The sequence below is a fragment of the Xyrauchen texanus genome, chromosome 6 (genome assembly GCF_025860055.1).
Source record: "Xyrauchen texanus isolate HMW12.3.18 chromosome 6, RBS_HiC_50CHRs, whole genome shotgun sequence".
NCBI lineage: Eukaryota > Metazoa > Chordata > Actinopteri > Cypriniformes > Catostomidae > Xyrauchen > Xyrauchen texanus.
This window is the reverse complement of record NC_068281.1, coordinates 38,221,460-38,293,548: the sequence shown is the minus strand read 5'-3', so window position 1 is coordinate 38,293,548 and position 72,089 is coordinate 38,221,460. Positions and strand designations below refer to the sequence as shown.

General features: G+C 38.3%; 5 protein-coding genes across 5 annotated transcripts in view; 2 read left to right on the top strand and 3 right to left on the bottom strand.

The window, feature by feature from the left end:
• Positions 1–2,484, top strand: part of LOC127645615 (adhesive plaque matrix protein-like) — a 2,633-nt gene extending 149 nt beyond the window's left edge. Inside the window, exons 2-3 of the mRNA XM_052129283.1 lie at positions 52–167; positions 248–2,484. Of these exons, the coding sequence (XP_051985243.1) occupies positions 52–167; positions 248–2,218 (2,087 nt within the window). The 3' untranslated portion in view covers positions 2,219–2,484. The remainder of the gene's footprint in view (positions 1–51; positions 168–247) is intronic.
• A 1,639-nt stretch (positions 2,485–4,123) lies between these two features.
• Positions 4,124–9,098, bottom strand: LOC127645387 (alpha-2-HS-glycoprotein-like). Its single transcript, XM_052128983.1, has 7 exons — positions 8,829–9,098; positions 5,905–6,015; positions 5,708–5,792; positions 5,459–5,616; positions 5,270–5,374; positions 4,972–5,037; positions 4,124–4,739 (listed from the first exon to the last, which is right to left on the bottom strand). Exons 1-7 carry the CDS (start codon positions 9,039–9,041, stop codon positions 4,401–4,403), a joined length of 1,077 nt encoding a protein of 358 aa, XP_051984943.1. The 5' UTR covers positions 9,042–9,098; the 3' UTR covers positions 4,124–4,400.
• A 12,969-nt stretch (positions 9,099–22,067) lies between these two features.
• On the bottom strand, positions 22,068–32,434 carry LOC127645467 (protein crumbs homolog 1-like). The gene is made up of 8 exons (XM_052129093.1): positions 32,296–32,434; positions 30,335–31,282; positions 27,381–27,931; positions 26,721–26,886; positions 24,922–25,828; positions 24,733–24,774; positions 24,109–24,231; positions 22,068–23,322 (listed from the first exon to the last, which is right to left on the bottom strand). Exons 1-8 carry the CDS (start codon positions 32,354–32,356, stop codon positions 23,070–23,072), a joined length of 3,051 nt encoding a protein of 1,016 aa, XP_051985053.1. The 5' UTR covers positions 32,357–32,434; the 3' UTR covers positions 22,068–23,069.
• Positions 32,435–33,470: 1,036 nt separating this feature from the next.
• On the top strand, positions 33,471–49,698 carry zbtb41 (zinc finger and BTB domain containing 41). Its single transcript, XM_052129241.1, has 11 exons — positions 33,471–33,605; positions 36,670–37,898; positions 41,302–41,509; positions 44,132–44,198; positions 45,039–45,186; positions 45,420–45,549; positions 46,690–46,785; positions 47,113–47,219; positions 47,333–47,438; positions 47,599–47,687; positions 48,795–49,698. The coding sequence occupies exons 2-11, from the start codon at positions 36,707–36,709 to the stop codon at positions 49,406–49,408; spliced, it is 2,757 nt and encodes a 918-aa protein (XP_051985201.1). The 5' UTR covers positions 33,471–33,605; positions 36,670–36,706; the 3' UTR covers positions 49,409–49,698.
• A 5,302-nt stretch (positions 49,699–55,000) lies between these two features.
• Positions 55,001–72,089, bottom strand: part of LOC127645331 (segment polarity protein dishevelled homolog DVL-3-like) — a 26,875-nt gene continuing 9,786 nt past the window's right edge. The window contains exons 6-15 of the mRNA XM_052128913.1: positions 70,852–70,945; positions 70,694–70,763; positions 69,288–69,427; positions 69,116–69,192; positions 68,912–68,979; positions 64,822–64,971; positions 64,555–64,686; positions 64,175–64,342; positions 60,117–60,320; positions 55,001–58,235 (exon numbers count right to left, since the gene is read on the bottom strand). Coding sequence (XP_051984873.1) covers positions 57,907–58,235; positions 60,117–60,320; positions 64,175–64,342; positions 64,555–64,686; positions 64,822–64,971; positions 68,912–68,979; positions 69,116–69,192; positions 69,288–69,427; positions 70,694–70,763; positions 70,852–70,945 — 1,432 coding nt within the window. The 3' untranslated portion in view covers positions 55,001–57,906. The remainder of the gene's footprint in view (positions 58,236–60,116; positions 60,321–64,174; positions 64,343–64,554; positions 64,687–64,821; positions 64,972–68,911; positions 68,980–69,115; positions 69,193–69,287; positions 69,428–70,693; positions 70,764–70,851; positions 70,946–72,089) is intronic.

Below are 72,089 nucleotides of genomic sequence, written 5' to 3'. Positions count from 1 at the left end.
CTAACGTCACAGGCCAGAATTTAATGTAGAAATTTTGCACATTCATTTCAGTTATGAATGAATGGCAACCTTTACTTAAAGCATCAGCTAAATGTGGATACAGTCTGGTGTCACATCCAGAAGGTATGGTCATCCATGCCCCATTTATGCCATGCACCGAGGCAAAGGTAAGCTAAATGTTCCACTGGGGGGAAAAAAAAGCCAAATATTCTTTTTGTGTGAACTAATCTTTTGACTTTTGTCATAGGATGGGATGTTCACCCTCATTTTGGCAACCGAGAACAAGTTTAATCTGTCCTGCCCAGCGTTGTCGTTTAGTCTTCCTATTAATTTGTTTGATCTTGCATCTAAAAATGATCCATCTAGTTCTCCTGTAGCTGTTCCAGTCTCATCGAGACTCTCTCCCACCACCAGTAATACTGTTGCAACCACACAGCCAATACAGACTCCTACTACTACACAAACAACTCCGAGAACCTCCATGAGTTCAACCATGCAGAAATTGCCTACTCCCTACCCTTATCGCACTCCTGGCCAGTCATATTTTGGTCCTGTTCCTCCTAATTTCCCTTTTGTACTTTTTCATCCAAATGTGTCTCCAACCATTGTTCCTCATGATCCCCCATCTGCCATTACCCAGAGACCACATTCACCCGTTTACCCCAAACCTCCTAAAACTTGGTACCCTAAGCCCAACTTGGTTCTCAACCCTGACCCCACTCAGAATTCAGCTGTACAGCAATATCCAAGATATCCTTTGCTGCCCATTACCACTGCTCCTAAAAGTATTCCTCCTAAAGATAAGGTGATTTCTACTACACCCATGACCCATCCTGTGCAATGGGCACCTATGTTCCCTCCCAGCAATTTGGTGTATCCTTTATATCCAGGAAAACCTGGATCTTTTGCTCCCTCCTCAGAAGTCTTTGCTCATGTCCCTCACTGGCCACATCCCTCCCAAACCAAACCAAGGCCTGATTTTCCCCCAAGATTGAAACCCACTGAACCACAGGACATGCCTAAACTGGACTATGCACCACCTATACCTGCCACTACAAACATGGTAGAACCACCTCAGCTCTTCAACTGTCCGTGGTACAAACCCATCCCACGAAATCGTTCAGAAATGCCATCTGTTCATACAAAATCACCAGCAGTTACAGCAGTCTCCACTCCTGAAGCTACTCTTTCCAGTCCAACAACGTATTCAGAAATGTCTGAAAAAGCTGCAAAGCCACACCCTTCAAAACGCCCCTATCATTCCATTATTACGGGTCCTCCTATGAAGATACACTTTACCCCATGCACTTATTCTGCCCCAAAGAACTATCCCCACACTGCAGTTAATTTCCCTCATGCACATTCTTTTCACTGTCCAACTTGCTGTCCTTCAATATCCTACCACAACCATCACCATTTTGGTCATCCTTTTCCTGCGTCTTTTCTTGGCACCTCAAGTCTGACCAAAATTACAGCCCAAATGGCATATGTAAAAGGAGATGACAGTTCATCCTATGCCCCATTTCCCCTTATTCAGGGCATGAGTTATAATTATGGCCCTTATTCACCCTCCCGTTCTTCAAATGGTGCTGCTCCACCACCTAATCATGCAGCAATGCAATATTTAGAACTCGCTGAAGGTCCTCTCAAGCCTGCTCATGCCTCTGATACTTCAAAAGTTTTGACAAGACCTACAATGTGTCCTCACATTTTTAGGACATTGGCATCAACTACTGTCTCTCCACGGTCTGCAATGAAATCTGCAAATATAGCTCCTGTTATACGCTCTTTGGAGCCATCCAAGCTGCATTCTACATCCTCCCAAAATGCACCAATTGCTGAACCTGCAGTTTACCAGCCTGAGTTGCAACCGTATGTTCCCCAGTGGGATGCTCCAAATAATGTTGGACCACTTTCTCAACAGATAGAACATCTAGATTCCTCAAAACTCCCAGCTCATGCCAAACATTTGTCAAATTACTGGTATCAAGCTGCTCATTCAAATGCAAGGCCCACCATGTCTGATGATCCTGAAAAAATCTCTCACAAAGGATCAATGCATCGTGTTACCACTCCTCAGCCTTCAGATTGGTTGTCTTCTCAACCAAACCAAACTCATGACATGAACCCTTCAGTGAAGCTGAATGTTCATTCCCCAATGCCCAGAGGCCCAGAATCATTTGATACATACTGGGTCCATGCTGTTCAGTCAAAATAGAAAGCAACATTGTTTTCCGACTATTACCCTGCTGGCAAGTGGACAGTTTCCCTTTGTGAAACACAAAATAATTAAAAATGTCACTGAATAATCACTGCTGATTGTTTTCTTGTAAGGTTATTAGAGGGGTCCACTCCAGTTTAACCCAAGACATGTGAAAAGACAGAAATAACACACCTATAATAAAAGTATATAGTTGGAGAAAGCCTTTACAGACTTTTCTTTAACAAATGCCTGTTAATTTGAGTCCTCAAGGTTTAGTCCAATTGGCCTGGCTTGCATGTTTAGTTTTTTTGGCTTCTCTTTGCGTGCATTTATGGACCAAATATTTGAATTTGTCATCCCCCACATTCTGTTTGTAATATGTTTTGTTTAATAGTGTCTCAGTCCTACCCTACAGTGCTTCTTCAGCCTGGTGGTCAGGATTGACTTTACACGTCCACTTTGTTAAAGAACATTTGTATGTGACCATTACACGCATGATATTCAGATTAATGTTTTCAAAGTTGCACCATTTGGAATTTGTCATACCACACTGTTGGAACCATCTGGAGAACATCTAATACCCCTTTTAAAGGAGTCTAAAATATCCTATTGAGTTCTCAAGGTGTGTTTTCCTTTAACCCCAAAATGGTGCTTCTGGGATATTTTCATTTTTACAATGTACAGTTAAGTGGTTAATGAGCACTTCAGTTGAGTGCTCACTTGTTACAGATTATGACCAGTTCAGAATTCTTCACCAGGTAGATTGGCACAAGAAAGAGTCATGTTGACTGTATAATGTTACATTATTAGACATAAGAACAGTAGACATGATATTTACTTTATTTCTCATGTATTTTCTCCACCCTTTTTTTGATTGGGAAAGTGATAAACATCAGGCATTGTAATTTTGCTAGCAAATCCAAATTAACCGTTAGAGGTAATTGCCAAAAGTCAATGTGATAGTGTAAATAAAGTGGGTGTTCTACTGGGATTTGGTTGGACTAGTACTTTTGAGCTTTGACTATGTGAGATTTAAAAATAGAGCTTAAACTAAATATCCAAACTTTGATTTGATTTAGGGTGTTTGCATTGATTTCATTTGTCAATAGAAATAAAACTCTTAATACTTTGCAAATGGTGTTATTGACCATGCATTGAAAACTGTCCTGCCTGTCCCAAAAAAAAAAAAAAAAAAGCATACTGCCTGATGTACATTATGTATCTTGTACAAACTGTTGAAAGCATGTAGAAGAATGTCACAATTGACCCTTTGCTATGCTTGACCACCAGTTACTTTTGTCATTTTCATCCATCTAAAAACCATCTGAAAGAGGCAATTCAAGCCTGCTTGTGGTTAATGCAATGCCACGGGTGAAGGAAGTTGTTCAAATGTGGCCAAAATATAGATGAAATCCAAATGGTTTAAACATCTTAAAATGGAAATGAACTATATGATCAGATATAAATTTAGCTTAATGGAGCGGAGGATGGATTTCGATTGAACGCACCCATCATTCATTTGTAAATTGATCATTAGATTGACAAATATTGGGTGGGGGATTGGAAAGATTAAAACGCATCGATACTTGTAAAAACTTTTCTGATGTATCAAGGAGAGATCATCTTTGCACAGGAACATAATTAGAAGCCAAAAACCTGGGTATTTTCCGTTGTGCATTGATCATGAGCTACACAGACACATTTTACGGTTGTGCACCCCCCCCCCCCCATCCCAGTTATGGCACTCCTGCATATAGATGTGGTTTTCTTGTTGGACTTTTGGATTCACTTAATTTATTTTAGTGTAAATGTTTCCAAGGAATGCATGTAGTGATTAAATGTATAGCTTGAATCACTTTGGATATTTTGGAAACTTTAACCTTATGTTTCTCTTCACCAGTGTTTCAGAACGGTATTATGTAGAGAGCACAGACAGATCAAGGTAAACATTTTATTACAGCACCATTTTATAAATCTGGCATAGCGTTGACTGCTTCTTTAACATGATGTAAGGTAATGCCAGTTTTGTAGCTACATGTACCTGTTTTGATATAAAACATTAACTCCAGATAGACTGTAGTTATGTGTTCAGTATTTAGCTTGCTGGTATTCTCAGAAATCAACAGGACAAACCCTAAAAGCTCTGAGGACCTAAACAATGTCATCTAAAAGGGTTGGTTCATGGGATGCAACCAGGTCAGAAATGTTTCTTTTTTCCTGGACAGATCGGCGCAATGAGCACTGGCCGTAAAGGAATGGGTTCTGCCGCTGTTGGATCTGGCATTGCATCTTTGGCTGGCACTTCTGATGCAGCAACCTCCCTCTTGACAACAGGAGCTTCCTTTGGCACCACTAACTCTGCTGATTCAACAGATTCTGCAGAGAGCAGACCGCTTGCAGCAGGGTCGTGGAGGGTTGTCAGCTTGTGATGTTTAAGGCCATGGATGGTTGGGTTGTGGTGCGGTCCAGAAGTGTGCGCGTGTAGAAGTTGTTGGACTCGCACTGTGGTGTTGGTTGCTGGGTCCAAAACTTGGGTCTGTTATAAATAAAAGAATACTTAGAACTTCAAACCGTTATAAGATTGAAGAGCACAATTCTTTTTTTGTCCTCCAATCTGTTTCATCTATGCCTCGGTTTAATCTGTTTCTAAGTTTTAAGATTTGTGTTTGTATTTTGAAGCTTTAATATTAAAAGACAATGTAGCCCAATGTGATTTACTAGTTTTAGATTTAAATTGTGTTAATGTATGGAGACAAGGAGTTATTTACTTTGAAGACATTGCAGTCAACTTTATTCAGTTTGGTCGAACCTTGAGCTAGACAGAAGCCATGGATCTAAAAATGGTCAAAAATATGGATTAGACACTTTTTAGACCACATGAAAAGACAAAAATCTGTAGGACGAGACTTGATTTTATCCACCAGAGTTAAATGGATCAGGAAAAGTGGACATTGCATACCAAAATTTTGCTTTGGTGATGTCAAAAAGGAACACCATTTTAGAGGCAGTGTAAGTCATTACACTACATCGTACTTTCTCTGTTAAGTTTCATTTGTGTATGCTTACAGCGAAGGTGTGATTCTGGGGAATGCATATATCATCATCAGGACTTGTGCAGTTAGTCCCAATTATGCCATATTCTGCAAAGTACTCATTTCCGCCACTGACAACCTTTTCAAAAGGCAGAAGAAGACTGGTTAGAATGACATATAGCCTTTACTTTAGGAAGATGTTTATCTTTCCATTTTACATTACCTGGGATGTCATTCGTCCAATTTCAAAGAGTGCAAATTTAGTATTTAGAGTATGGTTTCTATTGAAATCATCTAATGAGGCTTCAATGAGCTGAATGCCGTCCGTGTCATTTAAAGGAAGGAGGTGATGGCAACCTAAACAGAAATCCTCTGCTGACTCTAGACAAAAAAGGCAAAGAGCAGACTAAGTCCTCAATGTTCCTCACTGTGAACAGATTAAAATAAGTTATTTTTTATGTTTCAGACTTACCGGTCTCTGTTTTACACTTGAATGCCACAATAGACAGACCTTGAGTTGTATTTGAGATGGCAAAATCACAATCTGCCTCAACTGCCTAGCAGTAGATAAGAATGATACTTCTAGATCATCATGTGGTTATGTATTAACAACACAAACATTAGCAAAATTAAGTGTAAATAAACTGAAGCTTGTTAAACTGATTTCACCGTAAATCTTTTTTGTCGGACTGGGCATTGGCTCACTGGTGTCGGATCTAAGACATGACAAGTAGTTTCCAGAAAGTCCAACTCCAAAAGATACGTGTCTGCTTCACCTGGCTGCAGAAAGACATTCAAATCTTAGGACTCAAGAATTTACCTAAGCAATCATATGAGAGGCTGTGCTGTTTTGTGAATACAGTCACAGATCAAGGGCATTCACAAAATAGCATAGCTTTTATAAAATGTCTACTACATAATTCAAATGTTAAAGACACAAATTGTCATTGCTACATTAAGCGAAGTTTAGTAAGCAAAGTGCCATCCTTCTACTAGGCTAGAAGATGCACACCTACCGACTATGTAGGTACACCTACATAGTGAATGAAAGATTACTTTCATTCACATAGTCAAAGATTACTTACACCTACATAGTCATGTATCTAATCAGACAATCAAGTGACAGCATTGCAATGCAAAAAATAATACAGTTATTGGTCAGGTGCGTCGGTTAATGTTCATATCAATCACAAGAATGGGGAAAATGTGATCTCCGTGATTTGGACTGTGGCATGAATGTTGGTACCAGATGGACTGGTTGAGTATTTCTGTAACTGCTGATCTCCTGGGATTGTCAAGCACAACCGTCTCTAGAGCAGTGTTTCTTAACCGGTGGGTCTTTACACAAAAGTGTGTCGCAGGTCTATTCAGACTGGGTCACAGACAACAGCGAAAGAACAATGCCATGGTTCTCCCTTTGAAGATTTTTGAGTGACTGCCCAAGTGATGGCCTATTTAGTGTTAATCTTTCATTCAGCTGAAGGCTTGTCATCTGCACAGCAATATGTTTGCGTTGTGATTAACCCTTGTGTGACCTTCGGGACAATTTTGACAATTTTGTCATTTTTTTTTTTTTTTTTTGTAAGTTTGCTAAAGGTGTGTATATTTGGGTGGATTTTGATATTTCAACCTCAGTTCCAAAAATACATATATAATACACTGTGTACACAGTGAGCCTGGATCTCAGTCCCATTGAGCACGTCTGGGGCCTGTTGGATCAGAGGGTGAGGGCTAGGGACATTCCCCCTAGAAATGTCTGTGAACTTGCAAGTGCCTTGGTGGAAGACTGGTGGAACATCTCACAGCAAGAACTGGCAAATCTGGTGCAGTCCATGAGGAGGAGATGCACTGCAGTACGTAATGCAGCTGGTGGCCAAACCAGATACTGACTGTTTATTTTGTTGTAAGTTTGCTGAAAATAAAAGCAGTTGAAAGTGAACGGACGTTTATTTATTTTTTGCTGAGTTTATATTTCATTGCACATCACATTTACAAAATAGTTTTACGATTTTACAGGAGTAAAAGTAACTTTATATTTTGACAAAATGTTATAATTTCTTGTGAAATATATAAAGGTAGAATTTATTAGACCTCATCAACATTTCCAACAAAAGTATCAAAATGTATTTCAGCTAGTTTTTTTTTCACAAGTCTACTATTATTTATGACTAGCTACACTGACCTAACCATTGTATTGAGGAGCCTCTCCTCCTGTGTGAAATGTATGTTCTGTTTGAATGATGTTTGGAACTAAGAAAGAAACTGGATAATAATGGGCTCATATAAATATTTTCTTCAATTTTCAAAAGGAGGGAGAGAAAACTTCCTGTTGCTTTTATATCAACAACAAAAATGTCACTTGATGCATGCCCTTGTACTTGAAAAACATGAACAAATCTATGCAACATAAAAGGAAATGCAACCCAGGATTCATTAAATACAGGTTACGTTTTTTTCGATGGTGGGTTGCCACTTGATTTCCAGTTTAAAATCTAGGTCCGGAAGCAAACCCAGTTGAGTACCACTGCTCAAGAATTTACTCGGAATGATGCCAAAAACAAAACTTCCAGTGAACGGCAGATCTGCGGACACAAACAACTTGTTGATGAGAGAGACCAGACTGGTTTGAGCTGACAGAAAGGCTATGGTCATTCCAATAACCCCTCTGTAAAATCATGCATGGTCGAAATCACTTAGATAAAATTTTTGTCCATTCTGATGGTTGATGTGAACATTAACTGAAGCTCCTGACCTGTATCTGCATGACTTTATGCATTGCACTGCTTCCTCATGATTGGCTGATTATATCATCGCTTGAATAAGTAGGTGTACAGGTGTTCCTAATACTGTGGTTACACTAAGAACCCAACAGATGCCACACAGTTAATAGATGTACAGCTATTTTGCGGCACAACTTTAAAATTGTGTATTGAGTAGGATCTGAACCATTATTTTAATAAACCTGTGTATTAGGTTTATTTATGAGGCCATTCAAACCCAACACTTTCTTGCGCTATTTACATATATTACATATTTATGTTTCGAGGGGCACTTTTAAATGTTGACATTCTTATTAACCTGACATGGTGTCTTAAAAAACGTGCCGCTCTTGCGCCAGACACTGAAAAAACAGCTGGATGTGTGAAACGGTTAAAGATATCCGACAGGACTAGCGCATGTTTACATAGAAAAACTATGGAAAAAGAGCACAGACGGACACAAAAACGTTTGTTGTAAATGACCATATAAATGTACATATAATCTTAAATAAAAAAAATCTATTTCAAAGATAACTTTCACCTCTCAATTCTAAAATAGCATTTCAATTTTGTTATAAGCTTATAGCCTGACATGTGTGTTTGTACTATGTAAACCATTTAACCTGTAACTATTGCAGTGCAAAACATGTGCAGTGTGTAGTATGAATCTATGCAACAGATTTGATCAATAAATATAAGACTTTAGACTTTGTCACAAAAACAAATCCATATTGATTATTTTCATGAACTGAGCCTATAAATCACAATTACATCATTCTTTTCAGACAAACCTTTACAGTATATTTTAGATTTTCTGTTATTTCATAAACTTACCTTGGAGATGATCTTGATTTTATCAATCTGATTAAGGGCATATTTGTAGCCATGGGTGTGCTGAGCATTGAGAAAGTCCTGTGCCGCCAGAGCAGCTGCTTCAGCCTCTGGGGTGTCACAGGGCGGAAAGCTGAATGTGGGCATCACCCCTTGTGCCCATGCCCCTATTGCTAGGAGCCCAAGAGCAGCGATTGTAGTAGCCCAGAGCTTCATGTCTTAAAGCAATAACCTCAACTTCTAACGTGAATATGCAGACAGAAGGAGACTGAGTTTGATTGGTTGTATATATATACTGTATATACTGCACTTTAGTCTTGACCACATGGTCAGTGTACATGTAGACATTCTGTCTTCTGTTACGCAAATGACATCAATGAACCATCTTTGAATGCCAAAGTAAATGAAACTGTGCAAATCAAGTGGGTGTTCCATTGAAATTTGGTTTGGGGAAGCAAGGGTGCTTTTAGACTTTGATCATGTCCTCAGTATGGAACCTGATTGAAATTGCTCAGTTGCACTTTCAGTCATTCCATGTTTTTATTTATTTTCATGAATTCTTGCCATTTGTGCTATTTAAATAAGTACTGCATACAGGGGAGAGGTTTCGGCTTAAGTTTCAATGTCACTTGTTGGAAATGATAACGATTTCTTAAAAAGAAGTGTAAACACATTTGATGAAGTATGGATGGCGTAATTACGGTTTGTGATATTTCTTGGACATGATTTTGCCCTTATTTCCTTTTAAAAAGGATTTCATATTTTTACCTTAATCTCTTTTAGCGGTGCTATTCATCTTAAAGCTTTACACTTTAAGTTTGAAAAATTGTCTGAATCTGAGATTCATAAAAACAATTATATACACAATGGCTATATATTTGTGTAGAAATCTACCTTATTTGTTCATTCATTATTAGGGATCATTTTCAGATACAACATTCAATGTTCAACAACCACAAAAATGTAAAAAATCTTAATAAATGAGTAAAACAAGAATCATTAAAGTATTTAATCACGTTCAAATAAATTAAAACGTATGCTTCTCTTGGACCATGGCAGTAGTTTGGTATCAGTGGACTCGAGACTTGTTTTTTAGATTATGATTAACTGCAGACTTGTGGTAGTCTTGTAAACAGGATCACACGCGCACTTTGAGAAGTCAGTAAAAACATTTTGAGGACATTTTCACAGAAAGCTATTTATTTGAAAATGAAGACACACAAAAAATGTTATTTGTTGGATCAGATCTGAATAGATGTGTAGATTTCTCTCATTTATATAGCCTAAGTAAGCTATTCAGACCCTTCAATACTTTGTGTGACTGATTTGGCATTCCTACCAAATTATTTTTTATTTTATTTTTTAGCTCAAATGATTACTGCTTGGCTCTGATCATTTTCCATACTAATTTCCCAGTGAGAAATTGTGAGACTCTGAGGTTCTTTTGGGTCATTTGTGTTTCCTGTCTTTAATTTCCTGTTTCCTGATGTGAATATACCCCATGCTTTGCATTGTCTTTTGTTGATCATTGAGAGTTTATTCATGGTCTTATTTTGGTGAATTGTGGCATTGGTTAATTTCCTTGTTCATTGTCCCTTTTTTTTTTTTATCAGTTCTGTGTGTTTTACTTGTTACTTTTTCTAATAAATGATTTGCACTGGTGACTGAGGCTAACATTCTGCCTAACATCTATTTGTGTGTTCCACTGAAGTCTAACATTGACATTAACCTGACAATGACATTTAGTATAAACTAAAGAGAAGATCATTTAAATTATTTGAAAGTTACGAAGCAAGGTAGCTTGCAATTCGTCAGCGTTAGCTAAAATGACACAGATCAATCCTTGTGGCACTATATATTTCACATGCTTTGCATTTATGTAATCTTACCTGTCCAATATGAAGAATGCCAATTCAGGGTCTGTTTTGATCGCCAAAACCGAACGGAGGTTCGGGAATCAAATTCCCTGCCGATGTTCACTCTAGTTTTCGCTCGACCACGATCGCGTTCCCGCTTAGCCAGATGGAATTCAGTAGATAAATGTTTTTTTTTATTTTTTTTACTTACTCTGAGTTTGTGTAGGAGTCTGTGTTGTGCTGGGAGCCGGATGTTTGCTGGATTCCATCTCTAAGATAACATTGCCTAGTGTTGAAGTTTGTTGACACTGTTGAATAGTGGAAGCATAAACATCACATCCTTTGGATTTTCCCGGCAAAAGCGACCCGCTCCCTTCCCATGAAAATCAGTCTACAGGCTTTAATAGGCAACCTAGGAAGTCTGGGAAGGGCTCATTTTTTAAATTGTGTAACAAGCCGTTCACAAATTGGCAAATAAAAAGGCAAATATAACATGAAGAATTACATTTTTCACCTTTAAAATGAAGACTCCAGTCATATCAGTAACTTTATAAAAGCTGTTTTATTCTACATGGAGAGGGTCCCCTCATGGGGGCTTCCATGTTAGAATCACATGACCAGCCAACTTCTACTCACTTAATCTCAGTAACCATTATTTGACACTTTCACTCATTGATTAAAGTAATCATGGCTGACTGTGAATAATACATTTGTACAGTTGCATCTGAAACTGAAATCTATTGATATATTTACATTATGCTGCATCCAAGCTGCTAGGTGTCAGTATATGTCCAAGATGACTAAAAGACAAAAGCTCCTGAGTGCCCCTTTAACAAAAGTAATACAGCATTTTCATGGAGGACCTTAAAGATGCACTCAGTAATTTTCCAAACATCCACTTTTCGTGCTATTTTGTTATGGACAAAGTGAAAATGCGTAAAAAAAAAAGTTGGGAAATTTGCCGTCTTCTGCCTGTTTCCATTCAAATGGCCTTTTATCGATAAAAATGGTGTGTGTGATGACGTCATGCCAAATAACACTTTGTCGCATAATTTTGGTTTATCACAAAAGAAATCGTCCTGGTTACTTTCATAACCTCTGTTGCCTGATGGAGGGAACGAGGAGTTGTGTCGATTTAGTGACACTAGTGGTCACCCTTGGGAGCCCCAAACACCTCTGATCTTTGAGAAAAGACCAATGGGAATTGGCGAGTGGAATTTGCATGCCACTCCCCCTGATATAGGGGTATAAAAGGAGCTGGCTTGCAACCACTCATTCAGGTTTTGTGCTGAGGAGCGTGAGGTCCGAAAACCAGGTCTGGGTGGGCCAGTAAGGTGCTTCTAGGATGACCTTGTCCTCCCTGATCTTGCACAGCGTCTGTGCAAGTAGGCTCACTGGGGGGTACTACTTGCATAGCCCCCGGGGCCAGCAGTGTGCCAGTGCATCTGTGCGGAGGGGAGCCTCGGTCAGGGCATACCAGAGTGGGCAGTGAGAAAATTCCCAGGAAGCTAACAGGTCTACCTGCTATACCATGCACCATACCTGCCATAAAGGAACGGTGCCCGGCGGTCGGGATATCGATGCCCGTGGACACCGAATGTGTGACCCAGGAAGTAAGGAAACCGCTCTTTTATTGAAGATGTGGGTACCACAGCCCCTTGGCCGTGTGGCGAAATTAAAAGAAAATGGAAAACAAGGATTCTCCTCCCGGCCCTCCACCGAGGGATGGAGTGGTCTGTTCAGCAGCTCCAGATCTGCAGCGGTCTCAGGGGCGCTATGAAGCATTTCTCTGGTTCATTTCAGTGGCGGGCCGAGAGATGGGTGGCGTCTGTTTCCTGCAGGTGGCTCAATGCCAATATAATCTTTTAGTAGGAAGAATATACTCTTTTAGCTACTGAAGCACCCTGGGGAGTTCCCTGCACACCACTGGTGCAAGAGGGGGAGAAACAGCTGTAATGCGCCGTATATCCAACAGCTTCACTTTTCAGAGGTGAATGGATACGGCAGAAGAATTCAGCTCGCTGAACTCAACCGCTCGGCTCCGAAGATAAAATCTGAATGAGTGGTTGCAGGCCAGCTCTTTTATACCCATATGTCCGGGGGAGTGGCATGCAAATTGGTGTTTGGGGCTCCCAAGTGCGACCCCTAGTGTTACTACATTGACACAACATTGAGTGTGTGACAGATAGTGAACTGTGCAACCCAACTGATAAACAATGCTGCAGCGATAACATTTGTGCTACACGTGTACGATTATCAAAAGAGATTATAATGTTTTATACACTTGTTTCTGCAGGAGTTTGTTAAACAAAATTTAATATCATGTAATGTGGAAACAAACTCATTTATTGATATTACTTAATAAAGTGAATGTTTATCACTTACTATGTAAATCTTCCTGAGTGTCGACATGTTTGTGTGACATCATGCCTCTGCATCTCAGTGAAATCGGGGTTGAGAATTAAGTTGTAATTCTGACTCACTTCTCACTTTTCCTGGTAGGAAGTTATAAAATCGGACTTTCCAAGTTGAATATGAATGCATCACTACTTTTCAAACTTGATCCGACACTGAATGCTCAAGCAGCCTAACTTACACTTAGAAAATTCCTGATGTTCCTATAACAATGCAAAAAGCACTTACCAATTTACTTGAAGTGAAAATCAGTCCTTTCCTGATTAATAAATTAATCAATCACACAATCATGCAGAACATCTCATGTTTTTAAATCCATAAGGATCTCTTTCTCAACAGCAATACCAGCAGTGATGACAGCCGACTCATCAGGCAGCTTGATCTTACACTTTTCCCTCTTGAATTATTTACATCACTTAAAGCGTGATTGTGTCACTCAAGGCCAGCTAGAAAGCCTTAACAGGGACATATCCTAAAGACCACACCCACCAAGAACAAATAAATAAATCTGATTGGCTGATGAATCTGACAATCTGACTTTAGTTGCCCATTCATTTGACTGTTGAGGGATTCTGGGATTTCCGACTAGAATGTAATGCAGCATTAGTCCTTTCCTTTTCTAGATGTAAAAACCATTGCAGGGAACTAGCATCCACACGTTTTTTTCTATCACTTCTATACCAGTGACATGCAGCTCTACATCGCATACCAGCCTGATGATCCTACGGTAGCTACACTGAACTTGCTCTGCTTTAACAACTAGCAAAGACAGAGCATCGCTGCTCCATGTTTGGTTGCAATGGGCAAAATGTCGCTTCAGCAGACATATCACCCTGCAGCTATGGGCTGGTTGCTTACTGAAGCTAAGCAGGGTTGAGCCTAGTCAGCATCTGGATGGGAGACCTCTTGGGGAAACCTAAGGTTGCTGCTGGAAGAGGTGTTAGTGAGGCCAGCAGGGGGTGCTCATCCTGCTGTCTGTGTGGGTTCCTAATGCCCTATATTGTAATGGGGACACTATACTGAGAATGTGTAAAGAATGGTGGGGGGTATGGTAGGACTTACTGTTGTGTGTTGAACATGTGCTACCGAGATGCCTTTTGTGGTTGCACTCGATGGAAAGGGTATTTTTGAAAATCATGCTGGAAAAGACTGGGGGTTCTGCTGGGCCCCATGTTTGTCCTGGGACCTTCGAATCGACCATAACCAACCCCCACCCCCCATTACGGCTCCCTTGAATGTACGGCACCTTGTAGTACCAACACAAAATCACTTTCCTGAACTTTCACTGTTCCATGCTGGAAATGATCTTCCCAACCTTAACCAATTCCCATGCAACTTTAAAGACATATCTAAAGCTGCATCGCTGTAAGTGAGCACTTGACACAATCTATTATGCACTAGTTCTTTCTTAAAAATAACTTGTTCACTTTTCTCTTTCACTTTTACATCTGCTCTTGCCTGTACTTCTCTGAGCATTTTTAAAACTTCTGTATTCTATATTCTGTATATTTTGCAGCACTTCTCATGTTATTGATTCTTCAGGCACAATTACTTGTGTTGGATTCCTCATTTCTAAGTTGTTTTGGATAAAAGTGCCTGCTTAAGTTCTCCATAGATAATAAAAAGTAATGTAGTATGAACCTGATACAATGTTATGTAAATTTTTCATGCTATTTAAAGTGGCCGTGGGGTCCCCAAAGAGGACATGAGGGATAATATTATTCTAGTCTTCACCAGTGTTTCAGGACTGCAGTATGTAGTGAGCCCAGGCTGATTAAAGTAAACGTGTTATCTGTTACATCAGGCACAGGCTTTATTGCTTCTTTAAAATTATGTAAAATAATGGCATTTTTATAAATACAATTTATTTCTGGCACTACTGTTTCATCTGCTACCTCTCACATTGTTTTGGCACACTGACACTGACCAGATGCAACAAGATCATGGTGCTCTGTCAGCTTGTGATGTTTGGTATCGTGGATGGTTGGGTCGTGGTGATGGCCAAAGGTGTGCATGTGTAGAGACACTAGAGCACTATGGTGTCGAATTGGTGATACCTCAGCTTGGTTCTGTCATGAATGAAGGAATATTTCACATTTTCAAATTTGTTGTGTCCTTAAATCCCTTTAATTTCTGCTTTATAATGTATTTATAATTAATATATGTACTTATAATGTACTTCTTTCAAGGAATATTACATGGTTTAAGGAAGTGACGTCTTTGTTCCTACAACAGCGGGAGGCTTTTAATTTATAGTGATTAACACGATTAACGTTATTAACGATCGCCATAAAATGTCATTATTAAAATGTTGACCATGTTGTTTGACGGCTGGATGCTCCCTGGATGCCTGGAACTAATGGAAATTAAAGTGTTTAGATCTCCGAAAACGCAACCGCAAATGGACACATGAACCACAGCATTGAAGCAAGATGGCTGGACACATTCTGTACTAAAAACTGTTGTAGGTGAATTACATTTATGCCAAATTAATTGTAAGTTTGATAGGTAGAGCTCTAAAAGTGACTAGAGATTGCTCCCATTATAATAAAGAGTAAAGCTGCACAAGTCATTTAAAATTGCATTCAGTAATTTAGCAGAAGGTTATATAAAAGTTAGGAACACAAAAAAATACATCTTTATCTTGTCTGCAGGTCGCGCTGACAACTTCATTGAACGGCTTCGTTGATTATAATAGGACTGATCCAATATTCACAATCTCTCTGCTGAGGAAATAACTGTGAGCATCTAAACAATACAATTTCATCGCCTCTCTCGCGTAGATGCTCAGTATCAACAACACGTCTGGATAAGTCACTTCAGGTAAATGTCCTTTGAAAAAATACGTTAACTCAGAGCCTTTTTATAGGATACGGTAATGATACCGGAAGCGCTCCCAGGCGGCAGCATTCAAATTCCTATGTTGTTGTTTACATCCTAGAAATCGTCTATGTACAGTACATGGGGTCCAAAAGTTTGAGACCACTAGTGACAATGTTTGTATTTTGAATTTTTCTACTTTACCAACATTTTCGTCATTACAAATTACTGATACAAATTATACTATCTGCATAATTTGAGTACAATTTTTTACATTTCTTCATACAGTATTTGTTATGTATTTTTGGTATATTCAATAGAAGCAAGGTTATTTTTTATTGTTCAGAATGTAAAACCAAAAAAATGGTTTGCTACGCAAAAAGTCACAAGCACAAAGTCAGTGGGCATGGCCAGGGATGGATTGGTAATCTGGCATACCGGGCATTTTCCCAGTGGGACGATTAGGGGTGGACTAGCCATTGTGAGAATTGGGCCAAATGGGCCTTGATAAGCTGAAATGAGCCGCCTTATTATACAGAACGGCCCACAAAACGGGTGCCACGATATGCCGAAGGGGGCGGCGATATGCTGAAAAGGACAGCGACTTTTGGGCCAGTTTCTATGTAAAATCCTTGGCCGATTTCCCTTCTCAGTCCACCCCTGGGCATAGCTATGAAATGTTGGTATTTTTGTGCAAGTATGCCCAAGTCTAGGTGCAAGTAGGTTTGGCAAAATTGCATGAGGAATGGGCTGGATTATGTGCAATTTTATTCTGAGGTTTTCTCCAGTTATTATTCCACCACCTGCATCCAATTATATAGTTAATTCCCTCAAGCAACAGTGATATAAACCAAGACGGCACATTCATAAGAAGTTGGTAGATTAAATAGACTGTATGCTGTGAATTAGAAGAACTAAAAATTACGTTTTTCTTTTTTGTGCATTAAAATGCGACAGTTTGCAGGCATACAACCACAATAGCGCAAACACTCCCACCCACGCCCACTTGTGCTTTACACTGGCACGAACATTGCGGTTAGAATTAGCGATCTCACGAAATATTGGATAAGATGCTGCGCACAGTCGTTGCACATAGACTTTAGGACTCCTGATATAATTTAAATGCTATGATATTGAGTAAAAACAATGTTCTCCAATGTGATTTTAACAAGTTACAGTAGGTACACATTGTGTCAATGTATATGAAGACAAGGTGTTACTGTGTTCAGGATTGTGCAGTCAACTTTGTTGTATTGTGTGTTTTTAGCAGCACCATCAGCTTGGCAGAAGCTATTGGTCTAAAAAAAAGTGTCACAAATGTGGATTAGACAGTAAATAACCTAAACACATCTATACAGTCACCAGCCAAAGTACTGTGTCTTGTTTATTGTTTTGTAGTGTGCTTACTGCAACAGTGTGGCTCTGGGGGATGCATTCATCATCATCATGACTAGTGCAGTTAGTCCCAATTATGATGTATTCTGCAAAGTAATTGTACCAGACACCAAGAACCTGAAAAAATCCCCCAGAAAAGACTGGTTAGAGTGCCATATCAGAAGATACCAGAAGATCTTTATGCTACCACTTCCATTTTATTTATCTGGTCTTCAAGTCGTCCAATTTCAAGAAGTGCAAATTTTGTATTTAGATTATGTGTTTTATTAAAATCACATAATGAGGCTTCAACAAGCTTGAGACCATCTATGTCATTCAAATGAATGAGGTAAGGGCAGCCTCCGCACGTGTCCTAAGCTGAATTGAGACACAACCGGAAAACAAAGGTCAGAATAAAACTTTTTCCTACACAGTAGCTAAACAGATTAAAACACACATACCACTTTTTTGCTTTATATTGTATTTTTGTCCTCTTACCTGTTTTTGTTTTATACTTCAATGCCACAACAGACAGACCTGAACTGTTTCTTAGACGTCAAAATCACAATCTGCTTCAACTACCTAGATGTAGACTAGGACAATACTTAAAGATCAGTGGTTTTCAACCAGCGGGCCTTGGAGTCAAAAAGGGTCTACATCGTCATGTGATTTGTTTTAGATAAACAAACAATACCACTGTAAATATAAACAAACTGAAGCTAGTTAAATGGACCTCACCGCAATAGGTTTTGGCCTGTGTTGGCATTGGCTCACTGGTGTCCGAATTAAGACATGGCACTTGGTTTCCTCCCAGTCCAACTTCAAGAGATACATGTTTGTTTTACCTTTCTATAAGGGGAAGTCAAACCATTTGTTTAAAATATTAACCATATCCAATAATCCATTGTAAAATGTTAAATAGCCATGTCAAATACAACTTACTTTAGAGTTTAGATTAGAATTTTTAGATTTTAGAATTTTGTCTAGACAAAATTGCTGCAAATGTGCTGCTTATTTCCCACTCATTATTTTCACATGCAAATGAGCTTGTGATCTGCCCCAAATGATTGCTAGAAGTTTGCACCTCTTCACCAGTAGTAGTGAACCTGAAGAAACCCTTTTTGAAAAGCAAAATTTCATGTGAAAATTAGAAAAACTGATACAACCAGCATCACACAGGCCTCTTTCATGATGATATATTGGCATACACTTATCCCCCTGTGCCCATACCCCCATAATCAGGAGCCCAAGATCAGCAACAGCATCCCAGAGCTTCATGCTAGGTTTAATATCTTAAATATATACCCTGAACTGTAGTCTTGTCCTAATGGTCAATATAAATGTAGACATTGTGACTTCTGTTACGCAAGTGATGCCAAACAACTTTGAACGCAAAGTCATTATTACTGTGCAAACCGAGTGGGTTGTTCCATGTTGGAGTGGGTAGACTTTGATTTGGGAGATGCATAGGTGCTTTTAGACTACAGCCTCAAGAAGTAAACCTTTTGAACAAAGGTCTCAGTTTTGTTCCCACTAGAACTACTGATCCTTTTGTAACTAAAACTGAATTGTTAAATTTTTTCCGATCCTTACGATTGAAATGCTTCTACAAACATACCAAAATAGGATCAATCAAGGAAAATTTTTTACCTATAGTGGCTGTGAGAAATTTAAACCAAAGAGCACTTTTTGTCCTACTGTTTGTAATCCTTCAATTAATACTTTCTGTAGACTAGTGGAAAGAGATGTTGATGGGTTAATTTATGGTTCTTCCTTAAATAAAAAGTCAAATTTGAAGACATTAGAAAAAGATGCTCTTGACAAATTGTGTATAAGGATATTGTGGTGAAGGAGGTGGTCTGGTGATTTTGCATAGAGTCCTCTATAACCTAGAGTGTGACAATTACCAAATACCACTTACTATAGAGTTCTTTCATCAGACCCTACTACACAGTTTCAAAGAGAAATTGAGACTTTTCTTAAGACAGCACATTGATCTCTGACAAATAACTACAGTATCTTGTCAATCACACTCCCACTAAGCCTGCTTTTTATATCTTGCCCAAAGTCCATAAGGATTTAATTAATCCACTTGGGCGACCTATAGTGTTGGGCAATAACAGCCTCACTTTCCAATTTTGTTGATTTTGTATTGAGACCCGATATCAAATCTCTACCCAGTTACATTAGAGACACAACAGACTTTCTTCTGTGTCTGTCAGCTATAACTTAGATGAAGATGTCATACTCGCTTCTATGGATGTTACCTCTTTATATACAAATATTCCTCATACCGAGGGTCTTTTGGCACTGAAGTGTTTTCTTGATCTATGCACTGATGATGATGATGATGATGATGATGATGGTGATGATGATGATGATGGTCTGCCTACTAAGTTTATTACAGATATGGCTGAACTTGAATTGACAAAGAATTATTTTGTATTTGACAACAAGTTCTACAAATGGAGGGTACAGCTGTGGGCACCTCTATGGCCCCTGATTGAGTCCATTTATATATTGGCTACCTTGAAGATAAATATATCTGGACAAATCAATACTTTCACAGAGAATATCATTTTATTTAAAAGATATATTGATGATTGTTTTGTAAGTTACAAAGGCTCTTGTAAGACTTTATCATATTTGTTCTGATATAGATGACTTTGAAGCCAAAGCTCAGACTTTATATAGAACTTTCAGGTCATGTGGTTATCCCATCAATTGGCTGGAAACTGTCCATTCTTCACACGTTAAAAAAAACACTAATTTGATCTCTAAGAACAAAAATATTCTTTCGTGTGTTTTTAAATGAACATTTAGTCCTTTGAGTTTAGAGAAGAAAAAAAAAAAAGGTTATCTGTAACCATTGGCACATTACTCAAAGTGATAGTGAATTGATGGTTTGCTCACTGATCCCCCTCTCTGTGTCTATTCTAGGAACTCCAATTTATGGGACAAACTGGTGCATGCCGACACCTCCATCTCCTCCACTGCAATCCTCACCGATGCCATAGGGAAACTTTCCATGCATTAATTGTATTTCCTGCATTATTACATTAAATGTAAATCCTTCACTCATCTGCATACTTAAGCAATTGATTACCTGTAAATAAATGTTATATATAATAATATGTCCCTGTTCTCTGTTATATATTGGCAAAAGAAATGCATATTATATATTAGAATCTTTGAGCACATGAGTGCCATCAGGAGACAAGATCACACATCTGTATTTTATCACTTTGAATCCGCCAAACATTCACCTCCAGTTTTAAAGTTCCTGGGCATTGAGAGGGCCCTTCCTCATTGGAGAGAAGTGGGGGCGGAGGGGGGAGGGGGAGGGATCGAGAGAAGAAATTATTACAAAGAGGCTTTTTGGTATTTTGAGTTAAACTCTTTAGTTCCCAGTGGCATGAATGAGGAGATTGATCTTACCTGTTTTCTCTAATGTCTTTTCTTCCCCCTTTTTTCTGTGTTAAAGTCTCTGTAATTGAGCTCTATAACTTCAAGAGTTCCTCTGGTTCAAGCTCAGCTGGTCTCAATCTGTAATCATTTTTTTTATATAAAAGGGATAAGTTGTTGTTTGTAAGGTGAGCACTGAATACAGCTATGGGCGGAAACATCTGCTTACTGGTCTATTTTTAAACTCACTGCACATTGAACCTTTTCCACTATGCAAGTCTAAATCAAAAAAAATATTTCTGATAGACCTTGTTGGTCTGTTCTTCATTCAGTGTGTGGAGTGAACCTGTTGTGGATTTTGGATATTGCTTTAGACTTTGACCATGTCCCAAAAAAAGTCAACCGTATGTAACCTGATTGAAATCACACTGATCTGCATTCATTCATTATTCAATATATATATATATATATATATATGTATATATATATATATATATATATATATATATATATATATATATATATATATATTGAATTATGAATGAATGCATAATATATATATATATATATATATATATATATATATATATATATATATATATATATATATATATATATATATATATATATATTAAACTCATGTTTTGCAATTTGAATAAATATACTGTAAATTGCAAAGGATTCCGAAAGAGTCACATGATTTTCATACTTTTAAAAGATACTTTTATAATGTTTGTTTGCTGTTTCCTGATGCTTATCAAAAACCAAATATAGAAAAGCAAACAACTTGTTTTGCTGAAGTGCCTCTATTTGACTTAGTTTTACAGAAAAGCAAATGCTATATGTTGAGTTGTGCTAAATTATGGTCTGTATAATGTCATAAAGTCATGTAATTGTAAGACGAAATTCATAATGAGAAATTGTTTATAAAATGTAAATATAGGGAAGACGTTAAGGCTTACACCCACTAGGGGGAGCTGTAATTTCTTTACATTCCAAATTGTGTTACCGAGACCTTCAGTAGAGCGTTGAAGCTGTTGATTTTAAATCATATATCAGTGAGGACCACGTTGAGAGAGACAAAATGATGGTAGTAATTGTGGATTGTTCTTTGTGGATTTCTTTCTTTTCTCTTTGTTTGTTGATTTTTCTACTTTTATTTTCTCAACAAAAAAAAAAGGATTGTTTGTTTGTTTATACCGTATGTGTGCATTTTAGTAATTTAGATTTTGACCACAGGGTTGTTTGTTGAGGGACAGGGTGGGATTGGGAAATAAGGGGGTTAAAGTAGATTTTGTATATAATTGTTTTATTATACATGTATCAATAAAAAGTGTTAATAACAAACAAAAAAACATTGTCATGAGTCTGTGTTTATAAATTGCGTGGTTTTTTTTTTTGTTAAAAGGAAGTTATCATGTTTACGTAATCAGTGACAACCGCAATCCAGAGGTTGCATTTTTCCATCTAACATTACAATTGCATTACATGGTTAGGTTTAGGTTTGGGGTTTGGGTTGGGGTACAGATAATGAAATGCAGTATGCAGTCCTCTTCACTGTAGTACATTCTGTACAGCTTAAAGCTATTCACTTCACAACTCACTTTTGGCACCCCATTGTGGACATTTCACCTAGAAAATGGAGCTCACACTGCTCATACACCCAACAACACTTACCACTTTGGCCACTGGGGGCAATATTTCTCATTTCCGTCAGCACAGACTGAATTTATCTAAAGAAAAATCAACGTACTGCTCCTGATTTGCCTGTGAAATCAGTCAGCATGTAACCAGGGTCGCATTAACGTACCATGGGGTATACTGTTCTGAGAATCACCTGTCCCACCAGTTCTATGGACATACGCTAGACGGACAGCTTTCAGAGCTGCGCCACATCTCCACATTTGTTTCAGAATCTTCCACTAAACACTTTAATGTGCGTTTCTTCCATGACCGTTGACTGTTTTGGGGGAGTCCAAATTTTGGGTTGTGAACCACCAGTTGAGAACCAATGCTCTATAATAATTTTCATTTTCTATTAACTGCCATTGAAAGGCTTCAGGCTATCCTGCACATTTATCAGATGATGATCAGGGCTGGAACCACTACAGACATTAAAGGGAACATGTGTCCATAACATTTAGATTAGTTATCGACCGAGATGGGTTTTAATGAGTTTCTAAAACTATTACATTTGGTCCCCACCAATACTGACTATGTGGTTATAGATTTGGTGTTGAAAACTCACAATTATGGTCAACCATAATGGCCTCTAATAATTGTTAAAGGCCTTTGTGTATTATGTCCATTCATCATCAACTCACATCTTGTAGAGTGATAAAGAGTGTCCAAGAAAAAGTTCTGTTTTTCAGTCCTAGTCATCATTGGCTGCATTCCATTCAATCTCTGGTTCATCATCTAAACGCAGGATGAGATATGACAACAGCTGGAAGATGTTCTGCCACAGCAGCAGAAATACATAGATGTAGAAGTCACTGACATCAATCTGACAGTGATCACCTGCAAAGCTAATCTCACACACACACTGGAACCTGTTGATCAGGTTACGACAGAAGCCTCCATTAAGGCAGGGGTCAGATGCACATTCGTCCACCTCCATCTCACACCTGAGAAAACAAAATCAGTAATGTATTATGTAAAGGATAATTTTCTTGTGTTTATTGTATTACATGTGGTACAATCTGTGTACTGTAAAGTGTTGATTGTCTAGCTGTAAATGTACCATCCATCCAACCAACATCCATCAATCCATTCATCCATCAAACCATTTTCAATTCATCCATCCAGTCAATATCCATACACCCATATATCCAACCATCCATCCATCCATCCAGATTACCATGAGGGGTAATGCTGAGGATCAACCCTTCAACTCTACAGCATTAAAGGCTTCACAGAGGTACTTCCGACACAGAGACTATTCAAAACTGCAATCACCAAAACTCGATTTTACAGTTTCTAAAGAAAATGCTGCATATATTCTTCACTGAAAGCAATCTCAGAATGCATTGAGCTCTATATGTATGTTGAAAAGACTGCTCCCAGTCACCAGCATATGTTGTGTTTTGGATTGGTGTGCTGGTGTCCCCACTAGGCTTCATAATTAGATTAACCATCAAGACTTCCTTGGTCGGCCAGCATCACCAGTTTAAACATGCTGGTAGATCATGGTTGATTACTAGCAAGACCAACACAAAACCAGCAGTAATCAGCATAACACACCAAGGATTTATGTTTGTCTAAGCTTGTCTTTTCAGCTGGGTCACACAACTATGAGTTGGTATCACACAACAGAACCTGGATACAAATTTATCAGTTTACTGAGGGGGGAAACAGCTTTGGGATTTGAAAGGTATGTGGTGAGAAGTTTCTCTATGGTTTAATATTCTAACCATTGTCCAGTGAATCCAGGTAGACAGTTACATGTGTCCACCACAGAGGAGCAATTCCCACCATTGAAGCAATTATACTTCCATTTCTCATTTCCACAGATGGACACTGGAAGTTTTGGGTATCTGGATAAACAACACGGGATAAGGCTTAGTACAGATTCATTCTATTTAGGCTCATTTGCACTTTTAAAGCTATGATAAGTAACCATTTTAAAAAACAAACCACACTGGAAAGAAACCATAAATAAGAAGGATACTAATTTCAAACAGAACATTTTAAAAGTGCTGTAAGTTAGTTCATTGAATGTTACACATAAGAACCCTACAACTGTATTTAATGATGGGTGGCCAGACTCAAGACTTGGGTCTCAGTGTTGACAGATAGCACTGAAATAGATGTATTGAGATATCACACCTATCTCTGTGACAGCAAAAAAGAATCAGAGGAGTGGCCCACTTTTTAGACAATCAGAAATGTTCTCTGCCTGTTAATCACTTTGCATGTGTGGATTTGTTGACATGTCTTTAAGGGTTTAATTCAATGGTTAAGTTTGATGAAAGTTAGTAAAACTTCCAAAATCACATACAGCACCTTTGATATACATTACAGAAATTTCAACTCACGGAAACCTGTCGATATACCATGGAAGTTCTGGGACCCTCTCTCTGCAACAGAAATGTAATATTATACACAAAAATCAAAAAGAAAAAAGGTTTTCTAAGAATGTTTAAACTGTTTCAGGATATTGCAGATTTCAGAGGTAAACACAAAGATACTCCCATTGTATGAGTGGGCATGGAAAACAGAATCACCTGCAGTAAGGTCCTGTTGTGTTTCTTGGACAGAGGCATGCATAGCGTTTCAGACCTCTGAGGCATATCCCACCATTACTGCACTTGTGGTGGGCGCATATGTCCACCTCAAATTCACAGCGTAGGCCGGTATATCCTACATCACATAAGCACTCATATCCTCCTGAGACCACTCTGCAGGTTCCATGAACACAGGGGTTGGATGTGCAAGAGTTGACACTAACCTCACACATTTGGCCATCCCAATCAGATTGGCATTTGCAATTGAAATGGTTGAACAGATCCTCACAAACTCCCCCATTCTGGCAGGGGTCAGGCTCGCAAACATTGGATCCCCAACAGCCAAAGTGAGGAATGCCAGATGTTCGTAGAAACTGTTCTTCCTGGGGTCTGGGCATGTTCATCTCTGTGTCACTGTAATATGGCAATGTAAGACCTCCAATTTCAACTAAACCAAGACATCCAGCAAAGTTACCTTCAAAATCTGACCCTAAACCCCCCAAGAAGATGTCCACATCTTCTCGCAGGAAATCCAGATCTTTTGAGGCAAATAAGGAGATTGTGGGCTTGTCCCAGCGTTCATCCAAAGCCATTTTCCATCTGGATGTCTCTAGAGCTGGGATGTCCATGCTGCAGTCTGCTCTGTGCCACTGGCCATCACTAACCAGGGCTAGGCTTCGTGCAATTGCGAAGGAGGTCTCTTTTTCTCCCTGCAGCTCTAAAAGCAGGTGTCCATCCTGGATTGAAATGGTAATGAACTGTGAATCTCGCTTGGCATGCAATAGAGTAGCATTTTGCTGCCTGGTTCGGAACTGTATTGAAATGTTGCTGAGGTATCGCCGTATTTTTCCATTGCCACGATAGGTGATTATGGGACTGTCACTGCCAAGGCTCACATTGGCCACACCTGCAACAGACAGGACATCGATGCTCTAGTATATTTACTCTTTGTTCTAATCTGGGTTCACACTGCATTATATTGGCCACGATTTTGCCATTTGAGACAAATTTCGGGGTTCGTAAATAATTTTTCTTGTCATATGGCAAAATTTACAGTCTTTGATCATTTAGTGGGATATGTTTACAGATGGCTGATTAATTGCTTTTGCAATGAATCTATGACTATGGCAAAGTTCAGGCAGTGTCAAAAAATTTATATTTGATGTATTTAGAAAGTTTACAAATGGCTCATTTATAGAGGTATTTGACTCTCAATTTGGTACTTTGTGGGATTGTTTTTGCACAACTTTTCTGTAGGTTCCCTAATTAAGCCATTGCAGGATTATGCTGTACATACTATAACATGATGAATACAAGATGTTATTGTTAAATTTACTGAAAAAAGCCCTGCAATTTGTTACAGATACCAAAAGCCACCAAAAAATTGGTCTCAAATCTGGATGGTTAAATCCCAAAAGTAGCCTACCAAACAGTATTACTGTGTCACCACAAAGTAATAAACAGACCACTTTTATACTTCGAAAGGGCAACTGATGCTCTAAGCACCATATTACCCATCTCGAAGAGCCATGACATGTGTTTATGTCATTATCAAGCTCCAATACCCTGTCTCAGACAGGGAAAAGACACATGTGGTGTGCTAAATTCATCAAAGGATAATCTTTCAAGGCTTGCATAAATCCCCTCCAGTAAAATAGCTACACATGACAGTTATCAATTACACAGCTGAACTGAAGACAGGCAGATGCATTGCTATTTACACACAAACCCTATTTGTACGTCATAGTTCAGATAAGGACAAATGCTTTAGCAACATTTACACACATACTCGTACTTACATTCAAAACCCTGACTGTGTGCTTGACATATGGCCGTGGAGGGACATGGAGACAGCGCACACCACTTGACTTCCTCACAGTGCTGTCCTGCTGTATTGGGTGGGCAGCTGCAGGTGAAGTCATCCCACATGGAGTAGCACACACCTCCATTCAAACACGGATTGTTCTAGAAGAGATAATGTAATCATTATTTCAGAGCACAATTTCCACATAAAAATTTTTATTAATTTGTGAATTGGTAAATCATGAAGAGGACAATTAAATTTCACAATGTTTTTGTCTTTCTCATTATTCATAGCAGTGTTTCTCAAAACCAATTACGAATAGCCAGAGGATCTGTGGAAAAGTCTGAAGTGTGAATAAGCAAATCAGCTACCATGATACAATCTAAAACTATTGACTAAGTCTTATCAAAATACAAGTTCAAATCAAGCAAATACTAAATATGTGAAGTTTATTACAAAATATACAGATATCTACAAAAACTCTTCTTGATAAAGAAACTGCTAAAGTTTAGTAAGGGTGTGGTATGGCCAACTCCCATTTCCATCTATGATTGGTGTGTAGCACTTTGCCCAGAATTATTTGGCTATGCAAGATTATTGAATCTCATGCAATATAAATGTTGGCACTTTGTCTGTGAAGGTATTCTGTGCTTACACTGCAAGAGTCATCGCCAGTACACCCATGTGTGACTTCCACCAAGCTCTCGAGCCTGTAGGAGCTAACCGGGACACTGATGGGGTAGAACTGCAGGCGTCTGGTATTTAAACGCAGGTCTTGGATACAGCCCTTGAAGTATCCCCCGAAGGCCAGTGATGCACGCCGGTCAGATAAGCCCCCCACATATACTAGATCTCCAGTCTGGACCAGGACACTGCGGGTGGGAATGCAACCTTGGCTCTTAGCAGACTGAAACAGTGTTAGGTATTCTGGTTCCACAAGCACGGTTATGAGATGAAACTGGCCATCGCTGACCATTTCCATTCCAAGCAGGCTTTCAAAGTTGTTGATTTGAACTTTGACCTTTCCAGCCTCAAGCCAGACACGAAGATATTGACTGGTACTGTTGGAGAGGACCAGGAGCAGCCCCTGCTGTCGGCGTGTACGCACAAACATGGACACCGTAATACTGTCACCTGGGGTGTCTTCCACAATGAACATAGCGTAGCTCTCCAGATCTTCATTTCCAAACCTTGCTGTGAAATACTCTGATAAAGTAGGCAAAAATAAACCACAGGGTTAGAGAAATGTGCAACAGAAAAGAGCATATAAACATTTTTTGAGGGTACAAATACAATAAATGGTCCTAACTGTAAAAAACTAAAAACTATTGGTCCTTAATGGAACAAAAGGCCCTAAATATAATAACTATTGGTCCTAAATGTTATAAAGGCCCAATATATACAGTATTAAATATTTATCATTATTGTAACAAAAGGCCCTATATGTTATATCTACAAATACTAAATAAAGGCCCTAAATGTAATGAATATTGTCCTAATCGTAATAAAGGCCCTATATATAAAAACTATTAGTCCTTAATGTTACAAATGGCCCTAAATGCAATAACTCTTGGTCGTAAAAGTAATAAAGGCCCTAAATGTAATAACTTTCTGTCCTAAATGCAATAAATACAGTATAGAGTAAAATAACTATTTTATTTTAATATTAATAATTAAACAAATGTAATAAATATTTGTTTGTTGATTAACAAAGTTCGTAGTGACAAGTTGAAAACAATTAATCTTTAGACCCAATATCAAGGAAATTATAAACAACTAAAGTGATTCATTGTATAGAAGAGAGCAGCATCAACACTCTCCTTTTGTGTTCCACAGCAGAAAGAAAGTCAGACGGGATTGGAACAATATGAGGGTGCAAACAGAATTTTTGGGTGATCTATCCCTTCAAGTAGAAAAGTGAATACCTGCAAAAAATTATTATTGATCTATCTCTATTTACCAGTGACCAGAATTCAACAAAAGTATCAACACAGAAGTTAATTGTTTAAAAAACCTTCTAAATACTTGTTCCTTACACTCAAATATTTGTTTGCTTGCTTATGACACTGTGTCAGTTAAGGCTCAAATCAATAATTAGTGGCAACTTTCTTGGTAGGGCCTGCATTAAAGTAAGCATGGATTAAATAAGACTTTTAACACCACGTTTCTTTAATCCACAGTGCAGGTGTGATTGGTTTTATCCTTACATTTGCATTAAGCTTGCGTTTGTATGTGTGTGTATGTTTATGTCTGGGTATTTTTTTTTAGCACTGTAATCCAATTTTACATCTTGAGACTAAATTCAACCCTCTCGGTGGTGCTAAATTTAAACGCTTTGCCTAAGCAGTGTTATTTTCAATGACGTTGTTTTAGAGATAATTGGCGACCAGGAAGATGAACATACATTCTTAATGATTTAAAGGTTTATTTTGTTTTAGTGTAACGGGAGTCAGCTGGTAGGTAGCTGTGCCGTGTGTAAACCTCACTCCCCTGGCCTCAAGAGGCGCATTAGTGACTGACAATAGAGGCTGTAGCTTTTAGCCTCCTCGTTAGCACGCCCGCCTGCCATGCCGGAGACACTGGTTTGAATTCCATTCGGAGCGGGTCGAGCAGGACAGGTTACAGTGGTGCCATGAACCAGATGGGAGTGAGGTTTAGGGTGGTGAGTGTAACAGTAGCCAACTGGTAGGTAGCTGTGCAGTTTGTAAACCTCACTCCCCTGGCCTCAAGTGGCGCACTAGCTACTGACGCTAGAGGCTGTAGCCTTTAGCCTCCTCGTTAGTGCACCCGCCGGGTGGTGATTCTGCACTTATCAGGCTAATTAAGCATCAGAGAGGGATAAAGGCAGACTGCGGATGGTGGTGCGACAGAGAGAGATCGTTTACGAGCAGCTGACCATCGTGTGTTTTTGTTTTTGTCTTTTGGTTTATTTCTTCATTAAACTATTATTTATATTGTCAAGCCGGTTCTCGCCTCCTCCTTTCCCTTAAATCCCTTTGCAACCAGTTACATTAGCAGCACTTTAAATATGAATTTGACTAGCACAGCCTATAGTAGCACACCCTTAAGTGTCACTTAAAATAATTTACTTGCCTTTCCTGTGTAAAGTTATATCCAATTTTACAGCTTTGTTGCCATGAAAACCTAACAACATTAACCGTAAACCCTAAAAGGACCTTAAAAAAATGATGATTTTAACAACTGTGCAGCTAAAAAAATACACTAATTTCAATAGAAGATTTAATGTAAGTTCTTTTATAAAATTATAAACTTCACATTTCTGACTTTAAAAACCTTCAAAAATTGGCCCCATTCACTTGTATGTTATAATTGACACTGTCATTGTAAGTGCCTTCCTGTAACCTCAATTTTTGCTTTTTATAAAAAAAAGGAGGGCCAAGTCGAAATTAATTTTTGTGGTAGTCAACATAATGCAACAAATGCTGTCAATTGAGCTCAGCTTGTCTATTCCTTTAAGCGTGGCTTTAGTCTCTAAATACTTTTTTGGGCCAGTGTACATGATTCTGCACATTCTTCATGCAGTCTACCTTAGAACTCATTCATTTATTATTCATGAAAACTAAAGAAGAAGTTAATAAATGATCATACCATCTAAACAGTGTTCACCCTCATAAGGTCGATGACATTCGCAGCTGAAACTCCTCCATCCAGTCTTGACACATCGGCCTCTGTTCTGGCATGGGTTTTCTTTGCATCTGTCCTCATCACTGCATCCCTGTTTCACATTTAACTGCTTAATCGGAGCCCTCTGCCCTGATCCAGGCAATACCACTTGTGAATCCAGCCACATATCTCGAATACATCCCAGAAAGTTTGAAGCAGTCTCTTGCTCTCCTATTCCACCAATGTAGATGTTCTGGATCACAGTCAATTCAGACAGACCTGAACCCAGTTCGGGTTCTGCTCTCTCTATGTGAACTTCCATGTTACAAGTGTTCCCAGGGCAAGATGGGTCTTTAAGATTCAATTGAAGCATGCTGTTTTGCAATGAGGCCTTCACTGTGTGCCACTGCCCATCAGAAACTGTCAACTGGACCTCCACTAGAATCACTTTAGTGTCCTGGGCTCTCTGCCATGTATGGCGTAGTTGCCCATCCACTAACTCCAGCGTGAGAAGCTGATCTTCAACTTGGCATTGGAGAAGTGTAGCTGCTGCCTGTAATGTGCGAAAACTCAGAGTGATATTCAAGAATTCGAAAGCATTTGTGAGGTTGGTCTGGATCTGCATAAAGCCACTCTTCTCAAACGAGAAGGTTGTGGACGTCTGGCACTTTGTTCCAATGAAACCCTCAGGGCAGATACAGCTGTATCTATGGCTTCCTTTACTAAAGTATGGATAGCATGTGCCACCATTCTGGCACATGTGAAGTTCACAACCCAGAAGGACTACCGTGCAGTTTGGCCCTCCATAGAGGGGACCATTTTGGATCTCTCGGGAACAGTGACATTTGTAATTTCCATCCTCGTTCTTGCACACTCCACCATTCATGCACGGGTTCATATCACAGCCATTAGTATTCTCTTTACTGGAAACTCCTGAGGCAGAAAGAAGCAAGATGTAATATTTACTTGGCAATTCATGACTTTTGTTTTTGGTGTGTCAAAAATGTTGTGTCATAAAAGTAATTCACAAAAACTTGTTGACAATCTTAGATTATGACATGGGTTTTCAAAATGGGGTCTGTGAAAATTTTTTTTTTAAATGATGGCAAAATTATTGTTGAGGTTAATTAAATATTGGATTTTAACATACAAACCAACACATTTTTCCTTAAAAGCAATACTCCAAAAATCATCAGATTACGGGAATATTCCGGTTAAATACAAATTAAGCTCAATCAACAGCATTTGTGGCATAATGTTGATTGTCACAAAAAATAATTTCAATTTGTCCCACCTTTTATTGAAAAAAAGCAAAAATCGAAGTTACAGTGCGGCACTTACAATGGACCATTTTTTGGAGGGTTTTAAAGGAAAAATGTGAAGCTTATAAAACCATAAGACTATAATTCTAAAAATCTTCTGATATAAAAAATGAAGAAGAAACATTCAAGATCCTTCACTATTTCTTTGTCAAAAATGTAGGTCTGTGGAGGTTTCTGCAGAGTTCTACAATTGCCGTGGGGGCTTGTCAATATGACATGTTCAATGTACATGTATTATATTTAAATTATATATTATATTTCATACAGTCTTCAGAACATTGCTGTGTTGGTCAATCCATGTAGCCAATATAACTTTCAATCACTTTTAATTAATTGTTCTGTGAAGAAAATATAAAGAATCTCCAGGACTGATAAAATCTCTTGTGTTAGGATTTATGGAATAATAGCATTGTATCTTGTTGAATAATTATGCATAGGCTCAGCACTGCAACAATCATAGAGATTTAACCATAGATTATTAGTGGTCAATCAATATGGGTTTTTTCTTGCTTAGGCTACAATTATAGTTTCCATCAAAATAATCAATGTTACTGATTCTACCAATTACACCTTACAAACCACAAGCAAGTTTCTACCATAAGATCTTGATGAAATCTGTGTTACCTGCACGTAGCAAAAGAATGATCCAGAGAGATGTGCTCGCTCTTGACATGATTTCAGTCATATGAGGTTATCAGGAAAGATATCTATAACTGGCTTTGTAGTGGACAGGCCATTACCACCTGCAACTTCCTTACTGCTTCCTCATTCATGTGTGTTTAGGACTGACCGCCTTCACACTGGGTTCACTGCAAGCTTTGGGATTATGATAATGCACTTACATGTCTAATGAACTGGTGCCAGGCCAGGCCAGTGACAGGTTTCTACAGCTAATCTGAGAGACCTCACGCATCCTCGCCTTATGTAATATCAGAGGTGCATTTTAAGTCCATAAGACAGATAGGATTCCTTTGTAATCTGAATGAAGCTATTGGTAGAGCTCTATAACAAAGGAATACTTCACTGTTTAGGTCTTGCTTTGTGTAAAGATAATTGATTTAACAAAGCAGGCATTCTTATTCTCGTTCATTTTTAATATTTTACATACGTGTGTATTTCTATACATAAATAATACATATCAAGTGGGGTCCAAAAGTCTCAAACCACAATGAAAAATTGGGATGTTTTCATTTAAACTGGGAAATAAACAAACGTTTATTTATTTTTTTTATAAGGATTCTGGAAATTTTAAAAACAAGAAATGTTCTGACAAAATGTAAAATAAATATTTAAGACTTTTCTCTATTTCTAGGTAAAAAATGTAAGCAAACTTGCGACACTGACCATGTTGATTGCACTGTAGTAGGCTATATTTTCATGTTCACTTGTTTTTAAGTAATATTTCATATAAATGTATTGTATAACTTGTATAATTATTGCATAATCAATTACAGGCCTCATCATTAATTAATAATAAAAAAAAGTCTTGAACCAGTCATGTAGTCAAATGATTCACTTTTTATTTTTCAATGATGGCAAATGGGGGACTACAATACCCATAATGCCACATTTCTTCTGGCACTGAAACACATGTCTATTTTCGACCTATGTTATGAGTCCTAACACGCATATTATCGCTATTAAATACATATTACCGATCAAATGTACATTAAATAACGTTCAGTAAAGGTTTCGTCATAGACACATTTTCTTTTTGAACACCACAAATGCCAAACATCTCAACCAATCGAAGAGGAAATTGTTTCGCCTTCAGCCAATGACAGAACAGTTTATTGACACGTCTGAAGCTTCAACAATGGAAAAGGGGTCATAATGCATCTTATAATCGGGAAAACACGTATTTTGTTGTTTGTATACAAAGGCAAAATAAGTAGCTTCTTCAAATCAGCACAGAAGTTTGCATATGTTTAAAGGTAAGACTGGACGCGAGGACAAAGTCGCTCTTTGCAGCTTCCCAAGGGGCATTTTAGGGTCGTTTGTCAGCGCACTCCTGTTGTGGAGGGGGCCTATGGGCGCTTAACATGATGGGGGGCCGCAAGGGGTTATGCAGTCAGATTTGCATATGAGCGCGACAACAAGGGATAGTGTTTTACAATGTTGTTCTATTCGGTGAGCTCGAGACCACAAGCAAACAGCATTATACATTAGATTATTTTCTCTAAAGTGACAAAGGGCCCACCGCCAATTCCTCATTTACGTAAATGCCTGTGACATTTCGAAATTATTAGGATACATTGAATACATTTTTATAAAGCAGCCTACAGCGCTAGAGTAAATGTATAATCCATATAATTGCTTGGTCTTTATTTAGCAATGATATGGAACAAAACACGTCCTAAAGCTTTACGTGCCATTCTTTTTGAAAATAGTCATTTTTTTCCGCCTTAAATTTTCAGTGGTGATTTACTGCAATTGTTTTAACACACATGTTTCTTTTGACTGTATTTGCTCTTTTTGATCAAAATTATAACATTATATTGTCACTCACTACCTCTAAGCCACCTCAGACAATAACTCAAAACATCATGTAGTTTAAAATATTTGTATGTATATCGAGAGAAACAGAAGTACATGTATCTTTGCAAAGAAACATTATGAATTCTTCACTCTGTATTGACAAAGTAGTTTTTTTTTTTTTTTTTTAAATATAAGCCTCTTTTATAGGGGTTAGCACATTTTGTCAACACTGTCAGATATTTACCAAAACGTGTATAAACTCAGGCCATATCAAAGTCAGCTTTTATCCATTTTTCACCTGCTACTGTATGAGTTTAACAAAACCATGCAAAAATAGCAACAAAAAGCATCTTCTTTGCTCTAAGTGCAAGTAGTGTTAGATGCTTTTTACACCCCTAATTGAACACTAACATATAGTATTGACCTGTTTCAGTGACATCACTTCTCCCCATAGCTGCCATATTTGTGAACATCAGCGGGAGGAAGCAATGGCAGTGAATTGAAAAAATACCAGAAAAATGAAAAACATAAAAAATTGCTTTTGAGGGGCCTGGGTTGCTCAGTGAGTACTGACACTGACTACCACCCCTGGAGTCTTGAGTTCGAATCCAGGGTGTGCTGAGTGATTCCAGCCAGGTCTCCTAAGCAACCAAATTGACCCGGTTGCTAGGGAGGGTAGATTCACATTGGGTAACCTCCTCGTGGTCACGATTAGTAGTTCTAGCTTTCAATGGGATGTGTGGAAAGTTGTGCATGCATCGCGGAGATTAGCATGAGCCTCCACATGCTGGGAGTCTCCGCAGTGTCATGCACTGCAGGCCACGTGTTAAGATGCATGGATTGACTGTCTCAGAAGCGGAGGCAACTGAGACTGGTACTCCACCACCCGGCTCAGTTGAGTAACCGCTACCATGGGGACCTACTACTAGTGGGAATTGGGCATTCCAAATTGGGATAAAAAAATAATATAAATAAAAAATAGCTCCATGTGAAAAGTTCATACAGTTCTGAAGACAGCACAAATATTACCAAATTTAACTTTTATGGACATATAAAGATATTTGATCCACAATTCACCCACGGACGCAGGCGAGTCTGATGTGTGTACATCACTGTAAGAATCTCTCATTCAAAAGTTACAAATGTTTTTGTGTTGTTTTCTGTTCTAATTTAGTCACAGTATTAAAAAAACGTCTGTGTTGATCCCGTCTGAATGAATGTAAGAGCGTCTTTTAACACCTGAAGAAGCCACTCACAGAGCAGCACAATGAAGGTATATGGAATATTGGTCACAAACATGGCGGCGCGGTCATACAGTGACGTCACATGAAACAGGTCAATAGGAGCATCAGTGCAGCGTGTTTATTAAGAGTCCCACAGACACCCTACACCAACCCCTAAACCTAACCCTATCTTACAAAATAAACCATGGTTTTACCACTGTAACCAAAGTATTACTATGGTATTTTGCTGCAAAATTATAGTAACCACAAAATTAAACATAATATATTACTATATTAACACCATATTACCCTAGTAATTGAATGAAAACAATGGCTTCCTCAAAAATGGTAAACTTCATGTAGTAAACATGGTTACTACAATATTACTATAGCGAAACCATGGTTAATTTTACCTGGATCAAACCTTTCTCTAAACTCCCCAACTTTCGCTGTGACCAAATCCAAATCACTGCAAAGAAATCAACGTTATTATTTATTATTAAAAGTAGCATAACAGGAAATTTTCAGAGTGGAGACAGAAAACAGGATGGGGAAAACGGAGAATCGAATCCCGGTTATTCGCACGAAAAAACATCATCAATGGTGGCGAAAAAAAAAAATCACGCCAATGGATCAACATTTGAGGTCGCAATTTGTCTTCAATTTCGGTTTCCACCAGACTATTTCAGTGCAAGTAGTCATTCCGAATTGTATTAATTTGTAAAGATTGTCAGCTAAAAAAGTTATAGCTAACATCAGTTTGAAACCTCCTGTATTCTCAATTCATTATTAATCCAGAATGCTAGGTTTGTCAATAGTTATTTCAAGCAGTTGACATGACAAGCCATGTTATTTTATATCTGACATTGTTGACCCATATTGAGTGATAGGTAAGGAAACATACTCTAATTTATTTTTCAGTTTTGTAGCTTGTGTTGTCCTAGTACCCAAGTTTAAGTATGTGTAACACAGTTCAATGGAAAGGAGGAGGCGAGAACCGGCTTGATAATATAAATCATATTTTAATAATAAACTTAACCAAAAGACACACACACAGGTGACGGGCAGCTTCCCGTAACTCTTTCTCTGTCGCACTGCCATCTCCGGTCATCTTTATCCCTCTCGGGCTTCATCAGCCTAATTAGGGGCCGGATGTGCGGAATCACGACCCGGCCCCACCTTCCGCCCTGCCACTGTATAGTTTGTATAAAGGCTGGTCTGTACGAGTCAGAGAACCTGTGTAGATGTAAATAACAGTATTAAGTAATAATAACATCTTTTATTGACCACATTTCAGGTCTTAACATGGAAAGTTTTTATTAAAAACCCTAAACATGAAGAAGAAAGTAAATCCACACCAGCAGGCAAAAGTGAAGGATGTCAGTAGCACAGAAACACTGGAGACAACGACATCTAATCCAGTGACTTTTGATGCCAACAGTGATGCTGACGTGACCATAATATATTCTTCAGAAGAAAAGAGACATCTCAGAATATCACAAAGTGACAGCTGTTTCTTGAAGTTCTTGAATGAAGACCGGCAGAAGGTGCCATCTTTTTGCGACACGACGGTCACGGTCTGTGGGAAGATGTATCACGCCCACAAGGTGGTTTTGGCTTTTGGCAGTAACTATTTCCATGCCAGATTCAGTGAAAACCCTGAATTGCAACATGTGACCATTGATAACATAGAAAGCTCCACATTTGGACACTTGCTCAACTTTCTATACACGTCTGAATTTTACGTTTTGGAAAACAAGATCTCTGCTTTGACTGAGGCTGCCTGTTTTCTGGATATGATGGAAGCCGTAAATCTTTTAGCAAAGTGTGCAGCACCAGTTCAAGATGATGAAGAAAGTGATGCTCACCTGGTTCCACAGAAGACCACTGATGTCCAGAATGTCCAAAATTCAGTAGGAGTCCAGTGCTCATTTTGCAGTCGCACCTTCTGCTACAAGAAGTCTCTAGAGAATCACCTGGCAAAGACGCACAGTTCTGGTTGCCACATTGAGGAAGATCAAAATATGGCGAGCACATCTGGTTTGACTACCCGAAGATCTGCCCGTCAGAGGAGGACTCCAGCTAAATTTGAGAACCAGGAAAGTAAAAATGGCCACATCCTGTCTGAAATGCCCCGACAGAAGACTCCAAAGGATGATGCAAACACTTTCGAAGAGAATGAAGATGATGATGAAAGTGAGGAGGAGCAGCAGAATGAGAAGGGAGAAGAAAGTAGAATGGAAGGGCAAGAAACAACATCAACCACTGTGGAGGTCGAGGAGGCAGAAGGTGAAGACACTGAAAAGCAAGATGAGGAACATATTTCTGAACTCACCAAGGTTGTAGACCAGGCTGAGGCCCAGAAGGTAACGGAACCGAAATCCAGCCCTCATGTTGAGGAGCACAGTCAAGCGACAGCAGGCACCAGTCATGTTTTTCCAGAGGGACTGGCTCCCATTGTGATCCAGAGTGCTAATAAGAAAAATCTCAAGTGTCCCAAGTGTGACAAGACCTTTGATCGCATAGGTAAGAATTTAAATGGAAAAACTGACAGATGTGTGGATGTGGGTGGAATGAACAAATGAGTCATTTTAGATCACAATATATAGTTATCTTTGCTGGAAATTAAAGGTGCTCTCAGTTTTTGTTATGTGTGTTGTTTTGGACTTACACTGACTCCTAGGGGCCTGGATGTAGCATCTTTCAAAATCATTAGTTTTCAGTTTCAGATGCCATAGTTGAAATTCACTTTACACAGTCAGCCAGGATTACTTTAATCTATGAGTTTAAGTGTTCAATACAACATGTTACTTAGATTAAGCGAGTAGTAGTCGGCTGGTCATTTGATCATGAGGTGACCCTCTCCAAGTAGAATAAAACAGGTTTTTTAAGGTTACTGATATGACTGCAGTCTTCATCTCATATGAGTGATCATGATTTTATACATATATTTCAAAATTACAATTACATTTTTTTTTAGGAATTCAATTTTTTTAATTATGAAAAATTACTGAGTGCGGCTTAAATTTGTTTTTTTTACACTACCATAACCAGACTATTATATGTGATGTTTGCAATGTTGCTCCCAAAAAGCTGCTCAAATTATTACTTGAAAAGTGAAATCGCTTAACAAAAATAATTAACTATGCTCAAAACTGTTTTTGCATGAGATATTAGTATCTTATTATAAAAGCTGAAATATGTCAGACTGCTAATAACATTGCATGTATCTTTTTTTATTTTTTTTATTTATGCATACAAACAATACAAAGATAACAATCATAATATACACTTCTGTAACAAAATTGTAATTAAAACTGTACAAATATAACAACAATATGTACAGTGTCATCTAAAACAAAGAAGAAAATAACAATAAATGAAAAATAGAAGATACAAAAACAACAAAAAAAAAAAAAAAAAAAAGTCAAGAGGGTGAGATATGTTATACATCACTTAGAGCAGGCCTAAATAAATTAAGGTCATTACAAATTAAAAATGTTTTTAACGCCTTCTTATTTACTGAGGACTGAGATGGTGTTAAGGTACATTTCAAACTCTTTCAAAAAACAATAAAGATTGGTTTGTTGTTGGTGAATTTACATTTATGGATATAAAATTTGACAATAAAAAAAATTAAATTAGTTACAAAGCAGGTTTTTTTTTTAGTGGGATCAGAATCAAAGTATCCAAAAATAATGTATTTAAAAGTTACTGATATATCTTGCTGAGTATTGTTTTTAATAAAAGTTTCAATATTCTCCCATAGTCGTTTAGTATAGAAACAGGACCAAAATAAAGTGTGAACTTGGCAAAATGAGCATCTTGTGTCAATATTACTTTTATATTTAATCATAAAATATTTAGCAGGGTAAAATTTATTTATTATTTTGAAGGATACTTCTTTTACTTTATTCGTTAAAAAATATTTTTGTGGTAAGGACCAAATCTTTTCCCAATTTAAATTTTTAAATAAATTATTCCAGTAAGAGGTTGCAGGAGAGACAGAAACTATATCCATAAGAAAAAGGGATCTAACTTTATTATTTCTATCTTTTTTTCCTGAAAAACATATTTTACCTATAGGAGTTTTAGTTGGCTCAGGAAAAGTATTAATTATTGTAGCAGAGTAAAAGCAGTTTTTAAAGAGGATACATATTCCTGTTGGTATAGCTCCCATAACTATGGCAAACTCCTTGGGGGTAACTGGAATACTGTATCTAGAAAGAAATTCTGTGTACGTCATTAAAAAACCTTGGTTGTTAAAAAGCTGACAAACTAAAAATAAACCGTTATTAAACCATTTATCATAAAATAAAGATCTATTTTTGAATAAGATATTTTGATTATTCCAAATAAAAAAATTATGGGGGGAAAAATTGTGTTTATATATCAAAGCCCATGCCAAAAGTACCTGTTGATGGAAATTTGAAAGTTTGACAGGAATTTTTGATATGTTGTAATTGCACATCAGTAAAAATCTTATACCCCCAATATGAGAAAAAACTTGTTGTGGGAAGATATTCCAGATGGAGTCTTGGTTTTTCAAATACTGGTTAAGCCAATTTATTTTAAAAGTATTATTTAAAGAATTAAAGTCAATCAAATTTAAGCCACCTTTGTTATAGTAGTTTAGAATAACTGATTTCTTCATATAGTGAATTTTATTTTTCCAGACGAAATCTGTCAGATCTCTATCAATCACTTTAGCTGTGGATTTATCAACATACAGAGATTGGGCAGCATAACATTGCATGTATCTATGAGTTGCCAAACACTGCGTTCGACAGCAGTTCTTTTATATTTTGTAGGCTTTCAATTACGTACATCACAGTTATTGTGAAATCCCGCCCATTTTAGAGCTCGACCAATCATCATATAGAGTCTTCCAGGCGGGACAAAAATACATTGATTGAAAGCCCAATGTCCAATAAAATAAAACCCTGAGTGTCTATTTGTAACCCGGTGTAGTAGCATCTGCCACACAATGCAATTATTTGCACCCCAATAGTGTGACGGAACCACAGAAATGTACGACAAACCATACAATAGATATCGCTTCAGTGGCGTGAGGATTAAAATGGCATATGATTGTTACTATTGTCCAAGCGACAGCGGTTCGAAAAAACTTTCCCACTCTTTTTACCATCTGATTTCCTGATTACAGTCTTAATATTTAATTTAATTCTTCTTAAAATTATAGATTCAAATTAATATACATTTCGCAGTGAATATGTTGTTAATATAGTTTTGTGTTTTTTTTTTTACCACAATTTACCAAAAATACCATGGTGAAACATGGTGCTGTGTTGCCAGATCTCACAAGAGAAACAAACAGCCTGGTCTGGAAAAACTAGCCCAGAATAAGCCAGTTTCCTCACAAAAAGCACAATTTTGGCAACACTGTAACAGTTCATGGATGGGCAAGGAGGAGGCGGGAACTGGCTGAACAGTAAACAAAGTTTTAATATCAAACTTAACATAAACAAACACAGACACACATGCAACGCGGGTGCGTGCATCTCTCTCTCGAACAGGCATCTCCGGCTGCCCTTTATCTCGCTCTCCTGCTGATCAGCTGTTCAGCGCCAGCCGTGCTCCATCATGGCCCAGCCATGCCCTCCTCCTCGTCACATTCATTTAATCTTATATTCTTTATTTGGAACTTGATGGATACTTATCTAAAGATAAGATAACTAGCAACCAATAAATTATAAATTTGGCATCAAAACAGCTTCCCATTATATAACACTAAAACAAAGACTCAAAACAGTAATGTTAAAACAGATAATTCTGATTAGGGATCGACATTTAAAGTCAATTTTAATTTGCAGCGAATTGTGACATTGCTTGCCTAGTTAATGTAATGGCGTCTGTCTAGGTTAGTTAAATTACATCTCTCTCTTTGATCTCTTTCTCCATTTTGTAGGTAAATACAAGAGTCACACCAGAGTACACACTGGAGAAAAACCTTTCCAGTGTGAAATCTGTCTTCAGTGCTACTCCACCAAATCAAACCTCACTGTCCATAAGAAGAAACATGAGAGTGATGCACCCGTTCAGAAGAAAGAGCACAAATGTCCCTTCTGTAACAAGCTCCATGCCAGCAAGAAGACTCTCGGCAGACACGTGAAAAGGTGAGTGGGATAGATTCCATAGATCAGCACTTTATTACTAGTGTCATGATGCAACAATGGATGGTTCAAGTGTCTTTTTTGACTGCCTTTTCAGTCATATGGTGAGCTGTTGATAAATGATGCTAAAAAAGGCCAGTTCACACCAAGAATGAAGCAAAAGAAGCAACATGAACCACCAACAATAGGTCTATTCAGAAGACTGGAATGATAAAACACTTTTGTCATTCATACGCTTAATGGCAAGATAAATTTCACATGCATTAATGCAAGAAGCAATCCATCTGAGTGACAATACAGATTTAATTGGTTTCAGCGTGAAATTCAACCCATATAACCCTATACAGACATCACTGAGAGAAACCGATTTAATTCGATTGAAAGCTAAACAGCTACTCCCCAAACAATGGAGATTTCACTCACTTTAATTTAAAATACAAGCCATCTTTTAATAAAATTTCACTTTCTTTAATGCAATGATGTACTGATTTTAATTGCTCCTCTCTTGTTGTTCAACCCAACAGCTTAAATCATATTGGTCAGTGAGTTTTTGGGGTGAAGGATGAAGAGGAAGATGTAAATTGGCCTACTTTCTGGGAAAAACTCATTTTCACCCTAGGTGTGAATAGGTCCATAGGAATGCATTGTTTTGATTCTAAATCTTATTACAATTCAGGAAAGCCTCTAAAACACTTGCAGTAAATGTCAGAACATTTTAGAGAGGCATTAAATCTTTGCCAAGTCTTCAAGTGAACTTTTTGAAGTCAGTTTCTACAGTTTCCAAATAATTTCCAGAGCTGAATATCGATAATGAAATGCTTTCTTATAGGTGCACTCAGTGGGCCTCATTCATGAAAATGTCATAAATATATGAAAAAATTGGAAGTAATTAATGCGTAAAATTGTGCTTCCGAAAAATTTTCCGCTGGATTCACAAATGCATCGTATTCTCCAGATATGTTAGTAAAACATGCGTATGCTAATACATTTCATATGTTCGTAAATAGAGCGTACGTGCACGTTCATTCACAATTATCATAATCCACGCCCCTGAAAACGCCAAATAAGTAAGGCTTAAGGCTCGCAAGTAAATAAGAATGGGAAGCTTTTAACATCTATGTGAACAGAAATAAGTGTGTGTGGGGGGGGTTCTGTTAGCATTCACATTGTAAAATATTGATTCAGCAAACACTCGCATGCTCGTTCTAAAAAGAAAGTGAGGAAATTAAAATTCAACACATGCTTTTGCTGTCATCAGAGGATCTTGTGTGAATGAAACTGTCCGAGAGGTCAATAAAAATGGTTTGACATGAAAGCTTTAGTGTAAAAAAATGTCAGTTCACGCCAACAGGAGGAGGTCCACTTCTCTGGTTCGGCACCGCATCACCACCGTCATTGGGGACACTTATCGAGTAGGCTAAATCCAAGAATTGCAACAGGAAAAATCCTCAAAGAAATTGATCAAGTGCCTGAAAGAAGGTTTTGACTGAAATGCTGTTTGACAGGCTTTTTCTCTTTTTCCCCCATTGTATTGTGTCCGCACCTGCCCGCAATGTGTTTATTTACAGGTTTAACAGCATTAGCATTGACCGTAAGTTATCAACTGATCGCAATTTACCGATGCCTATACTAAATTAAGAAACCTAAATTAAATAGCTCATATCAAATAATAAAAAATGTCCAGCCTGTCACGTTAGAGGGGATTATTTTATTTATTTATTTATTTTTAAGAAAATCTAATGCAAACTGTATTTCCATGAACCTTTACCCCATGTCAAGAACTTCTGCTGGAAATACGATATGCAGAGTTGGAATAAACTATTCATTGAAAAAACAAATAAAACCAAAAAAGAAACGTTTCTAAATAAAAACTTTTTATGTTAGTTTTTAAGGTTAATTTCACTCATTTAATTATTAGTTCATTTTTTCATTACTTATTTAATTTGACCTCTATCAAAATGAAGTCATAGCAATTTGTCTGAAAGTAAACGACACGTTCGGATGTCTTACGCATGATTTACACATGGTTGGGAGCAGGTGTACATTTTGATCGTACCGACTAACGTTTTGAAAATACGAAACATTTCATGAATCCGACAATTTACGTCATACCATCTTTATGAACGATTTACACACAAATTTGTTTTGCTCGTGTTTCATGAATGAGGCCCAGTAATTTTTACCCTATTAAAAAAGTAAAAAATTTACTTTAGAAATTAATAGTCATTTTGAAACATCTGTATAAAATCATGAACACTCACATGAGATGAGGACTCAAGCCCAATCAGTAACCTTATAAAAGCTGTTTTATTCTACAAGGGGCAGGGGCGCCGTCATGGGGGCTGCCATTTTAGGATCACATGACCAGCCGAATACTACTCGATTAATCTCAGTAAATGCACTGTTATTAGGCACTTTCACTCCTGGATTAAATGAATCATGGCTGACAGAGAATAGTGCATTTCTTTAATGGCGTCAGTTACTGAAATCTATTGATATAAATGATGCTGCATCCATGCCACTAGGTGTCACTGTCCAAGTCCAAGAAGACATTAGCAAAAAGTTACTCAGTGCACCTTTAACTAAGCTTGTGGTAAAAGTGTAACACATGTTGTCTGCTAATAGATTTCATCCTGACCATCTCCAAGAGTTTCTCACTCAGAAAAAGAAGCGTGAAGGATGGAAGTGTGATGTGAGTTATTTACTTTGTTATTCCCCATAGACACATTAACTGATGCGCTGCTCACATATTCCCCTTAAATGCTCCAAAAGAAAAATTCATCTGGACTCAACCAGAACATTTACATTGCTAGGTCTAATGCATATTTCTGAGATTTTGACACTTATCCAGTTTTTTTTTGTCTTTATATTTACTTATTATTACTTTATGTTAATACTTTGCCAGACATTACAGCGCTATGCAGTATTCTTGCTAATAATAGTGCTGCGCAGTGTAGTTTCATCCCTCTTTAGAAGCGTTTGGCATCCCAGACAGCTCATAACAAAATACAACAGGCTGCGTGACTAAGAGAAAAGGTTATTTTATTGGTTATTTGAGATGCAGACAAGAGGGACAGCTAAATAAATAATAAAATATGAATTGCTCTCGCACTCATCGCTCACTTGTCAAGCTACTCCCTCCATGATTTGCACCATGCATTCAGTCATTTCACCTGAGCTTATTTCTTCTTACATTTATTTGACAAAAAAAATAAAAAATCCAGAATAAAGAGGAGATTCGTATATGGATGTTTAGATGTAAATCAGATGGCCAGATATATATCAGAATTAGAAGGGCATTTAAAGGTGGCCCAAATCAGATGCCTACAAATAAAATCTCACAAGTGTTTTAGCTGTTTACATGCACGCCACAAGATCAGACATGCTTGACAGTGTAAATGCAGCTTTACTTATTCATTGTAAAAAGTATTTTATTTGCAACTGGATGAAATGCACAGACATTCTTTGGAATTCATCCAAAGTGGACTCTGGCTTTCTTTATGTTGGTCTGTCTGTATCCTTTGTTTTGTAGATCTGCCAGAAGTCTTTCTCTCGGCGCCCCCATCTGGAGGAACACATGGTCTTACATTCACAGGACAAGCCCTTCAAGTGTGCCTACTGTGACGAATACTTCAAATCACGATTTGCCCGCTTGAAACACCAAGAAAAATTCCATTTGGGTAAAACTAGACTCTATGTAATGGAAATTATTAAAGGGGCAGTTTGCAATTTCTAGAACAAAATGTACTTCTTGCATCAGGTATTTGCTTTGAGATATAAACCCTCACAATTTAAAACATGCTTCATTTTAAGAGTACACCATGAAATGAATATGAGAATTGTTGCTGTATAAAGTAGTCCATTCTCTGTTCAATCTTGCTTTAATGTTGGCAAAATGTCAATTTGTTTCCAGGACCCTTCCCATGTGACATTTGTGGTCGACAGTTTAATGACACAGGTAACCGTAAACGTCACATTGAGTGTACACATGGGGGGAAAAGGAAATGGACCTGCTTTTTGTGTGGCAAATCAGTTCGAGAGAGGTAGGAGATTTTTTCTATATATCACTTATTTTGATATTGAATTGTTTCATTAACTGCATAAAGATTTTTTGAAAAACATTTACAGCATTTTCTACCAATACATTAAAGTAAAAGCTTATAATGTTTTCAAACATATTTTTCAAGGTAAAAATATAAATTTTTACAAATATCATGAATTTTTGAATCAGAAATGTCAAGAAGTTTCCTTAGGGTTACTCAATTTGACCTGAACAAAATATGCCTTTTCATAAAAATGTCAAATGATATGATATTTTTAAAACTTTTTTACACCACAGGACTTTGACTTGGTTTCATATATTTTCAAATAATTAAAAAAGATTTTCGGGGGCCTGGTTAGCTCAGCAAGTATTGATGCTGACTACCACCCCTGGAGTCACGAGTTCGAATCCAGGGCACGCTGAGTGACTGCAGCCAGGTCTCCTAAGCAACCAAATTGGCCTGGTTGCTAGGGTGGGTAGAGTCACATGGGGTAACCTCCTCGTATTCACTATAATGTGGTTCTCACTCTCGGTGGGGAGCGTGGTGAGAATAGCGCGAAGCCTCCACATGCGCTATGTCTCCGCGGTAACGTGCTCAACAATCCACATGATAAGATGCGCGGATTGGCTGTCTCAGACGCGGAGGAAACTGAGATTTGTCCTACGCCACCATGAGGACTTCGAGCGCGTTGGGAATTGGCCATTCCAAATTGAAAAAAATTAAAAAGATTTTAAAACAAATTTGTTTCAGTACTTATTAAATAATAGTAATAAAATATTATTCTAAACTACTAGGACTAACTTGGCAAAACTTTTCAAGAATTTCAGCTTTTAACCTGTTTGGTATTTATTTATTTGTACAGACGGTTACACCACTTAGACATATTTCACTTTGAGCCTCAGAAAAACAAAAATATATAAAATGACTTTGAACTCAGAAATTGGAAGCATGTCCATCATAGTAGATGTGTCTTACATTTTTTTTTTTATGTATTTTTAAACATTTACCAGCTTGATAAATTGATAAACTTGATAAATTGGGACAACATTTTTTAATTGAGCCACACAGTATGGTGTACAGCATTGATTTGATGTTTTTATATTCAAGATCTCCTCTGCTAATATTCAAACACATTTTCAGGACTACACTTAGGGAACATCTGAGGATCCATAGTGGAGAAAAGCCTTACCTGTGCAGCATCTGTGGACAAAGCTTCCGTCATGGCAGCTCGTACAGGTCTGTGAAGGTTTAAACTACTGTACTGTATGTAAGATGAAACATTGTTACCACCGGCAAACCCATTCCTGAGAGAATCAACAATGTATGGCGGATCTCTGCATAGCTTAAGTTCTCCTTGTACTCAACAGGAATTGAACAGGAATAGTTTAATTTGCTGAACGCATAACACTATTGATTATATTTACTAATATGGTGATTTTCTGATGAATTGTCTTAATATATTTACGAGAGATGGCAATTGGCATGCACTAAAATATTTAATGAACATTACATGATTGAAAGTGACAGTTATATAGGGGTTACGATGAGCTATATCTTTTTCAGGCTCCATCTACGTGTTCACCATGACGACAAGCGCTACGAATGTGAGGAATGTGGCAAAACTTTCATTCGCCATGACCATCTAAAGAAACACAAAAAAATTCACACAGGTACTTTTCAATATGAGAATGTATTGTAGACTAAAGACTAAAGTACATATATTTTATTAGTCCACACTTGTGCGTGTATGATGCTAGAGTCCTGTATCATTTGTCCTGTGTAGGGGAGAGAGCACATCAGTGTGAAGAGTGTGGAAAATGCTTCAGACGGGCCGATCACCTGACTGTCCATTATAAAAGTATTCACCTGGGAGAAAAGATCTGGCGAAGGCATGTAAACATTCAAACTGTTCAAATCACAACCACACTGTTTTTGTGATAGTACATGCAGTCTCTGTACTTGTGGTATAAAATGCAGTGCCTGCAGTTAATTTAGTCTGTAAAATGAACTTACAGGATGACTTGATGATCATGTACTGTAATTTGACAGGTACAAAGCAGTAGTGCATCAGTGTCAAGTGTGCAAGAAAGAGTTCAGGGGGAAGACCAACCTCATGTCGCATTTCAGAACGCATTCAGGTAGAGTACATGAAATCTTTAAACTAAAGGTTGAGTGATTTTTTTTCATTGATTAAATATATGCAGAAACAACTATAAGTAAACCATTTGTAGGATGATTTCTCAGAGAAGTGAATTAGGGTATACTTTATTTTTCCATGTTCAGCTACATCTCATATACAGTCAATTGCTCAGTCTTTCAACGTAAACTTTGGCCGTGACCCGATATGGACACGTTTGATGCATGCACACTACAAATGCTTCGTGAAACTCTTTTAGCACAGTCAACAGCAGGCGCATGCACCAACAACATGCAAAAACGTGGAGTGTTAATGGGTCTTGAAAACTGGGCTTCACGCAGACAGTATGTGTTGTTGATAAAATGTGCGTCAAGCGCACTATGCGTGGCATGCAGAAAGCCGAATTATACCAACAGTTTATAGACACCCAGTTCTGTTGTTTCTAACCCTCTACATGCATTTGTCACTGCAACTCACAGCTGATTGTCCATGCACGTCATCTTTTTACAATGTTCTTCTACATGTCCAGTGTAGACATCCTCAAGCCATTGCGATGCAATCTGTCAGATCCAGTGTGGACAGGGTTTAAAGGTGAAGTCTGTCATTTCAGTCAGTTTGTGCACATTTTCTATTGATCATGGCAGCAGTAATTCATCAAACAATGGTCAAATGATGGAGAAGCATATATCCAGATGGTGTAATCAAGCGCACTTTTGGGTTGTTGCGGAGATGATTCAGGTGTCTGGATTACAGTAGTGGAGTGATGCTGTACAGTCCCGGCAGGGTGTCAGATCATGGTGGTCTGTTGCATCCTCCACTATATGGGACTCAGAATCGACCTGCAAGATCGGAATTGTGCTGTGCAAATTGCATTCAGCACAAATTCTGGGGGTGAGTTTGCACTGTTGCCTGATCTGCATAATTCTTTTAGTGAACCATCATAAGAAAATAAGGGACACTTTTACAGACTGCAATTAATTCTTAGAGAATTCCCCTCTTAACCTTAAACGTACAATACTCATCATAAGAACTCCACTGCCCTTCCTCACCCAATATCATACGCACTCACAAAATGTATTTTTTTTATGAATATTTCTGGTCTCCTCAGGTGAGAAACCCCACCGGTGTTTGATCTGTAACCAGACCTTCCGCATCAAGAAGACTTTGACCAAACACATGGTCATCCACTCCGACGTCCGTCCTTTCAACTGCCCGCACTGCAGTGCTACTTTCAAACGCAAAGACAAGCTCAAGTATCATGTAGACCATGTGCACAGCGCCCGAATGCTTGACCAGCAACAGCAAACCCTTCCTCCAGCCCCTGCAAACAAGTTACCTGAGCCCCTGCCACCAAACGAAACCCCCAAACAATACCACAACTCACCCAAAACTGTGCTGCAAAGTGTATCAGCTGATGTATGTGTTCCTGTAACGCTTGTTCCTGTCCAGATGAGTGAAGAACCTGACCTCACAGTGCATGGGGCGCCACATGGTGTCCTTCCGGCTGTGACTCAGCAACAGCAGACTGGTGGCTACCAGTCAACCAGTGACCTGGTGTTTTTAGAGAAGTACACTCTTACACCTCAGCCGACTAACATAGTGCACCCAGTGAGGCCAGACCAGATGCTGGACCCTCGAGAGCAATCGTACTTAGGCACACTTCTGGGGCTGGACTCGGCTACATCTGTGCAAAATATGACTAATGCTGAACATACACATTAGTGTACCCAGTAACTGCATATGCTGTGAGTTTTACATTTTCTGTGTTCTTTAAATATAACACTTCCAAACATGAATTTCCTTTGGTCTTCAGTCTCTTCATGATGTTCTTAAAGGAATGGTTTACCTAAAGATGAAAACACAAATTTGATGGTGTATTTTGTCATTTTTTAAGTTACAGCCATGAAGTACAGCCATGGTCTCTGTACATCATTGTACGCAAAAAGAGCTGCGAGAAGATTCTTCAAAAGTAATTTGTGTTCTATGGAAAAAATAAAAGCATACTGGAACAACATGGGTCATTTAGAACGACATGAGTGATGTTCATTTTCGGCAGAAGGTGCACTCAGTAATGTTTTTAATATGTTGTCTTGGACTTACACTGATTCCTAGTGGTGTGGATGCAGCATCATTCTAACACCAACGTTTTGAATTACAATGCCATTTTAGAAATTCACCATTCACAGTCAGCCTTGATTAATTTAATCCATGAATCACAGTGTTCAATAACAGGGCGGTTACTGAGATTATGCAACTAGTATTTGACTGGTCATGTGATCCTAACATGGCAGCCCCCATGAGGGGACCCACTTTGTGTAGAATAAAACAGCTTTTTTAAGGTTACTGATATGACTAGAGTCCTCATCTCATGTGAGTGCTCATCATTTTATACATGTGTTTTTAAATTAAAATGAATTTTAGGGGTTAAACCTTTTAAATTAGGAAAAACATACTGAGTGCATCTTCAATATCTAAGGTAAACTCTGCTGAAGTCAAAATGATGATGCTATCATCAACAATGAACTTTGGTTGTAAATGTTAAAGGAGCAATATTAACACTGACATCAAGTGTTTAAAATATTGGAGAGAGTTGTCTCCCTCGCCCCCTCTTCCCCAGACTCTAAGATCATGTGGGTTGCCAGGTTGAGGACAAGCAACAGGAACGAACAAACTGACAATGGTAAGTAATGAGCCTTGCCTTCAGACCAGAGGCGTCAAATCGACCGGAAGTCATTCATTTTCTATGACAGCCAGCGTCTCTCGGCGGCGACAGAGCCATATAGAGAGAGAGTTGCGACAACTCCATTGACTCCAATGGAACGTTTTTTTTACAGCAATGGCGGCTCGTGGAGCCTCTCAATAGTTCCCGAAGTAGCAGCAAACACCGTAGAGATGCATCAGAACAAACCGTTTGCGACACACTTTTAAAAGGTGAGACGTTTAAAGAATCATATTATCTTATTCTGTATATTATCAGTATGTCTAAATAAAAATAACTTGTAAATTAAAACCTTATAGTTGAGTATTACTCATTAAATTAGGAGATAAGGGATGTTATCGGATAACTAACAGATTAGGAAAGGATTGGAGCTGGATAAAGTTAGTAATGAACACCCTATTAATTGTCCATCGTACTAAAAAAAAAAGTAATATCGTAATATATTATTACAATTTAAAATAACTTTTCTATTTTAATGTATTTTAAAATGTAATTTACTCCTGTGATGCTAAGCTGAATTTTCAGCCTCATTACTTTTGAACGGCAGTTTATACAAGTATGCTTAAGTTCTTTAAAGCTGAATATATTGTGTATATAAATAAGTATTGTAAGAATTATACATTAGATATAATATTTATAATACATAAATTATTATATTACTATATATAGAATTGTAAGAATTGTAAACAATAAGCTTCATTTTGCTAAATTTTACATTTACGTAACTGCTGCTAATAGTTAATTGACCCATTGTGCGGTGCGAGCTGGAAATCACCTGTCACCAGCCTGTATCTGAAACGTCATAAATATGACATTAGTTACCATGAGATTAGTGAAAACAATGAACATGAGGTAACATAAAAAGGCAACAGAAACCCTAGCCTGAAATAAGTTGAGGCAAATAACGGTAAGCGAACACTAATCCTCAAATATTAGCTGATTTGATCTTTAAAAAAATCGCTGTAACAACATACTCATGCTACATACATATGTCGGTGTGTTACATAAATATATAAAATAAATGCATTTATTGACTACTAATTACCAGAAATCGCAGTTCTGTCACTCTACTCTAAAAGTTTGAAATGCCGCCAAAGCACTTCCTGGAACTATCTGAAGTTTACGTGAATCACGTGACGATGAAGCATTTAGAACTTCCGTTGTCTGGGCGGCGAGAAGCGGCGCGGCGAGTCTTGGCTGTTGTGGGCGAGGATAGTTCAAGTTCAGCCAACATTATGGTAATGAGCTTTGACGCGGTTCGGCGGCAACCTATTGGAGTGTAGAAGTCTAGAGAACACAACCGTGTAAACTTTGGTTCCCACCAAACATTAGTTCCGAAGACAAAATGGAGGAGAAACTGATTAATGCCGTGGCGGGTTTCCCGTACTATTTGATCTGTCCCCGTTTGCTTACAGGGATACAAATACATTAAAAAGAACAATGCGTGGACAAAGGTGTCTGAAATTGTTGGTGTGCCAGGTGAGTTGATGAAGTGGATATTATGGTTTATATGATAATATATTAAAATATTTCATGAGGATATATGCTACTTGTAATATGTCGTCAAAAATATACCGGTCGACATGTCTGGATGTTTTGTGGCCCCTTTAAATATAGTTCACAAAACCAAGCATTCTCAACGAACGTTGCCGCCAATTTCAAAAACGTCAGAGCGTCCACGAATTTTCGATAGTTGTTGGCAGGGCAGTCAGAGCGAATTATGAGGCTCTCGCCGCCTCTGGTCTGAACTCATGGTTACACTGTAGATCAGCTAATGTGTACGTTTGCTACGTTTTTATTGTTTGCCAATTATTACCAGCTCATGCGGAGTTTCTGTAACACACGTCAATGTTAGCTAGATGTATTACTGGCTTCCACGGCTGCAGCGCGATGTGTTTGCCCACTAACTTGTTTCAAATCTGGCAACCCGGGGTGTCGAAATACTATTGGGAAGTGGGCGGGATAACAGGCCAAAACACAAACAGAAATTCCGGCCCAGAACGGACATTTCGTAGTAAAATGGCTTTAGCATTGATTTAAGAGAATCCAGTATTTCAACTTAGCATGTTTCCTAAATCTCTGAAAACGTATTATGATCATTTTATGCTTTAGTACAGTAAATATATTACATATTGCACCTTTAAGTTCAAGTCTAAAGAGCATTTTAAATCCTTTGGTTTATGAAAATAGGTTTTATATACAAGGGCGTAGCAGCTGCAGGGGGACATTGAGAGCTTATCAAGTGTAACATTAACTAAGATACAACATCATGTACACTTTCCACATCTTCAAATGTCTATGTTAATGTATCACGTGATTCCCATGTATTTATTTATAGCCTAAAACCTGAGCAGGATGTTAAATACCTGACCTGAAATGATGATTTTGCGTTGGAGCTCGTGATCCTCCTCTTAAAGTTGATATTCGCATCAGCGTTTAAGGTAAATTATCTGGTTAAGGCTTTATTCCCAAAAAAGTTAATGTTCCATATAGTATTCATCTATTAGGAATATAACTCCTTATGTAAAACGAAGAAACTGAAACATGCTCCTTTTTTATTCTTCTTTAAACTGCTACCACTGGTAAGGTGCTACAGTGGGTACGGAAAGTATTCAGACCCCCTTAAATTTTTCACTCTTTGTTATATTGCAGCCATTTGCTAAAATCATTTAAGTTCTTTTTTTCCCTCATTATTGTACACACAGCACCCCATATTGACAGAAAAACACAGAATTGTTGACATTTTTGCACATTTATTAAAAAAGAAAAACTGAAATATCACATGGTCCTAAGTATTCAGACCCTTTGCTGTGACACTCATATATTTAACTCAGGTGCTGTCCATTTCTTCTGATCATCCTTGAGATGGTTCTACATCTTCAATTGAGTCCAGCTGTGTTTGATTATACTGATTGGACTTGATTAGGAAAGCCACACACCTGTCTATATAAGACCATACAGCTCACAGTGCATGTCAGAGCAAATGAGAATCATGAGGTCAAAGGAACTGCCTGAAGAGCTCAGAGACAGAATTGTGGCAAGGCACAGATCTGGCCAAGGTTACAAAAAAATTCTGCTGCCCTTAATGTTCATAAGAGCACAGTGGCCTCCATAATCCTTAAATGGAAGACGTTTGGGACGGCCAGAACCCTTCCTAGAGCTGGCCATCCGGCCAAACTGAGCTATCAGGGGAGAAGAGCCTTGGTGAGAGAGGTAAAGAAGAACCCAAAGATCACTGTGGCTGAGCTCCAGCGATGCAGTCGGGAGATGGGAGAAAGTTGTAGCAAGTCAACCATCACTGCAGCCATCCACCAGTCGGGGCTTTATGGCAGAGTGGCCCGACGGAAGCCTCTCCTCAGTGCAAGACACATGAAAGCCTGCATGGAGTTTGCTAAAAAACACCTGAAGGACTCCAAGATGGTGATAAATAAGATTCTCTGGTCTGATGAGACCAAGATAGAACTTTTGGCCTTAATTCTAAGTGGTATGTGTGGAGAAAACCAGGCACTGCTCATCACCTGTCCAATACAGTCTCAACAGTGAAGCATGGTGGTGGCAGCATCATGCTGTGGGGGTGTTTTTCAGCTGCAGGGACAGGATGACTGGTTGCAATCGAGTGAAAGATGAATGCGGCCAAGTACAGGGATATCCTGGATCGAAAACCTTCTCCAGAGTGCTCTGGACCTCAGACTGGGCGAAGGTTCACCTTCCAACAAGACAATGACCCTAAGCACACCGCTAAAATAACGAAGGAGTGGCTTCACAACAACTCTGTGACTGTTCTTGAATGGCCCAGCCAGAGCCCTGACTTAAACCCAATTGAGCATCTCTGGAGAGACCTGAAAATGGCTGTCCACCAACGTTTACCATCCAACCTGACAAGAACTGGAGAGGATCTGCAAGGAGGAATGGCAGAGGATACCCAAATCCAGATGTGAAAAACTTGTTGCATCTTTCCCAAAAAGACTCATGGCTGTATTAGATCAAAAGGGTGCTTCTACTAAATACTGAACAAAGGGTCTGAATACTTAGGACCATGTGATATTTCAGTTTTTCTTTTTTAATAAATGTGCAAAAATGTCAACAATTCTGTGTTTTTCTGTCAATATGGGGTGCTGTGTGTACAATAATGAGGAAAAAAAATGAACTTAAATGATTTTAGCAAATGGCTGCAATATAACAAAAAGAGTGAAAAATGTAAGGGGGTCTGAATACTTTCCGTACCCATGTATATAAATTTTACATCATTATTATTATTTAACAAAATAATGGTGTCTTATCGTAACATTTCCTGATAGATTTATGGCACTTTCCCTGTTTTCTGTTTGTTGGCTATATAGATTTTATTTTCACTTCTTTTAATGTTTGAATATGTATTTATTATTCACTGCAAAATATGTGCTTGACAGCTCTTGCCTTCGGAATAATGTTGTTGTACATGCACAAATGAAAACTGTGCTTCATGCAAAGATATTCATATCAGAAATCTCCTGACAGTTTAAACAGACTGGATCGTCTGCTTGGATTGTCAGAGGAACTTTTGATACTGATCCTGAAGTTTTCATTCTGGCTGATATAATACACGCTTCAGAGGAATTTATTAGAATAAGTGATACAGAGGAAGATTTATAAGCATTCCACAGGATGCTTTAATACTTACATTTTAAAGGATTACAATTTTCCTTTGATCGTTGATTCAGTGACTAACTCATTTCACACAAGACACTCATTTGTCACCACCTTTTGGCATCACTAGAAATGGGCACTGAATCATTAAATGGATCTGAACTAATTTTGATGAACATATTCAAAACACGCTACTTGATTCAATTGAAATCCCTCAATGCACAAGCACAGAGTAAAAAACTATATTGTGCACATGCAAAATTGTCATTATTGTAAATGATTAAATAATTTATTCAGGACCAGCTTATGCCAAGTCTTTTTCTGTCATGTGTGAAACAGAAGCAAATGCTCCATAAGATGTCATATTTGCAGCTAATTTGGCAAAATTATATATAAAATTATATTACAAATATTAAAAGTAAATATTAGGTATACATTAATAAAATATTTAAATCACACACTATTAAAATGACTTCTACACTTTACATAATCAATTTACATGATAATCAATGTAGTCCCCCACCCTACCATACCTTGTAAAGCACACACTCCCACCCCTTTCCTTGCAGTACTAGTGTTAACAAGCTCGGCTTTCTGTTTTAGCATCACCTGAAGGCAAGCCAATCTGGAAAATGCATTAAAAAAAAACCTGTAGCTTCAAAATGTACATTTGAAGGATAAGTATATGTAATTTATGTTGAAGAACAAAACGTGAAAGTCTCTTCAAGTAATTTAAACATAGGCCTGTAAGGCAGAGTGCCAAGTGTCTGAATTCAGAGGGCACAACTCACTAGGGGGGCAGAGTTCGCATCTCCAGAGATAACACACCCCACACTGTGAGGGTTGTAAAACACCCTCTTCATTGTTGTAACAGAAAGCAGATGCTGCAGTGGGCCTACCATCTTTGTACCTCAGTAGAAACCATGATTCATCAGACCAGGCTGTTTTCCAGTCATCCAATGTCCAGTGAGCCTGTGCCCACTGTAGCCTCAGATTTCTGTTCTTGGCTGACAGAACTGGAACCCAACGTGGTCTTCTGCCGTTGTAGCCCATCCGCCTCAAGATTTGACACGTTGTGCAGTCTGAGAGGATATTCTTCTCACCACAACTGTACAATCTGAGTTACCATAGCCTTTCTGTCAGCTCAAACCAGTCTGGACATTCTCTGTTGACCTCTCTCATCAACAAGGTGTTTCCATCTGCAGAACTGCTGCTCACTGGATGTTTTTGGCAACATTTTGAGTAAATTCTAGAGACTGTTGTATGTAAAAATCCCAGTTGATCAGCAGTTACAGAAATACTCAAACCAGCCCATCTGGCACCAACAATCATGCCATGGTCGAAATCACTGAGATCACATTTCCCCCCATTCTGATGGTTGATGTGAACATAAACTGAAGCTCCTGACCCGTATCTGAATGGTTTTATGCATTGCACTGCTGCTACACGATTGGCTGATTAGTTAATATGCTTTACATTATACCTTATTATATGCGATTATGTAATTGATTAATTGTATACATTTATGACATTTAAAACTCATGCCTGATGTGAAATTCCCATTACAGTTCTTCCAGGCACCGCTTCTTGGGTGATTACCTTTAACGTTTTAATGCAATGAATTGTCCACTATTGATACTCCAGAGAATTTGCAAAACAAAACTATGTTCTATATATAACCTTAATATAAAACCTACTGTTATCCTACAGGATATATTAGCATATAAGTAGCAGTGGCTACTTCATCCCAAAACAATACTGGCACAACCCATACCTTTCAATACTTTGAGGTTGCCCTTTTAAGATCTTAAAATTATATAAAAAAAAAAGGTTGGTGAAGATCAGTATTAGCCAACAAACAATGGAAGCAGATGTGGAGAAACCCAGAAACATCTAGATTCCATCCCACAAAGTCAATAGTGTAACCTTATTTGAACAGATGTAACAAACTCACACACATACACAAGGATACTCCAAGCTTGTCACAATAAAACTATATTTATAAATAAAAATAATGAAAAAAATCTCCTTAACATGGTACTTCAAAAAGTCTCCCAATACAATATTGCTGACAAACACTGAAAAATAGATTCTCAGTAAAAAACAATTTCCTTGAATAATGAAGTACCTGCATAAGAAATTTACTGTGAAAGTAAAAATGTAGAAATGGCAAAAAAAAAGATAAAAGTTAAGAAATACTATGCATTAAAACAGGGCAGAGTACAACACAATCTTCTCTTCAAAATTTAACATTTATGTCCTTGGTTGGACTACATTCACCTTGAATCCTCACCCCCATATAGTGTTTTTGACTAAATCCTATTGAATTATTGCTATTTCCTCAATGTCTCCTTTTTCTCAATTAGAGGATATCTTTCCATTTTCTCCAACAATACATTTCTATTTTGTGGAGATTTTGCTTAACATTTCATATAAAGGGACTGTTTATCCAAAATCAATTCTGTCATTTACTCACCCCCATGTTGTTGCAAACCCATATGACGACACAAAAGATGTTTGGCAGAATGACAGCCTCAGTCACCATTCACTTTCATTGAAAAAATTAAAAGTGAATGATGATAGAGAGGAACAGAGGGCCGAAGATCTCCTTTTGTTCCACGGGACAAAGAAAGTCATACAGAACAACATGAGGGTAAGTAAATGATGACAGAATTTTGAATGACAGGATGCAAAAACTGATGTTGCTTATGCTTTAAGTATTCTAATTTCTAAGACAATGTTGGGGCTCACAAGCTACTGATCTCTCAGTCAGTACTAATCTTAATTCTAATTGCTTGCACTATTAGGCCACGGTTTATGTAATCCATAAGGCAAAGATTTTTTTTGGGCACTTCTGCTCTAAACAGTCACGCAGTTACATGATGTCGACGAAGAACTCCCCATTGGCAGTGTTGCATGAGCGGCGCGAGCCGGTGAGTTTGGGGGGAATGTTGGCGAGATGGCGGCCGGACGGGGACATCGGGGCCCCTTGTGCTGATCCCTGCTTCAGGCTGTAGCTGTGAGATCGTGAGCTCCGTACACTGCCCTCACTGGGTGGCGCCGCAGAGCGCTCGCTTGGCGCTCGTTCTCTACGGAAGTCAAACTCGAGTGCGTCGCCCATCTCGCTGCCCCCTCCCAACCTGAAATCTCCAGCTGCCGTTTTCCCCTCAGTCCGGCTCCAACTGCAGTTCGAACCGCTGCTCCCTACAGATGACAAGCAAGTTAGTGTAATTTACTATTAACAATAACTTATAAACTAGGGTTGGGCGATGTCCCCTAAATTGGCAGTTGACTATGTTGACAGTAAAACATCGCGATGGACGATGATATCGTCGGTGGGGTGGGGGATTATACAATTTCATATAATTTTCAAAAATTATATGAAAAATTATAATTTAGTTATTTTACTAACCCAACTAATGACTCGTCGGCGCTTTCAGTAGGTTGCACGACACGTGAAGCATTTTTTTTTTTAGCTTTCACTTAAGAAGAGTTGTGCACTTTTTATTTTAATATATCTCTTTACATAAATACTATTTTCCACTTAAAAACTATAATTTCGTTATTTTACTCACTGATGAGCAAAAGGTCAAGGCAGAAATGACCATGTACCTGCAGGAAATGCCCATTGATGGGGAAGAGGACCCGCTGACTTGGTGGAAAATGAGAGGTTTCCGTTCATGGCAAGATTAGCACGGAAATATCTGTGCATATGTGCTACCAGTACTCCATCAGAGCGGGTCTTCAGCACAGCGGGTAGTGTAGTTACTCCAATCCGCAGCTTATTAAAACCAGATAAAGTGAATATGTTTGTATTTCTGGCCAGAAACATCGAAATTTAAACATGGTCTATGGTGAAAGATATTAGATTTCTTTACGCATTTTTCGCCATCCGTTGTGGAGCTATTCAATTTTGAATATTATTTTTTAAACATTCATTTGTGTAGTTCATATGACCACTTTACAATATTTCAATAACATAATTTATTTTGTAGCCTGTGCTGAAGTTAATTGTGCTGCTAATTATAAGTGAAATGTTAATGCCGAGTTTCGGTCTGAGTGTTGTTCACGTTTTCTTGTTCTTTATTTGTTGTTGTTCTATGTTTTAATAAATGTGTGTTATTCATATTCACCTTGTTTCTTTCATTTGATTTGACATTAAGAAAAATTTCCTTGGCCATAAATCCATAAAGTATTATCCAGACAAAAGTTATTTTGCTTCAGTGTATACAAGAGCTATGTGACAATGAGCAAGATTTTCTGAGACACTACAACTACTAATAATTAATTAATAAAGGCTATTTTCTTGTAGCCTACAACATAAAATATTTTAATCTAAATGTACAGTGTAAGACATGTAGCCTAAAAAAAAAGACAAGAAGCTAACAATGTCAAGATCAATATTTGTGTAGCCTGCCTGACACTGTATTTTCACAGACTAACACGTCACGTCTCTGGCATATACTACAGTATTTAAAATAGCATATATGCATTAGTTATATTCTCAATTTAATTTACAGAGCAATCCCTGCAAAGTTTTTAGGTTAACCATAGAAGAGACTAGGATTAGTGAGTCACACTAGCAAGACTCGCAAAAGGGGGCGTGGCATCACGATGGTGGCTCTACATCGTGATGTTGGTCAGCCATCACGATGGACGATGATATCGTTTATCAATGGTAGATGCTTCTGTTGAAGCCATCAGTTTTTAGCATTACTTCAACTTCATTTAAAAAAAATAAAAATAAATGTTTAACTGATGAAATTCCTAGTGAAGAACTACACTACCCATGATCCTGGAGGGGGAAAATGCACCAATCAGAGAATTGTGGCAAGCAAACCACAGCAAAAGAGCTCTGCAGCGACCTCTGACTGAATATTTTGCTAGATATTTTATATATTTTAATTCTATTCTCAATCTAAAAGTGTAAATCAACATGTTGGTCAATTCTGGTATGTAAGGCCAGCTTTTTATGATCCATGATTTTCATTCATATCCATAGCATAAATGTGTGGGATGAGTTGAAAGCTGAAGTTTGATGCTTAGAGTCAGGGGGTTTTGAACAGTAATAATGTGTTCACTCACCTTCACTGTGCTGGCTGCCTGCGCTGCCTCCACCTGCTTCAGAGTAGCAGTGCACTGGCTCCGGGTGGGAATGGGCTGTGGGGTACTGGTAAGGGAATGCTGTGGGCCAGGGAGCTTCATTGAGGTGCAGTAATGGAGCGAGAGTGTCCTGATCAGACGCTCCGCTCGACCCATCATGGTCATGCAGTGAGAGATGGGCCATATCTTTAACAAAACACAGTCAGGTTGATTAAGCAGTGTCAACACAACAGAAAATAAATTACCTTTGTGATATGAATGACAGTGTTTCTTGCAGTGGTTGTTCAGCAAAAAATAAATCACATATTTTGCCCAAGTTGTGAGTCTGTATTTACTGTACAGAGATAAAAGAGTGAGTACCGCAATATAATAAAAATACAATAAATATCGAACACTTCAGTCTATTGCGTTTACTTGCTGGCTGCTCACAAAAACAAACACACAACCTGTAGAATGACTCTTACAAGTCAACTCTAACAAATGAGTCAATCATTGTTGATGTTTGAATTATTATAACGAATTACTCACTGAATTTGTTAGAACAGTTACACACAGTGACTCACTGACTGGATGTTTAAATGACGACATATAGTAAAGATACACATTCACAAGTTAAACCATTAAAATTAGGAGTCAATCGATTACACTTTTTAATCAAATCAATTGCATCATATGATAAAAATAGAGATAGATTATGATTAAAATAATTGTTAATAAATATAATATAATATATATATTATTATTACATTATATGTATACACGCGTGTGTGTATGTTTATATATATATGTGTGTGTGTGTGTGTTTGTGTGTATGTTTATATATATATATATGTGTGTGTGTGTGTGTATATATATATATATATATATATGTGTATATATATATATATATATATATATTATTAGGAACACCTGTTCAATTTCTCATTAATGCAATTATCTAATCAACCAATCACATGGCAGTTGCTTCAATGCATTTAGGGGTGTGGTCCTGGTCAAGACAACCTCCTGAACTCCAAACTGAATGTCAGAATGGGAAAGAAAGGTGGTTTAAGCAATTTTGAGCGTGGCATGGTTGTTGGTGCCAGACGGGCCGGTCTGAGTATTTCACAATCTGCTCAGTTACTGGGATTTTCACGCACAACCATTTCTAGGGTTTACAAAGAATGGTGTGAAAAGGGAAAAACATCCAGTATGCGGCAGTCCTGTGAGCTGAAAATGCCTTGTTGATGCTAGAGGTCAGAGGAGAATGGGCTGACTGATTCAAGCTGATAGAAGAGCAACTTTGACTGAAATAACCACTCGTAACAACCGAGGTATGCAGCAAAGCATTTGTGAAGCCACAACACGCACAACCTTGAGGGGATGGGCTACAACAGCAGAAGACCCCACCGGTACCACTCATCTCCACTACAAATAGGAAAAGAGGCTACAATTTGCAAGAGCTCACCAAAATTGGACAGTTGAAGACTGGAAAAATGTTGCCTGTTCTGATGAGTCTCGATTTCTGTTGAGACATTCAGATGGTAGAGTCAGAATTTGGCGTAAACAGAATGAGAACATGGATCCATCATGCCTTGTTACCACTGTGCAGGCTGGTGGTGGTGATGTAATGGTGTGGGGGATGTTTTCTTGGCACACTTTAGGCCCCTTAGTGCCAATTGGGCATCGTTTAAATGCCACGGCCTACCTGAGCATTGTTTCTGACCATGTCCATCCCTTTATGGCCACCATGTCCCCATCCCCTGATGGCTACTTCCAGCAGGATAATGCACCATGTCACAAAGCTCGAATCATTTCAAATTGGTTTCTTGAACATGACAATGAGTTCACTGTACTAAAATGGCCCACACAGTCACCAGATCTCAACCCAATAGAGCATCTTTGGGATGTGGTGGAACGGGAGCTTCGTGCCCTGGATGTGCATCCCACAAATCTCCATCAACTGCAAGATGCTATCCTTTCAATATGGGCCAACATTTCTAAAGAACGCTTTCAGCATCTTGTTGAATCAATGCCACGTAGAATTAAGGCAGTTCTGAAGGCGAAAGGGGGTCAAACACAGTATTAGTATGGTGTTCCTAATAATCCTTTAGGTGAGTGTGTACACACACTAATAAAGACGAATAAAGCATTGGACAAATCAAAGTGTCTTTTAAAGTCTTAATTGCATACATTTTAACACAATTAATAATTTTTTACATAATGAATCGCACTGTAGTAACATGTAAAATTGACTGTCTTAATTTCAAACATGTTGCAAAAATAGTATTGTTTTGTTTAAGATTTAGCAGTGTATGTAGGAGTAATGTAATATACATTTAGGAGGCAGCTTCTGGGAAAACAGAATTCTGTAGGAAACACTGCTATGACATCCTGTTTAAATAAACAAATATTGGCGGCAATAGTGCTGAAGTTAAATTTCAGTTGGCAGATATGTATAAAGTATTGGACTATGAACAGTTGGCTATGCTCTGCCAAGCTAGAAACATAATTTTCCCATTTTCTGACATGACCACACCAAACAGCAGTGAAATATTTATACAGCTACATTATCAAAGAGAAAATGACCTTTCTGTGCATGTTATTGCCTCTGCCTACCAAGAATATTTCAAAAACCAGTTGGTGATCATAAATTCAACAACCGCAATACAATAACTCAAATCTAAATTGCGGATTCAAATATCCAGACAGTTTACAATAAAAATAATGCATTTGTTTTATTCAAATATACAAGTCAAGAACCAAACGTAAACTGTATTATTCCACTATTCTGTTTTCTTTCATTTCTTTGTTCATTTATTCATCCACATGTCGCTTGATCCACCCATATGATTTTCTTTCTTCCCTGAAACAAAAACGTAAGTATCTCTATACAATGAAAGTGTAGAGTGACCAGGAGCTATCAAATGCCAAAAAGCCATATGATAGAAATTTAAATCATTATTCACTGAAAATCCCTTTGCAGCAGCTCTCATTCACAATTCTGAATGGTCAAACTTGCTGTTTTGTTTGGCTACGTGTCATGTAAATACTAGTGAGCTTTGGTCTTGAAAACATTCAACTTGGCATGATGCGTGTTAGCACACCACCATAACTGAAAATACAAACTTAGAATATAGCGCACAATTTATATAAAAACTATTTTATTATCGTTTCATGGTGCTTTTCTGTATTGTTTTGGAGCTTGACGGTCCTTAGTCACTATATGCTTTCATTGTATGAAAATGAGCAGCTTGGACATTCTTAAAAAAATATATATTTTGTGCTCTAGAGAAGAAAGTCATACAGGTTTTAAACAACATAAGGGTGAATAAAAGATGACAGAATTTGTATTTTTAGGTGAACTATCCCTTTAAATTTAGTCCTTAGGCTTAGTCCAGTGTTCATGTTCAAACCGATTAACACCGGTATAACCACTCGTTGGACATCAAGCGGTACTATGGGGTAATTGTTGTTAAGCAATAGCCAACACAATAATTCAAGGCAGCTTGATTTCAAACATTAAACTTTATTTTGTATGTATCTTAACTGAAAATTAAAAAGAAACTGAAAAAAAGTGTTCAAATTTTGTTAGATGGCTTTTCAACAGTTGTGAAGGGCAACATCTCTTCCGCAAAAAACCTACTTCATCCGTGCATTCTCTCCATCATGGGCTACCAGTCGGGTATTTCATTGTCCGGGCAAATACATCACTAATTGTGGGTTGTTGCGGGTTTAATGTTGGTGTTTTATTACCTTTCATCCCAGAACCCAGTTTAGCTGCTTCAGAAGGGTAATGACTTTGAGTGTGAATACATTTGCTTTGTTCATTTATCATGGGTTTCAAATTCTTCATTAGGCAATTATTCTTTATTTAAGGCTATTCTATTCATTAGGCTATTGTATTGATATTGGAAGTTCCATTCATAATGTTTCCACCTTTTACCCGGTCTAAAATTTCACACAGGTGTTGTCCCTTGTACCGACTAAAACTGGTAACACTGTACACAATAGCAACCTTAGTAGTCATAGTAGAGTAGAAGGAGAGAAAAAGCACTTACTGCCAGAAAGGTCTCCAAAAATGTAGTAACACTGTTCAGAGAAGGTGATTTTGTTGACAGTGTGGCGGATGAATCCAGCCTTCAGAAGGTTGCTGGCATACTTGCGTGCTTCACGGCGATCTGTAAACCCTTCCACATGATGAAACAGCCAGTCGACCACATCCGAGCCTATATGCCAACAAACACGTTCATATACTTTAAATTAAGCACTGTCCTAAATTATGCACTTATTTCTTGATTTATTCTTAAACACACATACACTAAAATAGCACATAGCAAATCTAGTACTAACTAATAAAGAAAATTAATGTTTCAGAACACATTATGTAAAATATGACCTAAAAAGACCTAATAGCAAGCAACTTAAATGCAGGTGTGACCTATGAAAGCATTGGCTATAGTGATCTTCAGCCACATCCTGTCTCGAACTTCCAGTCCTGAGTCTGAACAGGCCATTGCTTTTGCAACTGTTGCCATGTCGCTGTGGATGGACAGGTGGTAGTCATCAAATCCTGCCAGGAGGAGAAACAAAAATAAAAAATGTTCAAAGGAGCTTTCAGTTATTGAAAACTTTAAACTGGGACTGAGTGTTTATTTGCTGTAGGTAAATGTTAGCGATCTAGTAAAAGATCTGGGAGGAGTCTTACTTTCAGTCTCTGGGATGGAGCTGGAAATGGAGGAGCTGGTGGAGGTGACAGTGCTCATGGAAGGGCTCATGCCATAGGGGGGGTAGACACCCGTCATGGCTGCCGTATGGGACACCCAGGCTGCAGGGTCAATGGGCCGAATGGGCTCACCTAAAAAAACCGGGCAATCAAAATTGCTTGAATTTTCACTTGAACAACCTTTAGAGACCACACATATTGCTATGAAAGAGAAAGCTTTAAGCAGAGACACATTGAAACAAAAACATTGTAACAAATGCAATTAAGGTTTCCATTTTTTGAGTCACAAGACGTCGTCCGAGGATCGGACATGTGAACGGCTAGCTCTGCGCACTTTGCTAGTTTTAACACTTTTAATGACATAAACTGGTGAGATTTGATACACCCTGTTCCATAACTGTTCTAGGAGGACAATATGTCAAAGAATTAAAAATCCTGGGGCTCTGGAGACGTTAAAAGACACTTACATGCTCAAGCTGACGCCCCCAAGCAGGCCGCGAGCCTGGGAGTCGACTTAGTCGGGGAACTGCGAGAAATGCGGCAAAAGATGCTAAACAGTCGTTACTGACTTGGAAGATCTTGCTATGATACGTCGATTGATCACTACCATGCAGGCGAAGTTCACTGATTACATGAGTAGGGGGTGTCAAGAAAAGGATCGATTAGAAGTTGGAGGACATGGAGAACCGTAGCCAGTGGAATAACGTCCATACCATCGGAATTCCTGATGGAGAAGAGGGACCGGTTATGGTGAAATTCCTGGATGGGCTCCTTCTGAATCTGCTCCACATAGCAGAACATAAGCTGGAAATCGAGTGAGCTCACAGGGATGCTGCTCGGCAAACCGCGGCGGGAGACAGGCCCAGATCAATTCTAGCCAGATTACTGAGATCATCCGATAAAGATCTTGTGTTACACGAGGTGGAGGAGTAAAGGAAGGCTTTCTCAGAAAAACCACAGCATTTTCTTGTTCCCAGACTTGGCGAATTCGACAAGAGAAATGTAATCGATTCAAGGAAAAAGAAACTTCAGCATCAACAGAAGGACTCTTTTGCACCGATATTCCCAGCCAAATTGAGAATAGATGCTAAAGATGGCTCAAAACAAGCGATGTCCTTCATACAGTCAATGGAGTAAGTCATATTGTTGGGCTCACGTGCAGTCGAGTGACCAGCTCATTGAACATTCGCTTGACTGTTTGAGAAAACAAAGCTTTTTTTCTTGTGCTGGTTCTGCCTAGCGTCTGGAGTTTATTTTGTTTATTTGGTCTCATCAGTAACAACGATGAGACGGCCTACAGGGAGGAGGTCCAGCACCTATCATCGTGGTGCACTGACAACAACCTGGCTCTCAACACCAAGAAGACCAAAGAGCTCATTGTGGACTTCAGGAAGTCTAAAGCTGGCACACACACACCCATTTCTATCAAAGGGAATGAGGTGGAGCGTGGTGAACTTCTACCGCTGCACCATCGAGAGCATCCTCACCAACTGTGTCACAGTTTGGTACAGCAACTACTCTGCCCATGACCGGAAAGCACTGCAGAGGGTGGTGAAAACTGCCCACGCATCACCGGTTCCTCGCTCCCCTCCATCAAGGCGATCCAGTGTAAGCAATGCTTGCGTAAGGCGCGCAGCATCATCAAAGACTGTTCCCACCCCAGCCACAGACTGTTCACCGCACTCCCCTCCGGGAGGCGTTTCAGGTCTCTCCGCACCCGTACCAGTAGGTTCAGAGGAAGCTTCTTTCCTGCAGCTGTCACCCTACTGAACTCTAGCTCTGCATCCCGGTGACAATTGACAATGACAATGGACTACCCCACCCACCCCAAAGGACACTACGCTATCCCACCCATTCCGTTCTATTATTTATTTAAATATACATACTGTAATTACACCTGTACATAGCCATATTCTACTAATCTCATCCTGTACATACACTACACTTATTCTTACTGCTCTTATAATGTTACCACACTGCACATAGCTGTATATACTGTACATATCTATATATATGGTTCATACAGATTATCCATATTTACTGTTTTCTTACTATATATTCTGCTAATACACTGCATATATCTACATTATTCTGCTACTATTTCAAATGTCACTGCTACTACATTGCACATATATGTACATGTTGTTCATACACTGCTCATATTACATAGCCATATTTATTCTGCTCTTATAACACTGCAATATATTTCTGTACCTGCCTATGCACCACCTGTCTATACTTGATATCACATTGCACTTTCTGCTTTTTTGCACTTCTGGTTAGACGCTAACTGCATTTTGTTGTCTTTGTACTTGTACTCTGCACAATGACAATAAAGTTGAATCTAATCTAATCTAACACACATTCAGGATAGTTTTATGGATGAATCTACACGCTTTTTGTGTTTATTTCGCCTATTTTCTTGAGTTTGTTTTATAAATGATCTTTTGCCGTATAATTATGTCTCAAATAATTGGTATAGAAACACTGGACTTGAGTAATCCGATGGCAAGGTTATCACAGGGCGCTCGTAGGCATGCATGGACTGTTTTAGTTAAGATGGTTGGATGCCAGTTGGAGCGGTCATGCACGGGGTTAATGCGTGGTTCTTAGGGACCGGATCATACAGTATGCCTCATTCGTCAAAAAATCCAAAGCACAAGAACTCGTGGAATTAGAAGGGAATATTACAAGTGCAGAGGCAGCGCTGAAGCACCGAATGTCATCTAATGGCCTAGGAGAATTGATCCGATTGAAATACAGATATAATACTATTTTGTTAGGTGGAGTTTTGGCTATGCAGGGCAAGACAGTCATTCTTTGAGTCGGGGGACAAGGCAGGAAAACTGCTGGCTAGATATATAATACAAAGGGAGTCTTTTTCTACCAGTGAAATCTGCAGGTGGTGAAATATTTACCTTGGCAACTGATATTAATAATGCTCTTGATCTGTATAGTTTCTCATCATCATCTACTGATGAAGACATTAGACTTTGTGGAACAATTTGAACTCCCTAAACTGACGAATGAGCAAAAAAATTCTGTTGATTCTGAGATAACCTTGGAGGAGCTTGGCGAGGCCTTGACTACAGGCAAGCCTCCGGGGCCAGACAGCTTTGCCGCTGTCTATTTTAGCTCTTATTCTCCACAACTGGCTTCACTTTTGTTAGAAGTTTATACAGAATCATTAAAGAATGGAAAGCTTCCGCCAAACATGACACAAGTCTGATTCTTAAAAAGGACAAAAATCAAAGTGAGTGTAAGAGTTACAGTCCAATTTCCCTGATCCAGCTAGACGATAAAATATTGTCCAAGATTTTGGCTAACCAACTAAGTTATGACATCTTTTATTTTTTGGAATTGGAATGCCCAATTCCCAATGTGCTCCAAGTTATCGTGGTGGCGTAGTGACTCAATACGTGTGGCGGGGGACAAATCTCAGTTGCTTCCACATCTGAGACGTCAATCCACGCATCTTATAAGGTGGCATGTTGAGCGCATCACCGCAGAGATATTCTAAACGGCATCCATGCACAACTCAACACGTGCCTCACCGAGAGTGAGAACCACCCATTATAAAGTCAACTAATTTGATTTTACAGTGAAGGGCATGGCTTTGTGTTGGTCCTGGTGGATTACACAATGTGATATCCGGAAGCAGTGCCTAATCTCAGGACACAGAGTTGCAGAGACACTCATCAGAATCATCTACCGAGTGGGGATTCTGAAAGAAATCACCACTGATCAGGGCACTAAGTTTATGTCTGGGCAGGCCGGATAGTAAAATTATACAAATTTGTTAATTGACTCCTATTCCGAGTCCCGATCATTACAATGTTTTTGTACATGTAAAAAAAAAAAAAGTCTAACCATTTTTTTATGCTAAAATTATTTTCCAGGACATTTAGGTATTTTTTATAATTTTCCATGGACACAAGGGAGCCCTGAGAGAAAGTGTAAATTTTAATGGTCCATAATGTTGTAAAAAAATTTATGTGGTGAAAATTCACATTCAGTGTGAAAATGCCTTCAAGACTTTCAGTGTGTAACAGTGTATGTGAGAGTTACTCACTCCTGGGTAAAGCAAAGCAGCCGTTCGGGTTTGGGTCCCAGCATTTAGCCACAGTAAGCGAGACAGGTCTGCATACGAAAACAGTGGAGAAGTTAACATACTTTTATTTTTTTTTAGAGTTGATCAGCTAAATGTCCCATATGTAGAACAGACTGTATAGCTGGATTTGTTGGAGTGACTGAGAATACTTTTAATGTGACTCACCCAGGCTTGTGCACGATCTCCCTCAGCACACGTACAGCATCATCATTGCACATGTTCTCAAAGTTGATGTCATTCACCTGTGAGAGGAAATGGAAAATCCGTTCTGATACAATTTGATCATGCTTTCAAAACATTGTCTCAGTGAGATTCCTCTATAAAACTCAGTACTCACCTGCAGCAGCATGTCACCAGGCTCGATGCGTCCGTCAGCTGCCACGGCTCCGCCCTTCATTATGGATCCGATGTAGATGCCTCCATCACCCCGCTCATTACTCTGACCCACAATACTGATGCCCAGGAAGTTATACTTCTCTAGATGAAGTAAAATAAGGGAGACTTCAAACATAAGCTGGAAACAGTTTGGTTAACTTGATTGCTGGTGTTCGCACAATTTGCTTAGTATTTTTACTATCTGGTAACTTATTTTACAATGCAATAAGGCACTAGGGCCAAACTACACAGTTACAGCTTTAAAAAGAAATCCATAAAAACACTTGTATTTCCTTGATACACTATGGTAAGCCTACAATGATGATTTTTATTTAGAGCTGTCAGGTCCTTGCGTGTTTACATCATGTCCGTATGCTCATAAAGAAGGTCCGGCTGTCACATGAGTGTCGGGAAGTGGGAAACAGCTGTTTAGCAGCAGTGTGAAATCACTCTCCGAATGTTTTTTTATCTGTTAATGCTATAATGCTTGAATATGTTTTCTGATAGGGTTGTTGAAGCTTCTATTGGTTGTCATGCTTTAAAGAATCAAACATTACTCATGTGTTTACCGATCTTGATGCGATTACAAGTTTTTTTTATCTTCAGGTGAAGTTACTGTAACATGTTTCCTAATATTCATGATTTCTCAGTATTTTATAACATTGCTGCAGTTTCGAGGTTCCCCTTGTATGTGTGCGCGCCGCTGTTTTCTTATTTATTTACCCCAGTCGCAGAATTGCACAAGTTGTTGTCACCTTCCATTGTACATTTATAGTATGTTTAAACAGAGTAGACAGAAATTGCATCTAACGATCACTATAGGTACAAGGTAGCTATGAAAGTTGTTTATGATGTACTGCAAAGTAATTATTTTGCTTTGTGTGTAACCATCACTCTATTATAACTTTACTGCCAAAGAAACGATTCAATGTTTATTATTGTAATTGTGATATTGCATTTTTTTGGTCAATAAAATATTTCTTCCCCATCATTATTGAATCCTCGAGTTTCACCTCTTAAATTGATATGTGAAGTACAATACAAACATTACTGTGTATGGATAAAGCACTTGAATAATCATTTAAATAAGCAATTAAGAGTGTTATTCATCTTACTCAAAGCAAGTAATATCTTGGTTATAAATGTTTAAACGAAAAACATATTACCAACATGTAAATAGTACGTCATCAAATCATGAGATTCATCCGTGCAGAAAAGCAGTGCTGAATCACAACACAACACTCTAGTAAAATGTTCCCCCGCAAGTTGCTTGCAATTTTAGGGTTTAACCACAGATGTCACTAGAGAGCACAAAGTTCCATAGTGCAGCTTTAAAATAAATAAAATATATATATATTGCAGACTCACCCATATTTAAAATGACAGTGATGATATTCAGTGACATGGTAGAGTCAGTGATGCTGCTGAAAGATGAAGACTGAATAGGAGAGAAAGACAATATCAGTTTCAAATATCATGTCTGTTTTATTATTTGCCTCTTTAGAGGTTTCTATACATAGTCTCACCCTCTCCATTTGTTGGGTTTTGGGTTTGCGTCTCCGCCGGCGAGGTCTTCTCATTAGCCGGGATGATCCACTTTGCTCTGTAACACTGCTAAAACTGAAAAATGGATATGACGTCTCAATTTTTTTATGCAATTAATTTATCGAATTAATAGCAATTCATTGCATACCCATTTTTACTGAAAAAGTGCCCAAATAAAGTTTTTTTTAATATTGTGTCTATGTACTCATTTGTCGGATGAACATTTTTTGTGCATCTAACTTATTACATCGTGTCTCACTAGTTTTCAGCGCCTCTAGTCATAAGCGCTGTTTTTAGGACAGCGGGTGCTGCCTGTTGTTATCGTTGCTTTAATGAGGCATGTTTCATGTAGTTGGAGTTGCGTTGACTGCCCCCTACAGCACCAAGGTGGCACATCAAGCTTAAATTGCTCCAATGGTAGGAACATTCCTTATTATGGAATTTACATACAGGTCAGGTGTATGATTAATTGCATACATTTTTAATGCGTTCCTATTCATATTATCAATTCCACAAAGTTAAAAGCGTTAAATAGACAGCCCTCACATTATAGGAATAATTCACCTCAAAATGAAAATTCTGCAAATTTTTACTTACATCATGTTATATACTGTAACTTTTTCCATTGAACACACAAAAAAGAAATTGTGAAGATCTTTACAGTTTCTTTTCTATACAATGACCAATGCTCCATATATTCTGATTCTGACTTTGCTTTCTATAAGCAGCAGACTCAAGTTTAAGTCATTATTCACTGGAAATATTCTCCTTTTCATGTGTGATCCCATTCAGATTAATAATGATGCCTCAAAGTGTCTTGCCAGGTTTGACATCATTGCTTCTTTTATGTGTGGTAAATGAATGTGATGTGCCGGTTCAAATGTGTAGGATAGAGAATGCAATTTGAGAGAAACAGCAGTAAGGAACACATGCATTTTAAATTTTGGTTTGCTCCACACACAAAGCCATCATCTGGCTTCATAAGACTTTAGCACACAAGTAGCAACGTGGACTATTTTTATGGAACTTTTCAGAGCTTGAGACGTGGTCAATATTAAGTGACATTTGGAAAAGTGCACATATTTATCTTAAGTATAATGTTAATTCCCAAATATACTAGCAGATTTTTTTCATAAAAAATTATGTTAATAAATGGTATACAGTTGAAGTCAGAAGTTTACATACACCTTAACCAAATACATTTAATCTCAGTTTTTCC

Excerpts from the sequence above, each read along its gene's own strand:
- LOC127645387 (XM_052128983.1), bottom strand. The coding sequence starts at position 9,041 with ATGAAGCTCTGGGCTACTACAATCGCTGCTCTTGGGCTCCTAGCAATA. Across the intron at positions 6,016-8,828 it reads AAATCAAGATCATCTCCAAG|CCAGGTGAAGCAGACACGTA; the intron begins GTAAGTTTATGA and ends GTCTTTCTGCAG. Across the intron at positions 5,038-5,269 it reads CCCAGAATCACACCTTCGCT|ATCCATGGCTTCTGTCTAGC; the intron begins GTAAGCATACAC and ends GACCATTTTTAG.
- LOC127645467 (XM_052129093.1), bottom strand. The coding sequence starts at position 32,356 with ATGACTGAAATCATGTCAAGAGCGAGCACATCTCTCTGGATCATTCTT. Across the intron at positions 31,283-32,295 it reads CATTCTTTTGCTACGTGCAG|GAGTTTCCAGTAAAGAGAAT; the intron begins GTAACACAGATT and ends TTTCTGCCTCAG. Across the intron at positions 24,232-24,732 it reads TGGTATATCGACAGGTTTCC|ATACCCAAAACTTCCAGTGT; the intron begins GTGAGTTGAAAT and ends TTGTTTATCCAG.
- zbtb41 (XM_052129241.1), top strand. The coding sequence starts at position 36,707 with ATGAAGAAGAAAGTAAATCCACACCAGCAGGCAAAAGTGAAGGATGTC. Across the intron at positions 45,550-46,689 it reads GGCAAATCAGTTCGAGAGAG|GACTACACTTAGGGAACATC; the intron begins GTAGGAGATTTT and ends ACACATTTTCAG. Across the intron at positions 47,439-47,598 it reads GGAGAAAAGATCTGGCGAAG|GTACAAAGCAGTAGTGCATC; the intron begins GCATGTAAACAT and ends GTAATTTGACAG.